This window comes from Elephas maximus, chromosome 11 (genome assembly GCF_024166365.1).
Source record: "Elephas maximus indicus isolate mEleMax1 chromosome 11, mEleMax1 primary haplotype, whole genome shotgun sequence".
NCBI lineage: Eukaryota > Metazoa > Chordata > Mammalia > Proboscidea > Elephantidae > Elephas > Elephas maximus.
Window position 1 is genome coordinate 100,698,712 of NC_064829.1, and position 72,089 is coordinate 100,770,800.

General features: G+C 39.5%; 1 protein-coding gene across 1 annotated transcript; it reads right to left on the minus strand.

Moving 5' to 3' along the window:
* Nucleotides 1-5,905: 5,905 nt before the first annotated feature.
* LOC126086243 (caspase recruitment domain-containing protein 8-like) lies at nucleotides 5,906-33,385 on the minus strand. The gene is given in 9 exon segments (XM_049902408.1): nucleotides 5,906-6,177; nucleotides 7,985-8,029; nucleotides 17,747-17,888; nucleotides 22,954-23,079; nucleotides 23,519-23,781; nucleotides 23,858-24,087; nucleotides 26,197-26,301; nucleotides 26,303-26,339; nucleotides 33,370-33,385. Coding segments are annotated over 9 exon segments (1,236 nt in total).
* Between the last annotated feature and the right edge of the window lie 38,704 nt (nucleotides 33,386-72,089).

A 72,089-nucleotide genomic window follows, 5' to 3' on the forward strand; every position in this document is an offset into this window, starting at 1 on the left:
AGGAAATAACCATAATAAATATTTACACACCCAATGACAGGGCTGCAAGATACATAAAACAAACTCTATCAGCACTGAAAAACAAGATAGGCAGCTCTGCAATAATAGTAGGAGATTTCAGCATACCACTTTCAGTGAAAGACAGAACATCCAGAAAGAAGCTCAATAAAGACACAGAAGATCTAAATGCCACAATCAATCAACTTGATCTCATAGACATACACAGAACACTCCACCCAACAGATGCCAAGTAGACTTTCTTTTCCAATGCACATGGAACATTCTCCAGAATAGCCTACATAATAGATCATAAAGCAAGACTTAACAGAATCCAAAATGTGGAAATATTACAAAGCATCTTCTCTGACCATAAAGCCATAAAAGTAGAAATCAGTAACAGAAAAAGCAGGGAGAAGAAATAAAACACATGGAAACTGAACAATACCTTGTTCAAAAACCACTGGCTTACAGAAGAAATTAAGGACAGAATAAAGAAATTCATAGAATCCAATGAGAATGAAAACACTTCCTATCAGAATCTTTGGGACACAGCTAAAACAGTGCTTGGAGGTCAATTTATAGTAATAAATGCACACATCCAAAAAGAAGAAAGGGCCAAAATCAAAGAGTTATCCCTACAACTTGAACAAATAGACATCCACAAAAGAGACCTTTGGGCACCAGAAGAAAGCAAATAATAAAAATTAGAGCAGAATTAAATGAAATAGAGAACGGAATAACAATTGAAAGAGTTAACAAGACCAAAAGCTGGTTCTTTGAAAAGATCAACAAAATCGATAAACCATTGGCAAAACTGACCAAAAAAACAAAAAAAAAAAACAGGAAAGGAAGCAAATAACCCACATAAGAAATGAGACGAGCAATATCACGATAGACCCAACTGAAATTAAAAGAATCATATCAGATTACTATGAAGAATTGTATTCCCAACAAATTAAAAAACCTAGAGGAAATGGGCAAATTTCTAGAAACACGCTAGCTACCTAAACTAACACAAACAGAAGTACAACAACTAAATAAACCCATAACAAAAGAAGAGATTGAAAAGGTAATTTAAAAACTCCAAATAACAACAACAAAAAAACCTGGCCCTGAGGGCTTCACTGGAGAATTCTACCAAACTTTCAGAGAAGAGCTAACACCACTATTACTAAAGGTATTTCAGAGCATAGAAAAGGATGGAAAACTTCCAAACTCATTTTATGAAACCAGCATATCCCTGATACCAAAACCAGGTAAGTCACCACAAAGAAAGAAAATTACAGACCTATATCCCTCCTGAACTTAGACGCAAAAATCCTCAAAAAACTCTAGCCAATAGAATTCAACAACATATCAAAAAATAATAATAATAATTCACATGACCAAATGGGATTCATACCAGGTATGCAGGGATGGTTCAACATTAGAAAAAAAAATCAATGTAATCCATCACATAAATAAAACAAAAGACAAGAACTACATGATCTTATCAATTGATGCAGAAAAGGCATTTGACAAAGTCCAACACCCATTCATGATAAAAACTCTCAGCAAAGTAAGAATACAAGGAAAATTCCTCAACATAATCAAAGGCATTTATACAAAGCCAACAGCCAACGTCATCCTAAATGGAAAGTCTGAAAACATTCCCCTTGAGAATGGGAACAAGACAAGGACGCCCTTTATCACCACTCTTATTCAACATTGTGCTGGAGGTCCAAGTCAGAGCAGTTAGGCTAGAAAAAGAAACAAAGGAAGAAGTAAAATTATCTCTATTTGCAGAGGATATGACCTTATACACAAAAAACCCTAAAGAATCCACAAGAAAACTACTAAAACTAATAGAAGAGTTCAGCAGAATATCAGGGTACAAGATAAACATACAAAAATCAGCTGGATTCCTCTATGCCAAAGAGAATGTTGAAGAGGAAATCACCAAATCAGTACCATTTACAATAGCCCTCAGGAAGACAAAATACTTACAAATAAATCCAACCAGAGACATAAAAGATCTATACAAAGAAAACTACAAGACACTATTGCAAGAAACCAAAGGAGACCTACATAAGTGGAAAAACATACCTTGCTCATGGATAGGAAGACTCAACATTGTGAAAATGTCTATTCTACCCAAAGCGATCTATAGATACAATGCAATCCCAATTCAAATTCCAATACCATTTTTTTAATGAGATGGAGAAACAAATCAGCAACTTCATATGGAAGGGGAAGAGGCCCTGGATAAGTAAAGAATTACTGAAAAAGAAGAACAAAGTGGGAGGCCTCACACTATCTGATTTTAGAACGTATTATACCGCCACAGTAGTCAAAACAGCCTGCTACTGGTACAAAAACAGATACATAGACCAATGGAACACAATTGAGAATCCAAACATAAATCCATCCATATACGAGCAGGTGATATTTGACAAAGGCCCAAAGTCAGTTAAATGGGGAAAAGACAGTCTCTTTAACAAATGGCGTTGGCATAACTGGATAGCCATCTGAAAAAAATAAAACACGACCCATACCTCACACCATGCACAAAAACTAACTCAAAATTGATCAAAGACCTAAATATAAAATCTAAAGTGATAAAGATCATGGAAGAAAAAATAGGTACAACACTAGGAGCCCTAATACATGGCATAAACAGCATACGAAACATTACTAACAATGGACAAACACCAGAAGAGAAACCAGATAACTGGGACCTCCTAAAACACCTATGCTCATCCAAAGACTTTACCAAACGAGTAAAAAGACTACCTACAGACTGGGAAAAAGTTTTTCGCTATGACAACTCTGATCAGCATCTGATCTCTAAAATCTACATGATACTGCAAAACCTCAACAACAAAAAGAAAAATAACCCAATTAAAAAATGGACAAAGGATATGAACAGGCACTTCACTGAAGAAGACATTCAGGCGGCTAACAGGTACATGAGGAAAGGCTCAGGATCGTTAGTCATTACAGGAATGCAAATCAAAACTACCATGAGATACCATCTCACCTCAACAAGGCTATCATTAATCCAAAAAACACAAAATAATAAATGCTGGAAAGGTTGTGGAGAGAGTGGAACACTTACACACTTCTGGTGGGAATGTAAAATGGTACAACCACTTTGTAAATTGATGTGGCACATCCTTAAACAGCTGGAACTAGAACTACCATACAATCCAGCAACCCCACTCCTTGGAATATATCCTACAGAAATAAGAGCCTTCACGTGAATAGATAAATGCATGCCCGTGTTCACTGCAGCACTGTTTACAATAGCAAAAAGATGGAAACAGCCAAGGTGCCTATCAATGGATGAATGGATAAACAAATTATGGTACAGTCACACAAGGGAATACTAGGCAACAATAAAGAAAGATGAATCCGTGAAACATCTCATAACATGGAGGAATCTGGAAGGCATTATGCTGAGTGAAATTAGTCAATCACAAAAGGACAAATATTGTATGAGACTCCTATCATAAGAACTCAAGAAAAAGTTTAAACACAGAAGAAAATATTCTTTGATGGTTATGAGGCTGGGGAGGGAGGGAGAGGGGGTATTCATTAATTAGATAGTAGAGAAGAACTATTTTAAGTGAAGTGAAAGACAACACACAATATAGGAGAGGTCAGCACAACTGGACAAAACCAAAAGCAAAGAAGTTTCCTGAATACAACCAAATGCTTCAAAGACCAGAGTAGCAGGGACAGGGGTCTAGGGACCATGGTTTCAGGGGACACCTAGGTCAATTGGCATAACGAAATGTATTAAGAAAACATTCTGCATCCCACTTTGGTGAGTGGTGTCTGGGGTCTTAAACGCTACCAAGCGGTCATCTAAGATGCATCAATTGGTCTCAACCCACCTGGAGCAAAGGAGAATGAAGAACACCAAAGACACAAGGTAAATATGAGCCCAAGAGGCAGAAAAGGCCACAGAAACCAGAGACTACATCAGTCTGAGACTAGAACTAGATGGTGCCTGGCTACCACTAAAGACTGTCCTGACAGGGCACACAACAGAGAATCCCAGTTGCAGCAGGAGAACAGTGGGATGCAGACCTCAAATTCTCATAAAAAGACCAGACTTAATGGTCTGACTGAGACTGGAGGGACCCCAGAAGTCATGGGCCCCAGACCCTCTGTTAGCCCAAGGACTGGTACCATTCCCAAAGCCAACTCTTCAGACAGGGATTAGACTGGACTATAAGACAGAAAATGATACTGATGAGGAGTGAGCTTCTTGGCTCAAGTAGACACATGAGACTATGTGGGCAGCTCCTGTCTGGAGGCCAGATGAGAAGGCAGAGGTCGACAGGGGCTGGTTGAATGGACATGGGGAATACAGGGTGGAGGGGAGGAGTGTGCTGTCACTTTACAGGGAGAGCAGCTAGGGTTACATAGCAATGTGTGTGTAAGATTTTGTATGAGAGACTGACGTGATTTGTAAACTTCCACTTAAAGCACAATAGGTTTTTTTTTTTTAAAGCCATAGTACTAAAAATGTTTTTAGTTTAATTCTGAGCCACTATTAAACTACAATTAAATTGAGGGAAAGCATTATTAGTACATAACCATTTTTTTAACCATTTTAATAAATTATTTCAAGGCATACAAAACGAGTTTCATAAGAATACCTACAATATTGAGCTCTCTATTAATTCTAAAATTATGCCAAGTAATAGCTCATGGATTTTACAGGGAAACATACACATAGGGAAAATTAAGGAAAACATAAATATGAGAAACATAATTCAGGATAGTGGTTACCTTAGTGGGATATGGGAAGGATGCCCAGAGGACTTTACTTACATTTGTAATGTTTTAAATACTAAATTCTGACATATGCTTTTTCAAAAATATTATATAAATGCTCTAAATCTGAAATGTTTTATGCTGGGTTAAAAAATATAAAACCATATTTCTTCTTATCTTAAGGCAATGTTAGCTTTTCTTCTAAATTTCAATAATTTATTTACCTCAACTTTAGTTCAGACTTATATGCTCATGAACCGTTACTATGTCTACTATGGGTTTCTAAAGTGTTTCCTTCCAAAAATATTGGCCTAGGTTCTCGGGACCTATCCTCTTGAAGAAAACAAATGAAAATGATGGAGAGAATATGTTTTTGATCTCTTAAAGCTTCAAAGCACTGACAAGCTATATAAAGAACTGCTTGGCAAAAACCTTAGCAAAAGCAGGAACCCAGAGAGGCAAGCATTAGAACCCCTAACTAATTTTTATTCTTAAGGGCTCTCATTAATGCAGCCAAGGTTATAAATTCAGGCAAAGCTCAAGTTTGGGAGGCTCCCCAAGACCACCCACAGGTTCGATGATTCATAGAGGTACTCATAGACATTATACTCACGATTACAGCTTATTACAGCAAATGGGTATAGATTAAAGTCAGAAATGGAAAAAGATGCATAGGGCAGAGCAATGGCCAGGAGAGTTCCAAGTGCAGATTTTCCAATTGTCTTCTCCCAGGGGAGTCATGCAGACAATAACTATTTCTCTCAGTAACAACTGCCCGTGAAGGAAGCTCACCTGAACCTTGGAGTCCAGAGTTTATATTCAGGGTCAGTCACATAGACAACACTGACAATCTGTGTGGCTGACCTTAGTCTCCAGGGTCTCTAGGGGTTGAGAAGCTTCCACACAGACTGTGATTCCATTATAAATCGTATTGTTAACATAGATTATCAGGTGTGACCCAATCCTCACATTGTTATCATAGGCTATCAGGTGTGACCTAAAGCCCCCAGGTAAACAAAGACACTCTTATCAGGCAGAATATTCAAGGGATCAAGTGTTGCTTACCAAGACCTGGGGGAAAATGGACAAATTTTTCTTTGGGCAAGCTTAATCCTTCATGGCATACTGAGTATTTGAGTCATGAGGAATAACTTGGCTGCCTGAGGTAGGATACTAGGTAAGGGTCCCTTTCACTGAGGCTCCCGTAGAGCAACTCCAGGGCCTGGTCCCCTTTGCTCTCCACCATCCTTAACAGGGTCTCGTTCCTCCTCCGCCGTGTCTGTGCCTGCTCCACCAGCTCCTTCTCATTCTTGGTGAGGACTTCTCTGTCCTCAAGATCATCCAACACCCCATCCAGGTCTCCCATCCTGGCTTGGAGTTGCCGGTGGTGCTCCTTCACAAAGGCTGCTCCTGGTTGGGAGAAAGGGTTTCAAACTCTGAGAGAAACATATCACTTATGGGATTCAGGACATATACCCACCCAAAGGTCATTTATCTGGGCTGGGGATATTGTTGCTTGTCTTATACTCACGTACTTACAGGGTAAATAGTCCATTGACAGTGGTCCATGAATTCAGGTGCATTCAATGAATGTGCCTTCCTCATTTCCTTTCTCTCCTCTACAAGCTTGGACAGCCTCCCCTTTCCTAGTTTTTTGTTTAAACCTTAGACTGGACTCCATATTGCTGTACATTCATGTATTCATCTCTCTAACAATCCAACAAACATCGTCAAGCCCATAAATTGTCAGAAACTGTGCATAATGTTAGATGGATGGGGATGGATTAGGCTGGTTCCCTGCCCTCAAGGCTTTTCTGACAAATACTTGGAGAAGGAAATTCAACTGATTAGCTGAACACAGGGAAACAGAGACACCCTGGATAGAAAACATGGGATTTTTCCATCATGCAGACTCAGGGATTATATTGGTTCCCATACTTAATATATTTGTAGCTTTTGCCAAGCCATTTCACTTCCTTGCATCTTAGTTTTCTACTATTTATGTACAGTAGTGCCTCTCAAAACTTTTTGTTAACCACAATGACAGAGATGATGAATGCCCATTCATCTGGGGCTATAATGCAAACAGCTTACTGAAACGATGGAAATTTCTTTTAATTCTCAGATTTATCTTGAAAAAGTCACTGGAGATTTACATCCAAGCCAGTGTGACACCTCGAGGAGTTTTCTTTTTATTGGGAGGTGTCAGAATATGCTCTTTTTTCTCCTGGGTGGTCTCTCATGAGATATGGGGCTTGCTATTTTGACTGTGTGGAGACTGAATAAAAGGCCAACATTATGGAAGGCAAGGTGGAGACATGGAGCCATAACACATTTGTGTGACATCACAACCATCTTGTGATCCAAGTGATCAGCCTCATAATGAAGTCAGTTCCACCTCTTGCCCTTTTACTCACTTGAGCCAAGATACTCCATTTATACTTCTAGTCAAATGCAGTTGACCTCTGTCTTTTGCCACACAAGTGGTTTCACAGACACACAGTACATTGCAGATGGCTGCCTTGTATGAGTTTTAAAATGAATATGGAGATGACGGTATAGGAATACAAGTATTTGAAGACCTGCATTCACTTATTACCAGGTGATAGATTTTATGTTTCAGAATCTTGATCCGTTATTATAAATAATTTCTTTCTCTGTTACATACCAATTCCAGTTATATTAACCAATTCCCTGGAAATGGCAGATTTTGACTTTTAAAACAGTCTCCAATCTCAGTTCCCTGATTTCTATCTCAGGACAATGCACAATCAGTCACACACAATGTTTGGAGGAGTCGGCAAACTGTTATCCACCTTTCATGATTCTCCTTTGCCTTCAGTCCAAAGTCCACAATATTCATAACATCTTTCTTGGACTTCTGCTATTGGGTTCCTGCCTGCCTCTCTAGTCTCATGTTTGCTTTGTCCCCCTAATAATTTATGTTCCAGTCATACAGAACTACTTTTACTTATAGTTCTCCAGATGAAAGATTTTTTCCGCAGTAATTTGTTGTTGCATGCTCTTCTGTCTGATAGTTCACACTAACACCCTTGCTTAAGTAAATCATACTTGTTGTGTTTGTCTCTGAAATTAGTTGGTCTTTGTAACTGACGAGGATGGAAGGAATGAATTCTTGCTGTGTGATGAGGCCACTCAAAGATGTCCTCAAATCAGAAACACATCCCTCTGGTTTAAATGAAAACATTTCACTGACCTGAGAAAGTGGGTGGGGCTGATGTGGCACCAAGCTGGAGATCCACTAGGAAAAAGAGAAATTGGAGGATGACATAAAAATCAATCATAAACCATTATTTACCTTTTCTAGTCTTTGATACGGCCAAATGAAGTCATTTAATTCCCTGCTTATAAGGTGAGGATCCTGTTTTGAATCTTAATATACTTCTGGAGCCCTATTAAGTAAAGGCTCACTCACTGTCCATTAAGTAAATTTATCAGAGGAAGGAAGAAATTTCTTCCTTCCAATATTCTTTCAGTTTCTATTTGCAAGCCAATGTTAGAAAATACGATGGCTACAAAAAATTATATCACACTGTCTTACATAAACGTATAGTCTATATAAAGGCATTTTAGAAGTGAGATATTAGAGGCGGAGCCAACATGTTGCTATAGACAAAAGCACCATGCCATCACTCTGCAGCAAAGACCCGAAAAACTAAGTAAAACAGATGTAAATGTCAGTCTTGGAACCCTAAGCATCAAATGAAAGGATAAATAACTAGATCAAGCACCAAATGGAAGAAGAAACTGACAGAGAACAGAGAACCAGCAGGGCTAAGGAGTGGAGGTCCCCTATCAGCTAATGCAGCACAGCTTCGCCATCTCGGAGCACAGCCAGCAATGACCCCAGACAGGGAGTACAGGAAGACAACTTCACAGAGCTCCCAGTGGGAGACACAGCACTCAGTAACCAGACATACAACTTTCCCACCCCTCACCCTTCTGCCCGTATGTTGCCTCTGCCACTTTCCAATGGGCCACAGTCACTTGGCAGGAGAGACACCAGCTCACTGTTGCCCCAGGTCCACCCTGTCTCCATTGGCAGGCTCCCTCAGTGCCATGTATTTTTTTTTCTCTTTCCCTTTCTTCCTTTTCCTTTTCCCTCCCACTTAGCCCCCTGAGCTGCCTCTGTCTCTGGGAGAAAGACACCAGCTCATCGCCACCCCAGTTCCACACCGCCCCCAACAACTGGTTCCCTCAGTGCCATATTTTGTTTGTTTGTTTCTTCTCTCTCTTTACTTTTTTTCTTTCTTCTTCTGACCTAGCCCCATGCACTCTCTCTGCCCCTTCTTGACAGGCCATGCTGCACACTGAGCTAGACAGCCCCAAGCACACAGCCTCCGAGAGTCTGTCCTACCCCCACCCACTGGCTCCCACCACACCACCATTTTTTTCCCTATTGTTTCTCTCTTTTCTTTCTCCCTCCCACCTAGCTCCACACATCAAATCCTCCCCCCCTTCCTTCCTGCCTCTCTACACTGCCTGCACAGCACCACACGATTGAGCGTGTGGGCCTCTGATCACTGGACTCAGCCCCATGCTACCCAATGGCCCAGCCCCATCAAGCATCACACCCCTAAGTGGCACTGGCAGGGACACTTGGACTCCCAGACCATGCTCCCTGTTCCCCACCCCCGCATACAGAACACCATATCCATATGTGGGATTGGTGTGGACCTCCGGATGCCTGGCCTCACCTTGCCACACTGCTCCCACGCCAGCCCAGGAGAGTAAAAGGAACAAACAACAAAAAAATGTCAGCACCACAAAAAAAAAAAAAAAAAGCCTTACAAAATGACGGCAATGAACTCATACCTACTGATAATCACATTGAACTTAAACAGCTTAAATGCACTCACAAAGAGACAAAGAATGACAGAATGGATTAAAAAAAAGCATGACCCATCAATATGCTGTCCACAAGAGACGTACCTTGGAAACAAAGACAAAAATATATGAAAAATCAAACAGTTGAAAAAAATGTATCAAGCAAACAGCAACCAAAGAAGAGCAGGAGTGGCAATACTAACCTTAGATAAAATAGACTTTAAGACAAAATCCACCATAAAAGACAAGGAGGGACATTATATAATGACTAAAGGGGCAACCCACCACGATGACAGAACCATAATAAATATCTACGCACCCAGTGACAGGGCTTCGAAATACATAAAACAAACTGTAACAGCATGGGAAAGAGAAATTGATAATTCCATAATAATAGCAGGAGACTTCAATACGCCACCTTTGGTAAAGGACAGAACATCTAGAAAGAAACTCAGCAAAGATACAGAAGATCTAAAGGCCACAATCAACCAATTTTACCTCATAGATATACATAGAACACTCCACCCAACAGCAGCAAATTAAAGATTCTTTCCCAATGTATATAAACACTCTCCAGAATAGACCACATCTTAGGCCAGAAAGCAATCCTCAACAATATTCAAAACAATGAGTTAATACAAAGCATTTTCTCTGATCACAGTGCCATAGAAATAGAAATTAATAAAAGGAAGAGCAAGGGAAAAAAAATTAAAAAATGGAAACTAACACTTTGCTTAAAAATCACTGAGTAATAGAAGAAATCAAAGATAGATTCAGAAAATTTCTAGAATCATACAAAAATGAAAACACATCATACCAAAACCTTTGGGACACAGCAAAGGCAGTGCTCAGAGGTCAATTTATAGCAAGAGATGCACACATCTAAAAAGACGAAAAGGACAAAATCAAAACGTTAGCTTTACAACTCAAACAAATAGAAAGAGAACAGTAAAAGAAGCCCACAGCCACCAGAAGAAAGGAAATAATAAAGATTATCAACCCCCCCCCCAGAAAAAAACAAAACATTGCTGTCGAGTTGATTTTGACTCATAAAACAAAAACAAAGTAGAACTGCCCCATAGGGTTCCCAAAGAATGCCTGGTGGATTTGAACTGCAGGACTTTTGGTTAGCAGCCATAGCTCTTAACCACTATGCCACCAGGGTTTCCAGTAAAGATTACAGCAGACATAAATGAAACAGAGAATACAAAAAAATAGAAAGAATCAACAAAACCAAAAGTTGCTTATTTGAAAGAATCAACAAAATTGACAAACCATTGGCCAAACTGACAAAAAAAAAAAAAAAAAAAAAAACAGGAGAGAAAGCAAATAACCCAAATAAGAAATGAAATGGAGGACATTACAACAGGTCCAACTGAAACAAAAAGGATCATTACAGAGTACTATGAAAAACTGTACTCCAACAAATTTGAAAACCTAGAGGAAATGGACAAATTTCTAGAAACATATTACCTGCCTAAACTAATACAAACTGAGGTAGAAAATCTGAACAGACCCACAACAAAAGAAGACATTGAAAAGGTAATTAAAAAAAAAAAAAAAACTCCCAGCAAAAAAAGTTCTGGCCCAGATGGCTTCACTGGTGAATTCTACCAAATATTCAGAGAAGAGTTCACACCAGTACTACTCAAACTATTTCATAACAGAAAAGGAAGGGATACTTCTGAACTCATTTTATGATGCCAGTATAACCCTGATACCAAAACCAGGCAAAAACACCTCCAAAAAAGAAAACTACAGACCAATATCTCTCATGAATATAGATGCAAAAATTTTCAACAAAATTCTAGCCACAGAATTCATCATCATATAAAGAATAATAATATGCCATGACCAAATGGGATTCATACCAGGTATGCAAGGATGATTGAACATTAGAAAATCCATTGACATAATCCACCACACAAATAGAACAAAAAAGAATCACATGATCATCTCAATTGACACAGAAGAGGCAATCGATGAAGTCCAACACTCATTCCTGATAAAAATTCTGAACAAAATAGGAATAGAAGGGAAATTCCCCAACACAATAAAAGGCATCTATACAAAACCAACAGCCAACATTATTCTCAATGGAGAGAGGCTGAAAATACTCCCCCTGAGAACAGGAACAAGATAACCAAAATGAAACCCATTGCCATCAGGTCAATTCAGTCTCATAGTGACCATATAGGACAGAGTAGAACTGCCCCATTGGGTTTCCAAGAAGCAGCTTGTGGATTCAAACTATTGGGTTTTTGTTTTGCAGCCAAACTCTTAAATACTGCACCACCAGGGCTTCCAGGAACAAGACAAGGATGCCCTTTAACACCACTCCTATTTAAACATTGTACTGGAAGTCCTAGCTAGAGCAATAAGGCAAGAAAAAGAAATAAAGAGCATCCAAACTGGTAAGGAAGAGGTAAAACTAACCCTATTCACACATGATATGATACGATACATATAGAACCCAAGAGACTCCACGAGAAAACTACTGTAATTACTAGAAAGATTCAGCAGAGTAGCAAAATAGAAGACAAACGTACAAAAATCACTTGGATTTCTATACATCAATAAAGAGAACTATGAAAAGGAAATCAGGAAAACAATATCATTTATAATAGCCCCTAAAAAAATAAAATACTTAGGAATAAATCTAACCAGTGACATAAAAGACCTATACAAAGAAAACTACAAAACACTACTGCAAGTAACCAAATGAGATCTACACAAATGGAAAAACATACCATGCTCATGGATAGGTACACTCAACATGCTGAAAATGTCAATTCTACTTAAAGCAATCTACAAATACAATGTAATCCTGATCCAAATACCAACAACATTCTTTAAAGAGATGGAAAAACAAATTGTTAACTTTATATGGAAAGGAAAGAGGCCCTAGATAAGTTAAGAATTATTGAAGAAGAATAACAAAGCTGGAGGTCTCACAGTACCTGACCTCAGAACCTCCTATACAGCTATGGTAGTCAAAACAGCCTGGTACTGTTATAATGACAGACACATTGACCAACGGAACAGAATGAAGAATCCAGATGTAAATCTATCTACCTATGGTCACCTACACTGGCGGCATAGTGGTTAAGTGCTACACCTGCTAACCAAAAAGTCAGCAGTTCGAATCCACCAGGCACACCTTGGAAACCCTACAGGGCAGTTCTACTCTGTCCTATAGGGTCACTATGACTAGGCATTGACTCGATAGCAATGGGTTGTTTTTTGTTTTTATGCTCACCTAATCTTCGAAAAAAGCCCAAAGTCAGTTAGATGGGAAAATGCAGTCTTTTTAACAAATGATGCTGGCAAAACTGGATGTCCATCTGTAAAAAAATGAAGCAAGACCAATACCATATATTATACAAAAAAAAAAAAAACTAAAACTAATTTAAAATGGGTCAAAGACCTAAATATAAAACAAAAAACTATAAAGATCATGGAAAACTGGCCCTATTATATAGCATAAATAGGATATAAACTGCAACCTACAATTACACGAACACCAGAAGATAAGATAGATAACTGGGATCTTCTAAAAATTAAACACTTATGCTCATCAAAAGACTTCACCAAGAGTGAAAAGAGAACCTACAGACTGGGAAAAAATGTTTAGCTATGACAAATCCGACAAAGGTATAATCTCTAAAATCTGCAGGAAAATCCAACAACGCTACAACAATAAGACAAATAATTAAAAAATGGGCAAAAATATGAACGGATGCTTCACCAAAGAAGACATTCAAGTGGATAGCAGACACATGAGGAAATGCTTTTGATCATTAGCCATTAGAGAAATGCAAATCAAAACCACAATGAGATGCCATCTCACCCCGACATTACTGACATGAATGAAAAAAAAAAACAGAAAATAACAAATGTTGGAGAGGCTGGGGGGTGATTGGAACACTTATGCACTGCTGGTGGGAATGCAAAATAGCACAACCATTTTGGAAAACAATATGGCACTTTCTTAAAAAGCCGGAAAGAGAAATACCATACGATCCAGGAATCCCACTCCTAGGAATGTATCCTAAAGAAATAAAAGCCATCACACAAATAGACATATGCACACTCATGTTCTTCCCAGCATTTTCACAATAGCAAAAAGTTGGAAGCAACCTAAGTGCCCATCAACAGATGAATGGATAAACAAACTGTGGTACATACACACAATGGAATACTACACAATGATAAAGAACAATGATGAATCTGAGAACCGTCTCAAGACATGGATGAATCTGGACAGCATTATGCAGAGTGAAATCAGTCAGTCACAGAAGGACAAATAATATATGAGACCATTATAAGAACACATGAAAATGTTTCTATACAGAAAGAAACAATCTTTGACAGTTATGAAAGAGGGAGGTGTGGGGAGGGGAAAACACTAACTAGAAAACTACTAAGGCCAAAGAAATCGAAATTGAAGATTTTTACCAAATTCTGCAGTCACAAATTGATAATTACTGGTGATTGGAATGTGAAAGTTGGAAACAAAGAAGAAGTTTCGGTAGCTGGAAAATATGGCCTTGGTGATAGAAACATAAACACTACTGAAGGAAGAAGTCCAAGCTGCACTGAAGACACCGGCAAAAACAAGGCTCCAGAAATTGACGGAATCCCAATTGAGATGTTTAACAAATGGATGCAGCACTGAAAGTGCTCACTCATCATGCCAAGATATCTGGAAGACAGAGACCTAACCAACCAACTGGAAGACATCCATATTTATGTCTATTCCAAAGAAAGGTGATGCGGAAAGTAGGGAACAATGTCATTAATATCACATAATTTTGCTGAAGATCATTCAAAAGTGGCTGCAGCAGTACATCGACAGGGAAAGCCCAGAAATTCAAGTTGAATTCAGAAGAGGACATGGAATGAGGGGTATCATAGCCAACGTCAGATGGATCCTGGCTGAAAGCAGAGAATACCAGAAAGATGTTCACCTGTGCAAAGGCATTTGACTGTGTGGATCATAACAAATTACAGATAACTTTGCTAAGAATAGGAATTCAGGACAATTTAATTGTGCTCATGAGAAACCTGCACATAGATCAAGAGGCAGTCGTTCAAAGAGAACAAGAGGATACTGCATGGTTTAAAGTCAGGAATGGTGTGAATCAGGGTTGTATTCTTTCACCATACTTATTCAATCTGTATGCTGAGCAAATAATCCAAGAAGTTGGACTATATGAAGAAGAACAGGGCATCAGGATTGGAGGAAGTCTTATCAAGAAACTTGCATTATACAGATGACACAATCTTGTTTGCTGACAGTGAAGAGGACTAGAAGCACTTACTGATGAACATTAAAGACTATATAGCCTTCAGTGTGGATTACATCTCAACATAAAGAAAACAAAAACCCTCACAACTGGACCAATAAGCAAGATCATTATAAAGGAAGAAAAGATTGAAATTGTCAAGGATTTCATTTTACTTAGATTCATAGTCAACACCCATGGAAGCAGCAGTCAAGAAATCAAAGGACGCATTGCATTGGGCAAATCTGCTGAAAAAGATCTCTTTAGAGTGTTAAAAAGCAAAGACATCACTTTAAGGACTAAAGGCTTGCCTGACCCAAGCCCTGGTGTTTCCAAACGCATCCAAAAGCTGGGCAATGATTAAGGAAGACCGAAGAAGAACTGATGCCTGAGAATTGTGGTGCTGGAAAAGAATGTTGAATATACCATGGATTGCCAAAAGAATGAACAAATCTGTCTTGTAAGAATTCCAACCAGAATGCTCTGTAGAAGCGAGGATGGTGAGATTTAGTCTTACATAACTCGGGCATGTTATCCGGAGGGATTAATCCCTGGAGAAGGACATCATGCTTGGTAAAGTAGATGGTCAGTGAAAAAGAGGAAGACTTTCAATGAGACGGATACACACACTGGCTGCAACAATGGGCTCAAGCATAACAAGGGTCACGAGGATGACGCAGCACTGGGCACTGTTTCGTTCTGTTGTACATAGGGTTGTTATGAGTCATAACCGACTCAAGAGCACCTACCAACAGCAACAGACAATAGATAAGTGGGAACTTTGGTGAAGGGTATGACAATACACAATACTGGGGAAGTCAGCACAACTTGACCAAGGCAAAGTCATAGAAGCTTCATAGGCACATCCAAACTCCCTGAGGGACCAAGTTACTGGGCTGAGGGCTGGCCACCATGGTCTCAGGGGATGTCTAATCAGTTGTCATAACATAGCTTATAAAGAAAATGCTCTACGTCATACTCGATGAGTAACATCTAGGATCTTAAAAGCTTGTGAGCAGCCATCTACTGGTCTCACCCCAGCTGGACCAAAGGAGGATGAAGAAAACCAAAGAAACAAGGGAAAGGTTTGTCCATAGCTACCACAGCCTTCACCAGGCTGAGACCAGAACAACTACATGGTGCCCAGCTACCACCACTGACTGCTCTGCAATAATAATTACAATAGAAGTTCCCAAACAGAGCGGGAGAAGAATGTAGAACAAAATTAAAACTCACAGAAAAAGACCAGACTTACTGGTCTAACAGAGACTGGAGAAAACCCAAGAGTATGGCCCCCAGGCGCCCTTTTAACTCAATACTGAAGTCACTTCTGAAGCTCACCCTTCAGCCAAAGATTAGACAGGCCTATAAAACAAATAATAATTAAGGTAGTTCAACCATGTATATGAAACTAAAAGGGCACGCCAGCCCAAAAGCAAAGACGAGAAGGCAGAAAGGGACAGGGAAACGGGACAAATGGAAATGGGGAAACCAAGGTTGAGAAAGGAGAAGTGTAGACACACTCTGTGGCTGGCAATCAATATCACAAAACAATTTGTGCATTAATTATTTAACGAGAAACTAATTTACTCTGAAAACTTTCACTTAAAGCACAATAAAAACAAACAAAAAAAGGGAAATAGCCATATTAAATGACTAAACTTGAAAAAAAAAATTTTTTTTAATCTGATACTACCGGCACATTTTTTATAGTACTGAAATTTGGGAACTATCTTAAGTCGATGGAAGGTTTTCCTCTATTGTTGTGTATTCAGGTGGGCTTTATTTATTCCCACTGCAAAAATGTTCCAAGGAATATCTTTGCATACTTCTTCCCTAGGTACAGGTGCTTGTATTCTATAGATTTCTTAAAGTGATTTCCTGGATCATAGGACAATTTTCAAATTTAATCTTTGCTCCCATATTACTATTCAAAGGTTAAAGCAATTTATAGCCCTCTGCTAATTTTTAATTTGGAGTCCCTGGGTGGCACAAATAGTTAAGCACTTGACTACCAGCAAAAAGGTTGGCAGCTCAAACCACCCAGAGGCACCCCAAAGACTGATCTGGCAATCTGCTTCCAAAATCAACTCGATGCCAACTAACAACAAACAACAACAAAAAATTTACTTTAATGTCCTTCTCATGATAAGGCCTGAGAGAAATTATTTCAGGTATAATATTGCTCAAGGTAATAAGCTTTTACTTTAGAGGTATTTATTTCTCCATCATCGTAGGTATTCAAGCAGAGGGTGGCTTTTATAAGGATGCTGTATTAAAATTTTGGTTGTTTATCCAGGGACTTGAGGATGCACAGGAGATCATTGGGACTTGAGAGCCCATAGGAAATCAATGGCAAGGGTCCGGGAGTTACTAAACTTCCCAAAATTGTGTTTATAATGTTGGGTTTGTCTGCATTGATAAAACATCTTACAGATCATCAGATTGTCTAAAGGCATATAGCACTACAAAATCAGAAATGTGACTTTAGAGGACATTATAAAGTTGTGCAGGATATGGAATTAAATGGCCTTTACACTCCTCCTGACTTTTATAATTAGTATCACCCATTCTTTATCCCTTAGGCATGAGTGGTTCTGTTCTCCACACCAATGCCCATTCCCACTCCCAGGCACACTTGCACATTTCGCTCCCTAGATATGAATCATTGCCGCCATCTTTTTTTTTCACTCCCATTACATATAAACTGACAATAGATTAATTTTCTCATCTGGGATGGGACCAGAAACACATGATCTCCTTTGATCCACTTCACTACACCCACAGATTGAAGGGCATGGATTTTCCTTCTCAAAAAAATCCATCCTCATACTTTTACCTACCTGGTTTCACCAAAGTCTCCCAGACCAGGCTCCCAAGACTTTTGTCAGTAATTTTCAGTTGAATTGGTTCTTTCATCTGCCCAGCATAGACTTTAGAGAAAGGCTGGATCTCTCCAGGGCTTCTGTAGGATAATTTCAGCTCCTAGAGGAAGCATACCACTTATCTTGAAGCAGTGGAGGGTAGAAAAGAATGGCTCCCTAGAATGGACAAGCCAATGGAATTTAATCTCTGTTTTCTTCATACATCCCATGGCCGTTTGAAGGCTAAATGGATGGAGAGATGTCAACAGACTTTTACATTTACGATTTGAGAAAATATAATTATCCCATAGAAGGAGGAGTATCCTCAGGCTCAACTGCACATGGTCAGAGAAAAAATTGTCTGAGCTACTAACTGAATACAAACTGTTAAGTTCTTGAGGCCCTCCAGAACAGAATCTGAGACGCTGCAGAGAAGTGAGAGTCCTGTCAAAGGAATCTCATCAGTCCTCACTCGGCCTAAATGGAAAATACCAAGGGCCATTTCAGATAGCTCTGCTCTGCACCCCACCACCTCAGGATTCCTAGGGACTGCTGCAGTGGGGGAACTGGTGCTAACTTTCTGGCCAGGATAGAATGAAGAAGAGCTTGGCTGATGCAAGTCTAGTTCCTGTTGGAGGCAGGCCTCACAGCTCTTGGGAAATAATAATTATAATAAAATTGTCAGAAGTGAAATAACTGGTTCTAAATCTTTCAGATAGATGATTCTGAGGTGCATTTATCTTGCTCAAGATTATTTATCACCTCATGTTACAATTTTCCATTTCATAGCTCATGTTTACTATATTCTACTCTCATTGGAACACTGTGTCTTATTCATCTCTGTATCACCAGGGGTTATGGCAAGTCCTGCAAAAGCCAAGGATGTATCTTGCCAAGAAGACAACCAAGTATCTGAGAGGCAGTTCCTGCTTTGAATGGTTGATTCAGAGGTTTCATTGTTGTTGTTGGGAATATACTCAGCAAAACATAGGGATCTCAGCAGTTTCTACACAAACAATTCAATATTGTTGATTACATTCTTCAAGTTGTGCAACCATTCTCACCCTCCTTTCTGAATTGTTTCTGCCCCATTAACATAAATGCAGAGCCCCCTAAAATTCATATCTAATATTTCAAGTTGTTGTTGTCACCTTGATCCCATATACATAATTCTTAAAGGAGCACAATACTCAAGGAAGACATTTTTTACCAGTCAAGCTAAACTATTGTTTCGTTTTAAGAAGACTTCAGGGGATATTTTTGGTTTAAGGCTTAAAGATTATCTCAGGGCAATAGTTTCAAGAATTCATCCAGCCTGCATGGCTCCAGTTAGCCTGTAGACCATGAGAATTTGAAATTCTGTTCTGCATTTCCCCCTTTTGAGCAGACTTCTTCTACAGAATCTTTGATCAAAATGTAATTGTATCCAGACCCCAGTCAGTTCTTCTGGCCTCATGGCAAAGGAGGCAATTATTTATGGAGGCAATTAGCTACACATTCCATTTCCACCTCTTATTCCTGACTCTATTTCATTGTTGCTCCAAATAGAGACCAATTGTTGTGCCTTGGATGATTCAGAGTTTTTAAAGGAAACTGGGAACTATAAGCAGACCAAGAATAGATACTTTATAATATACTTATGATGTGGTATACTTAGAAAAAAACACTAAAGTGATGTTTGCTCTTGGATTCACAACTTGTGTCTGCATAACTTTGGGAAATTTTTTTTTTTTTTTAACTTCAGCCTTAGTTTTCAAAAAGGAAAAATGATAATATAGAAACTTAAACCTCTTTATTTTGCCAACCCTTAGTCTTTCTGTTTGTCTTCCTGGACCCTATAATACAAATATCTCTAGATATAAAACCAAAACCAAAACCCACTGCCCTCAAGTCAATTCCGACTCATAGCGACCCTATAGGACAGAGTAGAACTGCCCTGTAGCGCCTGGCAGATTCGAACTGCCAACCTCTTGGTTAATAGCTGTAGCACTTAACCACTATGCCACCAGGGTTTCCTCTCTAGATATACATATATATATATATATATATCTCCAAAAAAAAAAAATACAATGGATCAATCACTTTCAATTAAAGAATTTAAAACTGACCAAGATTTGTTTTTTTTTTTTTTTTTCAGGGCTTCGACCTAGTTCTGCCTGGTTAAATTATGGCCAAGGAAGCATGACTGGAACAGATCCAAATTTTTAAAGTTATGATGAACCGGACAGACAGCCTGGAAGGAAAAATTACAGTCGAAGCCCTGCTAGAAACTTAACCTCTCTCTTAAAGAACAAGGGCAGCTAGGCATTGCATAACAAACAAATCTCATGCCTTCAGATTTTGAGCACAGTCCCCCACGCAGCACTGACCCCGTCAAAGATGGTGATGGCTTACTTAAAGATGGCCACCCACTGACCTGCTTTGAACGTGTGTTGCTCTCCTACAGTCCTGCCAATAATTTAATCTAATGCATCAGTCTCCTGAAAGGGCTCACTACACCTTCTGTGAGTCTCCCATTCCAGGGCTTTGACCTGTAATTTTTCCCATTCCTGGAATTGTGCCAAATCTACCAAATTGGAAAACTTCGGGTGTGTTCCTGTTTCTCTTCACGGGCTATGACTGAACCAGTTTGAACCGGTTCGAAACCTTGCTTTTTCCTTCCATTCAAGTTGAAAGACAAATTTTGATACTTTATCCTGGAAATGGTATATGAGCTGAACAATCTCATTCTCACTATTGGAAATTATATTGTGCAAAACAATTGGAAACCTATTTGGGAATACTCTAGCTTTAAAATAGGTTAACACACTTGGAGTCTGTAATTTCACTTACGATAGTCTAATAACAACAGACATGGTATAAAACCACATGTGTGGAAATATCTGTTGCCAGGGCACCAGTTATAAGAAATTGTTGTTGTTGTTGTTGTTGCTGTTAGATACTGTCAAGTAAGTTCCAACTGATAGCAACCCTAGGTACAACAGAAAGAAACGCTGCCCAGTGCTGCGTCATCCTTATGGCCCTTGTTATGCTTGAGCTCATTCTTGTAGCCACTATGTCAATCCATCTCATTGAGTGTCTTCCTCTTTTTCACTGACACTCTGCTTTACCAGGGACTGGTTCTTCCTAATAACATGTCCAAAGTATATGAGACGATGTCTTGCCATCCTCGCTTCCCAGGAGCAGTCTGGCTGCATTTCTTCTAAGGCAGACTTGTTCGTTCTTCTGGCAGTCCATGGTATGTTTAATATTCTTCGCCAACACCATAATTCACAGGAATCAATTCTTCTTAGGTCTTCCTTATACATTGTCCAGCTTTTTTACGCATAACAGATGATCGAAAATATCATGGCTTGGGTCAGACACACCTTAGTCCTCAAAGTTAAATCTTTGCTTTTTAACACTTTAAAAAGAGGTCTTTTGCAGCAGATTTTCCCAATGCAATAAGTCGTTTGATTTCCTGAATGCTGCTTCCATGGGAGTTGATTGTGAATTCAAGTCAAATGATATCCTTGACAACCTCAATCTTTTCTCCGTTTATCAAGATGTCGCTTATTGGTCCAGTTGTGAGGATTTTTGTTTTCTTTGTGTTGAGGTGTAATCCATACTGAAGGCTGTAGTCTTTGATCTTTATCAGGAAGTGCTTCATGTCTGTTTCGTTTTCAATAAGCAAGGTTGTGTTATCTGCATATCACGGTTTTTTGATGAGTCTTCCATCAATCCCGATACCACATTCTTCTTCATATAGTCCATCTTCCTGGAAAATTTGCTCAGCGTACAGATCGAATAAGTATGGTGAAAGGATACAACCCTGACACAAACCTTTCTTGATTTTAAGCCATGCAGTATCCCCTTGTTCTGTTCAAATGACTGCCTTTTGGTCTACGTACAGGTTCCTCATGAACATTTTTAAGTGTTCTGGAATTCCCATTCTTCACAATGTTACCCATAACTTGTTATGATCCACAGAGTTGAATGCCTTTGCATAATCAATAAAACACAGGTAAATATCTTTCTGGTATTCTCTGCTTTCAGCCGAGATCCATCTGATATCAGCAATGATATACCTCATTCCGTGTCCTCTTGTGGATCTGGTTTGAATTTCTGGCACTTTCCTGTCGATGTACTGCTGCAGCTGCTCTTGAATGATCTTCAGCAAAATTTTTCTTGCATGTGATATTAATGATATCACTGAATAATTTCTGCATTCTTTTAGGTCACCTTTCTTTGGAATGAATACAGATATGGATCTCTTCCGTTCGGCTGGCCAGGAAGCCGTCTTCCAAATTTCTTGGCATAGACAGGTGAGCACTTGTAACATCTCAATTGGTATTCCATCAATTCCTGGAGCCTTGTGTTTCGCCAATGCCTTCAGTGCAGCTTGGACTTCTATTCTTGAGATGGTCTCCAAATTCATGTGGAATATACACAAGTAGTTTTTTTTTCACTCTCGTGGACTTGTTTTAAGAAGAATAGATTTGATGCATTGAACACTAATGCCTGAAGACCAGAGAAGTTGTGGGAAGGCATCAAGGACATCATACATGAAGAAAGCAAAAGGTCATTAAAAAGACAGGAAAGAAAGAAAAGACTAAATAAATGTCAGAAGAGGCTCTGAAACTTGCACTTGAGCATAGAGTAGCTAAAGTGAAAGGAAGAAATAATGAAATAAAAGAGCTAAACAGAAGTTTTCAAAGGGCAGCTCCAGAAGACAAAGTAAAATATTATAATGAAATGTGCAAAGACCTGGAGTTAGAAAGCTGAAAGGGAAGAGCACGCTTGGCATTTCTAAAGCTGAAAGAACTGAAGAAAAAAATTCAAGCCTCAAGTTGCAATTTTGAAGGATTCTAATATACACATATTGAGTGCTTTCCTTGGGCAAGATGTCAGGCTTGGAGGCAACGATGCCAGGCAAGTTGAACCTCCAGATATAAAAAAGGAACTAACAATGTATAAATTTTAACCACAAAATAAATACACCAAAGGCCAAAATGTTAAGTCTGCTTATGTTAGTTTCTTGGAAACATGTAGTAAAATTAATTTTATTTGTCTTTATTTTAAATTGTTAAAATGGGCATATTTGACATTAATTTTTAAAAAGTTTACATTTTGTCAAGATTCTACCAGTTATTTTGAAAGTATAACGTATAGTGAAAACTGATGAGTTAAATTCAGATTCTACTGACCTTGGGAACTATTTCCAGGTGTGTGCATCCAGACACACTATAACAGGAACCAAAGTTCAGGGGTTCCACTGGGGGTGAGGTCTGCAGACGCATACCATGGAACCTGTCTTCCTCTTCATCTATTGCCTAAGAAGAAAGAAATTAGAAAGGAAAAAAAAAAAGTAAAACGGCATAAATAATCATGATTTTTTAAAGTAGAACATATGATATGATTCAAGTGTGTGTGTGTTTAATTCAGCTATGATCAATTTTAAACATGATGATGATACCTCTGGATCTTACTCCTTCTGAAAACCTCCCCAAGTATCCTCTCCCTTTCTCCTTTCCTTGAAAGTAAGAAAAAGAAAGCTCAGCTTTCAGTAGAACTGAATTTCTATCACAGGTTGTTACCTATGATGCAACGATAGGCACACATTAAATGACATCGTGGCGGGTGATACACTCTTCTCTCAATTAAAACTGTTCATGTCCTTTCTGTTTGACAAGGGGCTGGAAAGACCAAGGTGATTACTTGGAAAAACAGTTCTCATAACAATGACAACAAAAAAAAATCAGTCAGTCTTACCTTTGTTAGTGTGCAATCACTGGGGATAAGGTACACGTGGAACTTAGTATCTTCAGGATGAGGGTGATAATAGATGAGTGTGGTGGAAGTGATGGGGACCGAGAGACCAGTACCACTGGCGATCCACAGCAGGATTCCCATCAGAGAGAAGCTGGGGTTTTCTAGAACAGCGTAAAAAGGCTCCACCCGGGTTGGCTGCTCCAGGACCATTCCTTCATCCTTAAAATGGGCAACTTGGAACCAGGAGATATCAACCTCACCTTCTGTAGGAGAACCACAATGACAATTGTACAAAATGTTGCCCAATAATTCCCACCACCTCCTCTCCCCCTACATTACCTGGGAGGGAGATGAAGTGGGGCAGGTGGATTTTGGCTATGGCCCCTACAGGCTCTGCTGTGATGTCAAACAAAGGACCTGCCACCATCCGGCGCTTGTCTTGTTGCAGGGCCAGGTCCAGGTGCTGACCCCAAGACTCAAACGCAATTGTCACAGTCACCGCCTCCCTGACACCAAAGCCCAGGCCTGTGGCTGGCCACAGATACCACCCAGCTGTGGGGAAGTGGACACTGAAAGAGCCAGAGGAGAACATCATGATGGGAGAACCATCAAGACTCTAAACTGAATCACATTGTATAGAGTGGTGTAGTATTTAGTGTTTTGGTGTTAGGAAAGAGTTTGAGATCCATCTACAATTTTACTAAATTAGAAAAATCTGGGAATTTAATTAAGCTCTCTGAGTTCCAATTTCTCTGTATTCTATTGTGGGACAAAGAACTTGGTTCTGCCCTTAGACCAGTTTTCTGAAAATAACCTGAGCAATCAAGATGCCTTTGTTTTACAAAATAGTCAGTTGAGGAGAGGATGCACAGGCCCCCCACAGGGCAAATTAACTTCAGGAAGGCAGGGGGCCTAATGCAGTCATGCATAGTCATTGCTGGATCTATTATAACTATATATTAAGGCCAAGACATGCATATTCATTGAGGTTTCAATGACTCAGGGACCCAGGACCTTGGGGTGCTCTCTTTGAAGTCCCTGGATTGGTGAGAACACCCATGCATGGAGGAGGGAACAGCATGTCCCTGGGGACATGGGGGCCCCATCCACTAACTCCCCCAGACCTTGCCCGATGTATGTCTTCGTTTGTATCCTTTCTGGTTATAATAAATGGGTAACTTTAAGTATAGATAACCAAAAAAAAATCAAGCCCAGTGCCGTCCAGACAATTTCAACTCATTTAACAGTGGCTGTGAATTTGTGAGCTGTTCTAGAGAATTTAGGTGCCCTGACGGTGCAGTGGTTAAGCACTCAGCTGGTAACCAAAAGGCCAGGAGTTTGAAGTACCAGCCACTCCATGGCAGAAACACGTGGCAGTTGGCTTCCATAAAGAAGGCAACAGGTTTTGTTCTAGAGAATTAATAAAACCACAGAGGCCATGAACTAGCAGGGATTGGCAGCACAGATTTAGTTTGTGTAGACTCAGCTCTGGGTGACTGGGTGATAGAGAAAGGCTGCAAGGGCAGTCAATGAAGAAAGATAGAGTTCTTCTACCTTGTGACCTAGTCCTAGGGGATGACAGACAGAGAGAGAGAGACCAGATGGTCTGAAGGGCTGGCAGTTGTGTAGACTACTGAGCCTAGGGTTGCCCCCGCCAAAGACTTGGCCTCAGGTGGTCAGGGATGTTTTGCTCCAGCTCAGGATAGCAGGGAATGAGGCCTGATCTAACACTTGTTAGTTAGGGTCAGATAGAGGAATTGCCATGGAAATGGCTGGCAATAAGGCATGGAAATGTGGAAAGGTGACACCTGGATCCACTTTAGCTGGGAATTGGATTCATGCTGATCCTTGCAAAGCAGTTGGTAATAAAGGTGGGTGTCTTAGTTATCTAGTGCTGATGTAACAGAAACACCACAAGTAGGTGGCTTTAACAAACAGAAATTTATTTTCTCACAATTAGGATACCAGAAGTCTGAATTCAGGGTGCTGGCTCTAGGAAAAGGCTTTCTCTCTGTCCACTCTGAAAGAAGGTTCCTGTCTCTTCTCAGCTTCTGTTCCTCATTCATCTTGCTGTGGCTTGGCATCTATCTTACCCCATCTTTGCTTCCTAGCTTTCTTGCTTAATGTCTTTTTATATCTTAAAAGAGATTGATTTAATACACACCCTACACTAATCCTGCCTCATTAACAAAGAAAACTCTTTCCCAAATGGGATTATAACCACAGGTATAAAAACCCGACCAAGCCCGTTGCTGTTGAGTCAATTCCAACTCATAGCGACCCTATAGGACAGAGTAGAACTGCCCCATAGGGTTTCTAAGGAGCGCCTGATGGATTTGAACTGCTGACCTTTTGGTTAGCAACTGTAGCTCTTAACCACTACGCCCCCAGGGTTTCCACCACAGGTATAGAGGTTAGGATTCACAACACATATTTTTTTAGGCGACACAATTCAACCCTTTACAGTGGGATTTGCCCACCTCATCCCTTTTATACTGCAGTTGGTAGTAAAATCCTTGCCACACTCACATCTATATATGTTGAAATTAAAATACCAACTCCGCAGTACAGGAAATAAACATATAATTGATAAAATTTCATATACCTTAAATGATGAATAGTGTACATTTCCTTTATATTAGAGTTGTATTTGTATAATCACCATATTCTATTCTTACCTGTATCTGTTTAGGCTTTTATCAATCAACTCAATATCCACATTCCCTTCAGGTCCCTGAAACTGATTATTTTTGCAATCTGTTTCAATACCAAATGAGAGATTAGGAAAGTATTAGTTGCTTCTCTGCTGAACAAATATTTCCTGAAAACGAAATAAAACATGTTGTGAACATAAGAAGATTGATGGAAAGGGCATGTTTTGAAGGAGTCTGGGTGTTGAGTTATATGTATGCTACTGGGAGTACAGGTAGTGGAGAGAACAATATGTGGTTAGAACATAGGGTTGTTGTTTTTGAATCTGGACAAAGGTACAAGTTTGTACCTGTGCATTTCCAAGAATTTTCTGGGAAATCAAGTTTTATAGCTTTGGCGCTAAGAACCATTTCCCTTGGGTTGGAAACAATGCAGCTAAATTTCTACATTGTCTCAAATAGCCGATATTATCTTCTGTTGGTGAGGAAAGTTGGGCCAAAAATGGAATAAGTGCAAAAGCTGTGAAGAGGCAGAAGAACATATGTTCCTCCTAAGTGCCCTGCCACCCTCCCAAATGACCCTAGACTATGCCTTGTTCCCCTAAGCATTTCCACAATCCAGTAGGAAGCAGATCATCAACTCTTGGGACCCTCCATGCCTGCTCTGCTGGATTCCATTTCCATTGCTCAGGCTCTGGGACAATGACTGTTTACATAGAGCAAATATTTATATACTGTATGAGAAAAGTCTCCAATATACTGTCCTTTGATGAAATTAGTTTACAAAGAATTACATAAAAGGGATCTCATTGTCGTGTATTTATGGAGAGCAAGTATTATTTGCAGACATAATGAAAAGTCTCAACTCTGTGAAAAGGCACCCAACCACTCCAAGTCTGCTTCATCCTGTGTAAAGTGGAGAACAATAGCCTCTGAAACTTACAGAGCTGATATGAACCCCGGTACCTATAGCCTGGTACCTAGAGAACTATCTGCACTCAATGCCAGATATTAATATTAATACAAATGAACTTACCCCATGGCCTCACAGCTGGTAAGCACGGGAGCAGAGATTGGCATCAGGGTACATCTAACATCATGTCTATGCTTTCGAATCTCACACAGCTTTCAAACTACTCACACCACGTGGAACAGTATTCAAACCATAGCACTTAGAGGCAGGGTGTGCAATTAGAAGGCATAGAATTGTTAAACTTGGGTGATGTTTTTAAAAAAATCTTGTACCATGAGGCTAGGAAAATCTCTTAGCACAGGTCCACCACAGTACAAATTTCTCAAAAGAGCAAGGTCCTTAACAACCCATTGCCTATTTTTTGAAGACTGGGATATATTAGGATAAAATAAACAAAAAACACGGCTCCTTTTGATTAAGGCAAATACAGCCAAATACCCACTCACACCTCCCACTAGCTGGATGAAGTCAAGTGGCTTCTCACCTCCAAGTTTACTTTACTCATTCTCTAAAATAAAATCCATAGGAATCATTTGTAGAGTTTCCATGGACGATAAAAAGGGAATAGGTATAATATATCTAATAGTGTCAAGATTATAGAACTCATTTGAGAAATACTGTCTAAAATTACGAGTATTTAGTATGCCCATTTAGGCTGCATAGTACACTGTGGTAAAAACAAGCTGCCCTCAAGATGACTCTGACTCATGGCAACCTGTGTGTGTCAGAGTAGAACTGTGCTCTATAGGGTTTTCAACAGATGACTTTTTGGAAGTAGATTGCCAGGCTTGTCTTCCATGGTGCTTCTGGGTGGAACCTCCAAATTTTTGGTTAGCAGATGAGCACATTAACCATTTGCACCACCCAGGGACTCCCTTTTAATCTTCCCCAAATCCATTTTGAGTTTGTTAAAGCCCTCAAAGTGTCTTCCCAATGTTAAAAAAAAAAAAAATTTCAGTGAACTGGCTGACACATCTTTAGATTGTTCTCTATATTAGCAAATTACCTGTTACTTGTCTCTGGTACTTCTGTAGAGATTGCTGGTCTTCTGGCTCGTTGATGTCTTTGGGCCTTGTGTTTCAAAATATGAAAAATACTAAGAATCTGTTCATGAATATGAAGGGGAGGTGATTAAAACTAAACCTACAATGTTCAATACAATAGCCAGCAGCCACATGTGGCTATTCAAATTTAAATTAACTAAAATTAACTAAAAAATTCAGTTCACCAGTTGTACTATCCACATTTCAACCACATGTGGCTAATCACTACCATACTAGAAAATACAGAACAGAGCACTTCCATCATTGAAGAAAGTTTTATTGGACAGACCTGATCTAAACAGTCAAAAAAGAGATGGCTTGGTTAAAGAGAGATTTGTTAACGAGATATATGGATAATAGAAATTAAGGGACTCTCTGGAGCCAAATGTGTCTTGCCTATTCTCCCTCTTCTCCTGTTATACCAGTGTCCAAAGTGGCCATAGCCAGTATCTTAGCTATCTAGTACTTCTATAAGAGAAATACCGCAAGTGGATGGCTTTAAAAAACATTTTATTCTCACAGTCTAGAAGGGTAGAAGTCCAAATTCAGGGTGCCAGCTCCAGGGGAAGGCTTTTTCTCCCTGTCGGCTCTTGGGGAAGGTCCTAGTCATCAATCTTTCCTGGTCTAGAAGTTTCTCAGCAGCCCCAGCAGGCCCTATTCTTCTACACCGTGGGCATGGCAGACCCTTCCCCTCAGCTTTGGGCAGCAAATTCAATTCCATCCTGCTGGCACTTGTGAAAAGCAGCCCCACACTCCAGATCCAAGTTGGTAAAGACCTGACTCTATGAAACCCAGGAGCTGTGGCCCCACCCTTTGAGATCCAGCAAGCTGTGCTTCCACCCTTGAGACCCCAGAAGTCGTGGCCCTACCCTTTGAGACTAAGGCATCTCTGATTCCTGTGATCCTTCCCTCTTTAGCTTCTGCTTCCTAGTTCCTTGGTCTCTCCGCCCCTTGGGCCAGTAAGCCTAGGCCAGAAGGCACTCAATTCTCTTACTCCATGGGTCAGCAAGCCTAGCTCCACTGACAAGTGCCTGAAGGAACCCCACTTTGCCAGGAAGCCTCTTGCCCAAAGGCACTCAGCTCTCTTGCTCTGTGGGTCTGCTCCCATGCTATCTTGTGCTAGTCTCTTCTGGTTCTGCTGCTGCCGTTTCTCTGCTGCTGCTTCTTACCATCTCCAATGCCTCAGGTGTTACAACTCTTCTCACTTCTTTCTGAGTCCTCACCAGCATTGTCTTTGACATCCATAATTCCACCAGCAGTCTCTTCAAGGCAATCTAGGCTTTTACTATTAGATGCTTTCACATTCACATTCACAGTTTCAATCCGTCTCCACATTTTAGTTATCTGTTAGAACAGCACTCAACTTCCTGTTACCAATTTCTGTTTTAGCTATCTGTTGTTGCTGTTATTAGGTGCCATTGAGTCAGTTCCAACTCATAGCAACTCTATGTACAACAGAATGAAACACTGCCTACCCTGCACCATCCTCACAACTGTGGTTATGCTTCAGCCCATTGCTGCAACCACTGTGTCAATCCGTCTCATTGAGGGTCTTCATCTTTTTTGCTGACTCTCTACCAAGCATGATGTCTTTCTCCAGGGACTGGTCCGTTCTGATAACATGTCCAAAGTATGTGAGATGAAGTCTTACCATCCTTGCTTCCAATAAGCATTCTGGCTGTACCTCTTCTAAGACAGATTTGTTCATTCTTCTGGCAGTCCATGGTATATCCAATATTCTTCACCAACACCATAATTCAAAGGCATCAATTCTTCTTTGGTCTTCCTTATTCATTGGCTGGCCAATTTTCTCAGAAGTAGACTGCCAGGTCCTTTTTCCTTGTCTGTCTTAGTCTGGAGGCTCTGCTGAAACCTGTCAACCAAGGGTGATCCTGCTGGTATTTGAAATACTGGTGACAAACCTTCCAGTATCACAGCAAAATGCAACCCACCACAGTATGACAAACAGCTACATGGTGGCTTAGCTATCTAGTACGGCTATACAAGAAATACCACAAGTGAATGGCTTCAACAAACAAAAGTTTATTCTCTTACAGTTTAGGAGGCTAGAAGTCCGAATTCAGGATGCCAGCTCTAGGGGAAGGCTTTCTGTCTGTGTTGGCTGTATGGGAAGATCCTTGTCATCAGTCTTCCCCTGGGTCTAGGAGTTTCTCATTGCAGCGACCCTGGGTACAAAGGACAAACTCCACTCCTGCGGCTGCTTTCTTGATGGTATAAGGCCCCTCTCCTCTCTGTTCACTTCTCTCTCATATATCTCAAAAGAGATTGACTCAAGATACAACCTAGTCCTATAGACTGAATCCTGCATCCTTAACATAACAGCCTCTAGTCTTTCCCCGTTAACATCATAAAAAACAAACCAAGCCCATTGCCATTCGATTCTGACTCATAGGTACCCTATAGGACAGAGTAGAACTGCCCCATGGGATTTCCAAGGAGCAGCTGGTAGATTTGAACTGCCAACCTTTTGGTTAGCAGCCACCAGGGGTCCCATTAACATCATAGAGGTTAAGATTTACAACACATAGGGTAATCACATCAGATCACAAAATAATGGACAACCACACACACATGGGAATCACGGCCTAGCCAGTTTGACGCACATTTTGGGGAGGCACAATTCAATTCATAACTGCCATTTTCTTTCCCTTAAATTGTTCTGATTTGTATCATATGACCATTGGGATCAAAAGATGGAATTAGTAATTGACCCGTGAGTTAAATGCATACCTTAGCACTGGTCCCCAACCTTGACCATATATGGGGAGTTTTAACCCATCGCCCCTCCATGGCCAAGTCACAGCCCACATCAATTAAATCAAAATGTTGGAGGTGGGACCCACCTATCAGTACTTTTAAAACTTCCCAGGTGAATCCAATGTTGTGCCAAGGTTGAAAGCCATGATCTGTAGGGAGAATCATTGGTTCATTAAGTGCCTGGTGTGAGAAATAGGTCCTAACACAGATGAAGCCTTCTAGATGAAGACAGACATCTCAATTCAGTTCTCTACTTTGGGAAATCTGAACGTGGAACAAATCAAGACCTGGGGAATAAGAAGGCATGAGTACCGTCATGAAGGGCCGATGCTGTGGCATCATGAAATATGGTCCAGTTTCTGCTGACGTTTTCTAAGGTTCCCTTGATTCCTTGATGTATCCAAGGAATTGTTGATATATTTGATGTATATATTCATCTCAACATGAAAAAGATTTCAGAGAAATTGATGCATAGATAGGGCCAATGGCTGAGGGGGTTAGAAGAAAGGACCTATAGCTCTTCTCTCAGAAGGATTCTAAGGGCAGGCCACAAGTTAGAGACCCTTGGGCTGCCTTCCTTAGACTTGGTGCTATGTTTAGGGCTACTAATTTAGCCCTGGATTATGCCAGCCCCATGCAAAGCACTGATGATGAATGTGCCATTTTATAGTCTCTCTCATGGTGCATAGGCAGTCTGAATACTGGTGGCCGGCTGTCTCATGAGACTGAATTTAGGAATATGGCAGGAACCCAGTGGTGAGCTGCAGCCAGCTCATACCAGATGGTGAGAACTGGTTGTTAAATTTTCAGGAATTGCAAGTAGGTTGCTGTTATAGATTGAATTGTGTTCCCCAAAGGTATGAATTGAAGTCCTGACCCCTGTACCTATGAATGTGATATTGTTTGGAAACAGGGGTTTTCTTTTGTTATGTTAATGAAGTCATACCAGTGTAGGGTGGGTCCTAAGCCTAATTACTTCTGAGTTATAAAAACAGCAGAATAGACACAAAGACACACACTGGGGGAGACAGAAACCATGGAGGGCCATCTACAAGACAAAACAGGCAAAGGATTGTCTGCAGGCAGCAGAAACTATGAAAGAGACTCACCAAAAGAATTGACATGGACAAGACTCTGATTTAGACTTTTAGCTCCCAAGACTGTGAAAAAATAAATTTCTGTCCTTTAAAGCCACCCATTTGTGATATTTCTGTTACAGAAGCACTAGCAAACTAAGGCAGTTGTTCAATACCACCATGATTAAAAACTAAATTATTTAAACTTAAATTTAAAAAATTATATTAAAAACAAAGGTAATAAATACTCAAAACTTATCACTTTCTAATTGTTCTACTATAGTCTATGCTCTTGAGGTTATTTGCTTCTATTGGATTGGTAGGGTGAAGAAAATCTATAATGATGGGCTACTGCACACTTCTTTCTTTTCAACTCCATGTTCAGGGACATCATTATGGTAGCCTGAAATACCCCATGGTGGGAGTATTGGCTCCTTGGAAATTGGCAAACACTACACGTCAAGGCTTTCCCCTCTCCCCTGGAAATCTGGTTGTTAAACATTTAGCAGAATACCTCTGCCGGGACCGTATTCTAGCCTTCAGCCTCATCACCAAATGGTTTCCTAGAGAATTGTGTCGGTTATTTGCTTGGTCAGCAGCTAAACCAGTAATGCAGTTGTCTTTGATTATCATCATATTGGCTTTTAGTGTATAGCTTCCCTAGATACCTCCCTGGAAGAAGAGATGGTTAGCCTAGAGTAAGATGTAGATTCCTACCCCAGCCATGGTCTTTTCAATTGCCTTATATGCATGGGAACATTGGACACTGAAAAAGGAAGACAGAAGAATTGATGCAATGTAACTGTGGTGTTGGTGAAGAATACCAAATACAACATGAACTGCCAAAAGAACAGATAACATCAGTCCTAGAAGAATATAACCAGAGTGTTCCTTAAAAGTAAGGATCGAGAAACTTTGACCCATCTACTTTGGGCACATCAACATGAAAGACAAAAATGCTAGAGAAGGACATCAAGTTTTGGAGAGGGCCAAGAAAAATGAGGGAAGCGTTCAATTAGGTGGACTGACACAATAGCGAAGACAGTGGCCTCAAACATACCAGAGGTCATGATGATGGAACAGGAGCAAACAATGTTTTGTTCTGTTATATATAAGGTTACCACAAGTCCAAGTCTACTTGATGGCAAATAACAGCAACAACAACAACAAAATTCAGAAATTTCTGGTTTCGTTGGAAATGTATAAGCTGCTTCATTCTTCCCTGATTCTTTTTGTAAATCACTCACATCTGTTTCTCATCTTCCTCTGTGATCTACAGAAAGAGTATCCAATAGTGTCAACTTTCACCAGAGAATAGAGTTCCCCTCACCTGAGAGCTTCTTCATGGATGAGCATGTTGTAAATCGACTGCTCTAACGTTGTGTCGTCTTCACGTTGTGAGATATCGTCTCCAATCATAGACAATTTCAGTCCAATAGCCCTTGCAAAATACAATAGGTTGGCACTGGGTTAAAAAACTTTTGGAAATGGGTAGTGGTGCTTGGACCACAGCATTTTGAATGTAGTTAATGTCGCTGAATTGTATACGTAAGAAAAGTTGAAATGTTTTTGTTACATATATTTCACTACAATAAAAAAATTCTTTAAGTTTTTAAACACAATGGGAGTCATATTATGTATGTAGAAGAGGGGCCTGGTAGGACAGTCTCTCTATAGCCATAAATCCTGTGTTTGGTCTTTTCTAAAGTTTTCCTTTAGGTCCACTTCATCTTATCCCTCATTATTTTCAATTTAACTGTTCTTGTCTCTGTCGCACACTAAATAGTGCTTTATTCACCCCAGAAAGCAGATCTTAGTCAATTCTCAATACCTAATACTCAGCACAAGGTTTTCTTTTATAATAGGTCAACATCCTTTTTTTTTTTTTTTTAATTGTACTTGAGATGAAGTTTTAAAGAACAAACTAGCTTCTCATTAAATAATTAGTATACATACTGTTTTGTGACATTGGTTTCTGTCATGGACTGAGTTGTGACCCCCAAAAATATATGCACATATTGTTTTGTGACATTAGTTGCAGTCATGGATTGAATTGTGTCCCCCCCAAAATATATGTGTCAATTTGGCTAGGCCATGATTCCCAATATTGTATGATTGTCCACCATTTTGTCATCTGATGTGATTTTCCTATGTGTTGTAAATCTTACCTCTATGATGTTAACAAAGTGGGATAGGCAGCAGTTATGGTAATGAGACAGGACTCAATGTACAAGATTGGATTGTGTCTTGAGGCAATCTCTTTTGAGATATAGAAGAGAGAAACGAACAGAGAGATGGGGGACCTCATACTACCAAGAAAGCAGCACTGGGAGAGAGCGCATCCTTTGGACGCAGAGTTCCTGTGCGGAGAAGCTCTTAGTCCAGGGGAAGATTGATGACAGGGATCTTCCTCCGGAGCCAACAGAGAGAGAAAGCCCTCCCCTGGAGATGACGCTCTGAATTTAGACTTCTAGCCTATCAGACTGTGAGAAATTAAATTTCTCTTTGTTAAAGCCATTCACTTGTGGTATTTCTGTTACAGCAGCACTAGGTAAGTAAGACAGTTGCCAGCCGCACATATCAACACTCTCCCCTTCTTGACATTGGGTTCCCTACTACCAGCTTTCCTGTCACCTCCTGTCTTCTTTTCTTGCCCCTGGGCAAGTGTACACATTTAGTCTTGTTTGGTTTTATGGACTGTCTGATCTTTGGCTAAAGGGTGACTCTCAGGAGTGACTTCATTACTGAGCTAAAAGGGTGTCCAGAGGCCATACTCTAGGAGTTTTTCCAGTCTCTGTCAGAGCAGTAAGTCTGTTCTTGTGTGTGTGTGTGTGCGTGTGTGTGTGTGTGTGAGTTAGAATTTTGTTCTACATTTTTCTCAAGCTCTGTCTGGGACCCTCAATTGTGATCCCTGTCAGAGCAGTCAGTGATAGTAACCGAGCACCATCTAGTTGTATTAATCCGGTGGAGGCTGTAGTACTTGTAGTCCATTAGTTGTCTGGACTAATCTTTGCCTTGTGTCTTTGGTTTTCTTCATTCTTCCTTGCTCCAGGTGGGGTAGGACAAGTAGAGTATCTTAGATGTCCACTCACAAGCTTTTAAGAAGCCAGACACTAAAGTGGAATTCACCAAAGTAAAATCAACATCTTTGTTGACATAACTATATTGCAGAGAATTTTTAAGAAGAAAGGAGATTCCTTGTTTATATTCTACCTTTAGCCATTATTGGTGCCCAAGAAAAGGAGACTCTAACTTGATTGAAATTGTAGGATCTTAGTGAGATAATTTTATGTGTTATCAGTGAATCCATACAACTGTGGTGCTTCTCTTCTGTCTTCTGCCTTCTGCCTTCTGCCTCTACACGGGGCGGTGCTCAGGGCAGAGCACAAGAACCTCAGAGGGAAGAAAATGCTGGATATTTTAATTTCCTTTTTCTTCTCCAATGAGGTAAATTTGTTTAAGGCTCCTGATTTCAGACATGGAACAGAAGGCCCCAGGCTAGGTCCTTTCTTCTTGTTCACTCTTGAGGGATAGGCACTTTGATCTTTTTTGGCTGGCTAAGATCAAGATTGGTGTTAGCAACAAGGGAATGCCCATTGGGCGAAAATCTGCACTGTCTAGTGTGATAGCCTCTAATCACATGAGCATATCTAAATTTAAATTACAAGTAGTCCCTGACTTAGGATGAATTCTGAACCACATTTACAACCATCTTTTTCTTTATTTTGTACACCTTATCGTTATTAATATGTTGTCGTTGTTGTTAGGTTCCATCCAGTTGGTTCCGACTCATAGGGACTGTATGTACAACAAAACATTGACTGGTCCTGAGCCATCCTCATGATCGTTGTTATGCTCGAATCCATTGTTGCAGCCACTGTGTCATCTCATTGACAGTCTTCCTCTTTTTTGTGACCATGTACTTGACCACACATGATGTCCTTCTCCAGGCACTGATCCCTTCCGATCAATTCTAAGGAGGATTCTGGGCATACTTTTTCCAAAACAAATTTGTTCATTCTTTTGGCAGTCCATGGTATATTCAACATTCTTCACCAGCAATTCAAAGGCATGGATTCTTCTTTGGTCCTCCTTATTCGTTGTCCAGCTTTCACATGCACATGAGGCGATCGAGAACACCATGGCTTGGCCCAGGTGCACCTTAATCTTCAAGGTGACATCTTTGCTTTTTAACACTTTAAGGAGATCTTTTGCAACAGATTTGCCCAATGCAACGCGTCTTCCGACTTCTTGACTGCTGCTTCCATGGCTGTTGATTGTGGATCCAAGTAAAAGGAAATCCTTGACAACTTCAACCTTTTCTCTGTTTATCGTGATGTTGCTTATTAGTCCACTTGTGGGGACTTTTGTTTTCTTTATGTTGAGGTGTAATCTATACTGAAGGCTGTGGTCTTTGATCTTCATCAGTAAGTGCTTCAAGTCCTATTCACTTTCAGCAAGCAAGTTTGTGTCATCTGCATAACACAGGTTGTTAATGAGTCTTCCTTCAATGCTGATGCCCCGTTCTTCTTCATATAGTCCAGCTTTTCGTATTATTTGCTCAGTATACAGATTGAATAGGTGTGGTAAATGGATACAACCCTGACACATACCTTTCCTGACTTTAAACCACTCAGTATCCTCTTGTTCTGTCTGAACAACTGCCTCTTGGTCTACGTACAGGTTCCTCATGAGCACAATTAAGTGTTCTGGAGTTTCCATTCTTCCCAATGTTATCCATAATTTGTTATGATCCACACAGTCGAATGCCTTTGCATAGTCAATAAAACACAGGTAAACATCCTTCTGGCATTCTCTGCTTTCAGCCAGGATCCATCTGACATTAGTAGTGATAGCCCTCATTCCATGTCCTCTTCTGACATACAGTATTGGTGCAATAGTTAAGAGCTTGGCTGCTAACCAAAAGGTCAGCAGTTTGAATCCACCAGCTGCATTTTGGAAACTCTATGCTGCAGTTCTACTCTGTTCTATAGGGTATCTATGAGTCAGAATCAACTCAAAGGCAATTGATTTGGTTTATTTTTGTTTTACATGCAATATTGCAGAGTGTAATTTGTTGATGTTATCATTCTTAGATGTTCACTCACAGATGTTCAATCTTATGAACACTACCGTGTTTTGAAATGAAAACTTAAAAAAAATGAGGTATTGAAAAAGTCAGACCCAACTTAGGATGGATTCCCCTAGAATGGAGCCCATCGTAAGTCAAGGACTACCTGTAATAAAAATTTGAAAATCAGTTCCTTATTGCACCAACCACATTTCAAGTACTCCAAAAACAATGTGTCCAGTGGCTTCCATGTTGGACAGCATGGATATGGATCATTTCCTCATGGTGAAAGTTCTATTAGACAGCTCTGGCCTTGCCCTAGTCATCTGCTGAGTCCAATTGACTAGAGAGACTTGCTTTGGGGTATCTGACATTGGTCAACCAACATAAAGTTGTTATTTGAGTCCTATAAGTCATGGTCTCTTGTCTGTAACACTGTCCTGCAAATATCCCATGGAGAAGGAGAGGATAGGCTAAACAGCATTAAGGAAATATGACTGGCAATATCTTCAAACCAAAAACCCACTGCTGTTGAGTTGATTCCAACTCACAGTGACCCAACAGGACAGAGTAGAACTGCCCCATAGGGTTTCCAAGGCTATAAATGCTTTTTTTTAATTATGGTACTTTAGATGAAGGTTTACAGAACAAACTTGCTTCCCTTTAAACTATTAGTACACGTATTGTTTTGTGACATTGGTTACCAACCCCACGACATGTCAACAATTTCTCCTTCTTGACCTTGAGTTCCCTATTATCAGATTTCCTGTCCTCTCCCGCCTTCTAGTCCTTGCCCCCTGGCTGGTGTGCTCCTTTGGTTTCATGTTGTTTTATGGGCCTGTCTAATCCTTGGCTGAAGGGCGAACCTCAGGAGTGACTTCATTACTGAGCTAAAAGGGTGTCCAGGGGGCCATACTCTCAGAGTTTCTCCAATCTGTCATGCCAGTTAAGTCCGGTTCTTTTTTGTCAGTTAGAATCTTGTTCTACATTTTTCTCCAGCTCTGTCTGGGATCCTCATTGTGATCCCTGTCAGAACAGTCAGTGGTGGTAGCCATGCACCATCTAGCTGTGCGGCACTCAGTCTGATAGAGACTGTGGTAGTTGTGGTCCACTAGTCATTTGGACTAATCTTTGCCTTGTGTCTTTGGTTTTCTTCATTCTTCCTTGCTCTAGATGGGGTGAGACAAGTGGAGTATCTTAGATGGCTGCTCACAAGCTTTTCAGGCCCCAGACACTACTCACTGAAGTAGAATGTAGACCATTTTCGTTATAAACTATGTTATGCCAATTGAGCTAGATGTTCCCTAAGACTATGGTCCCCACAACCCTCGGCCCAGTAATTCGGTCCCTCAGGGATTTTGGATGTGTCTGTGGAGCTTCCATGACCTTGTCCAAAGCTATAAACCTTTACAGAAGCAGACTGCCACATCTTTCTTCCACTGAGCGGCTGTTGGGTTCAAACCACCAACATTTTGGTTAGCAGCCAAGCACCTTATCCACTGCACCACCAGGGTTCCTGCAACATCTCTAGCCCATCAAAGATCACTATGTACCTGAGTTAATAGTATTACGTCAGTATTAATTTCCTGGGTTTGAAAATGACTGTGTTTCATAATGACCATGATTTTTACAATAATTATGGCTATACAGGACGTTATTTTTGTGCATGTGCCTAGAGTAGTAGGGATCTGGATTTTAAAAATTGTTTTATTTTTGACACAGCCCTTTGTGTTCAAATAAAAAAGAAATAGGAATAATAACTTCTAGTGTTAGAGAATGCAATCTGAAAGACAACACCACAAATGTGATTTTTTTCTTTCCTTGTCACAACACACTTCTTTCATAGTAGAACTCTAATCTTTCTCCTCACCTAAATTTTCATCACTTTTACTCCTTTCAAACTCTTAGGTTATGAATAATTGCCCAACCCTTTACTTTCATGAGCTCTTCCCTGCAAGTTTTTTGAAGATTCAGTTTTTTTAATAGCAGTTTTATTGAGATACAATTTGCATACCACACAATTCATCAATTTAAAGTATAAATTCAATGTTTAAAAAAAAACTTATTTAAAGACTGGTGCAGCAAGAACCACAATCACATCTGAGACATTTTCATCACCTAAAAAGAAACCCTGTGCCCGTTAGCAGTCACTCCCCATCCCTCTTCCCAACTAGTCAGCTCTAGGCAACCACTTTTCTGCTTGTATGGACTTGTCTATTACGCATATTATATATAAGTAGATTCATACAATATGTGGTCTTTCATAACTGTTTTCTTTCATAATGTTTTCAGGCTTCCCCCATTTTGTAGCATGTATCCGTGGCTCATTCCTTTTTATGGCTAAATACTATCCCATTGCATGATATATCGCATTTCGTGTATCCATTCACCAGTTGACAGACATTTGTGTTGGTTCCAATTTAGAGCTATTATGAGTAATATGTACATATGTATAAATATATACACACTCTAATTTTGTCTACTGAAATGGTTTAGAGAGAATATAACCCCGGCACAAGAACTTGATATATCGAACTAGAATTCATATTTTGGTCTCTAAATTGGCTAACACTGATTATATAAGAGATCAACTCAGTGTGGAACTAACAATATTTTATGTTGTTGTTATATGCCATCGAGTTCAGGTTCAACCCATAGTGACCCTATGTACAACAGAATGAAACACTGCCCACTCCTGTGCCACCCTCACAATCATTGTTATGCTTCAGCCCATTGCTGCAGTCACTGTGTCAATTCATCTCACTGAGGGTCTGCATCTTTTTCACTGACCCTCTACTTTACCAAGCATGATGTCCTTCTCCAGGCACTCATCCCTCTTAATAACATGTCCAAAGTATGTGAGGCGAAGTCTTGCCATCCTTGCTTCTAAGGACCATTCTGGTTGTACTTCTTCCAAGACAGATTTGTTTGTTCTTTTGGCAGTCCATGGTATATACAATATTCTTTGCCAACACCATAATTCAAGGGCATGGATTCTTCTTTGGCCTTCTTTTTTCATTGTCCAGCTTTCACATGCATATGAGGTGATCAAAAACACCATAGTTCAGGTCAGGTGCACCTTAATCTTCAAGGTGACATCTTTGCTTTTTAACACTTTAAAGAGATCTTTTGCAACAGATTTGCCAAATAAAATGCATCTTCTGGTTTCTTGACTGCTGCTTCCATAGGTATTGATTGTGGATCCAAGTAAAATGAAAGCCTTAACAACTTCAGCCTTTTCTCCGTTTATCATGATGTTGCTTAGTAGCCCAGTTGTGAGGATTTTTGTTTTCTTTATGTTGAGGTGTAATTCATACTGAAGGCTGTAGTATTTGACCTTCATCAGTAAGTATTTCAAGTCTTATTCACTGTCAGCAAGCAAGGTTGTGACATCTGCATAATGCAGATTGTTAATGAGTTTTCCTCCAATCCTGATGCCTTATTCTTTTTTATATAGTCCAGCCATATAGATTGAATTAAGTATGGTGAAAGCATACAACCCTGACATATTTTGTCTCTCTTGGACTTGTTCTAATTTTCTCCAACTTCAGCTTGAACTTGCATATGAACAATTGATGGTCTGTTCCGCAGTCGGCCCCCGGCCTTGTTCAGACTGATGAAATTGAGCTTTTCCATCGTGTCTTTCCACAGATGTAGTCGATTTGATTCCAGTGTATTCCATCCAGTGAGTCAGTGTTTATGTTGTTGTAAAAAGGTATTTGCACTGAAGAAATCATTGGTCTTGCAAAATTCTGTCTTGCGATCTCTGGCATCATTTCTATCACGAAGGCCATATTTTCCAACTACCGATTCTTCTTCTTTGTTTCCAACTTTCGCATTCCAATCTCCAGTAATTAATGCATCCCGACTGCATGTTCAATCAATTTCAGACTGCAAAATTTGGTAAATGACTTCAATTTCTTCATCTTTGGCCTTAATGGTTGGTTCATAAATTTGAATAATAGTCATATTAACTGGACTTTCTTGTAGGCGTATGGATATTATCCTATCACTGACAGTGTTGTACTCCAGGATCAGTCTTGAAATGTTCTTTTTGATGATGAATGCAACACAATTCCTCTTCAAGTTGTCATTCCCAACAGAGTAGACCATACGATTATCCAATTCCAGTCCATTTCAGCTCACTAATGCCTGGGATATCAGTGTTTATGTGTTCCATTTCATTTTTGATGATTTCCAATTTTCCTAGATTCATGCTTCATACATTTTACATTCTATTTATTAATGGATGTTTATAGGTGTTCTCATTTTGAGATGTGCCACATCAACAAATGAAGGTCCTGAAAGCTTAACCTCATCCACGTCATTAAGGTGGATTCTACTCTGAGGAGGCAGCTCTTCTCCAGTCATCTTTTGAGTATCTTCCAAACTTGAGGGGGTTAACCTTCTGGCACTATATCAGACAATGTTCTGCTACTATTAATGAGGTTTTCACTGGCTAATTCTTTTCAGGAACAGACGACCAGGTCCTTCTTCCTAGTCTGTTTTAGTTTGGAAGCTCAGCTGAATCCTGTTCACTATGGGTGACCCTGCTGGTATCTGAATACCAATGCCATAGCTTCCAGCATCACAGCAGCATGCAAACCCCCACAGTATACAAACTGACAGATGCATGGCGGTGGTTGGCCCTATAGACCTGTCTAATCTTTGGCTGAAAGGTGAACCTCAGAAGTGACTTCTGTACTGAGTTAAAATTGTGTCCGGAACCCATACTCTCAGTGTTTCCCCAGTCTCTGTCAGACCAACAAGTCTGGCATTATTTATTTATTTTGTGAATTTGAATTTTAGTCTACACTTTTCTCCTGTTCTGTTGGGAATCCTCTATTGTGATCTCTGCAAGAACAGTCAGTGGTGGTAACCAGGCACTATCTAATTGTTCTGGGCTCAGTATAGTGGAGGATGCGGTAGTTGCAGTACGTTAGTCATTTGGACTGATATTTCCCTGTGTCTTTGGTTCTCTTCATTCTCCTTTATTCCAGCCAGGATGGGACCAGTAAATGTATCTTAGATGGCTGCTCACAGGCTTTTAAGACCCCAGACACTACTCACCACAGCTGGATGTAGAACATTTTCTTTATAAACTAAGTTATGCCAATTGAGCTAGATGTTCCATGAGAACATGGCCAATCCTAGAGCCCTGACCCTTAAATGAGGGGATAAACTATTAGGTTGGAAGTCACTGAGGAGAAGAAGAAATGATAGAAAATAGGGAATGAATAGAGATACAGAGTGGAGGTTCCTGACCAAAAGGCTTGATTCAGTGTTGCCATCTTGAAATATAGCTACCTTTAGTACTTCTGCTATGCACAAGGTAATACGAAATAACAACTTCCCTTTTCTCTGACAAGTATTTATAAAAGCAATAAGGTGAATGGAAAATCCTGTGAAAACTCCATTTTCAGAAAAACTAGGAGGTAGACCCAAAATTTCTCACGTGCTGCCAAAAGTGTACCAGATCAGGGTGGAGTGCGGCAGAGTTGCAGGAGGAAGTACATGGTGAAAAAGCATAAAGGAGGCAGGAAAAGCTAGAAAAATAATTTCTTGCCTTTGCTAGAAAATGTTAGAAAAATATATTGACATGATAAAACTACAGACCTTGCATGCAAGAACTGTGTGGCCTGGAGGTGTTGGAGTACAGGCTAAACAAGAGATAAACATGGTATGGGCAGGGTGCATTGAAAATCCCAGAGAATAGAAAAATGGCCCAGTGGTGACAGATTTCAGAAAACACTAAAAAAAAAAAAAAAGTAGACTTTCAGAAAGAACTTTCTGAATATAGTCCCGCATGGGATAATCCAACTCACTCCATGATAATAAATAGAAAGCAGACAACGGAGAATGGCTACAAAGAACTACAAGAAAATAGAAGAGAAAGACCAGCAAGATTTATGACATAAAGAATGAGCAAAAGAAAACCATTCACAAAAATCAACACCCATTTAAACAGTTAAAACACAATCAATAAGTAGGAATGCACAAATATTTGATTGATGAAATATGTCTATCAGGCCAAAGGTGGCATCAAGGTTAGTGTGGAAACTATGGAATGATTCCACCAAAGTCTGGAAAATGGCCAGTGTGCACCCCACCACTCTTTTTATTAAAATCTTGGAAGCATTCACCCATACAACTAGAAAAGATAAATTAGAAGTAAAATTATTAAAAGGGAAGAGATTAAACAATCAGTAATTGCAAACGATATGAATTCCATAAGCAAGCCCAACAAATTATCTAAAAATGGCTATAAAATTAATAAATGTAGTAAGTTAGGGGGATAAATAAGGAGCCCTGGCAGCACAATGGTTACAGTGCTCAGCTGCTAACTAAAAGGTCCGTGATTCAAATCCACCATTCTCTCAGCGGGAAAAGGGTGTGGCAATCTGTTTCTGTAAAGATTACAACCATGGAAACCCTATGGAATAGTTCTACTCTGTCCTATAGGATCACTATGAGTCACAATCAACTCGGTGACAGTGGGTTTCTTTTTTTTTCTCGATTAGTGTTCACAATAAGTTTTTTTTGTTTCACAATAGTTCAATATGTTGTTTACCTAAACTACCCCGCTAAGAATTTTCAGGGGAGATTTCAAGTTTGTATTCTGCCTTCATCCCTCATTGGTGCCCAAAAGAAAGGGGACCCTAATCTGATTGATTGAAACTCCAGGGCCTTAGGGAGATGATGTATGTGTTCTATGAATCCATACAACTGTGGCTGTCTGGTTTTTGCCTTCTGCTTCTGCACAGCAAGGTGTTCTGGGCAGAGTGTGAGAATGGTCAGAGGGGAAGAAATGCTGGATATATTACTCCTTTTTCATCTCCCATGAGGAGGACTTATTTGGGCTTCAGATTCAGATGTAAAGCTCTAAGAAAAAGAGGAGCAGGGCACAAAATCCTTGTTTTCTCCCCACGGACTATGGTTTCCTTACCTAGGTATGACTCTTCTAAGGGATTCAAGCTGACCAGAAGTGCTGGTACTTGACATCATCATCTCCGTGGACAGACCACGAGGTGAAGTTTGGAATAAGTTTTTCTGTGCATCTGAATTGGAGATCCGTCTACTAAACCTGGGAAAAACACAAAGAGAGATGTAATGTGAACAGGTGGAGGTGTTAAGTGATGGGACAGTCTCTTCACTGTCATGTAGTGGAAGGGGCCCAGGTTAGGTGTCCCATCTTGAGAGATGCCTTCTCTGATGTCTGTCCTATGACAAGAGCCCATTCCCCTGATATTTCATTGAATTAAGTCTGCCTCTATCTCTGTTCTTATTTCAGGAGGCATTCTTCGTTCCATTCTCAATCCATAATGCTTATTACAGAGCCCATGAGTCATCCAAATGGGTAAGCACTCAACTGCTAACTGAAAGGTTGGCATTCAAATCCACCCAGCCGTGCCTGTCCATCTACTTCCAAAAGATCACAGCCATTGAAAACTTTATGGAGCACAGTTTTAATGTGACACACATGGAGAATTCATGAGTTCTGAGGGTTTTTGTTTCCTTCATTTTGGGTGTAATCCATACTGAAGGCTGTGGTCTTTGACCTTCATCAGTAAGTTCTTCAAATCCTCTTCACTTTCAGCAAGAAAAGTTGTGTCATCTGCATATCGTAGGTTGTCATTGAGCCTTCCTCCAATCCTGATGCTGCATTCTTCTTCATACAGTTTAGCTTCTTCAATTATTTGCTTAGCATATAGATTGAATAAGTACAGTGAAAAATACAACTCTGATGCACATCTTTCCTGACTTTAAACCATGCAGTAGCCCCTTGTTCTCTTCAAAAGACTGCCTCCTGGCCTAAGTATAGGTTCCTCATGAGTGCAGTTAAATTGTCCTGAATTCCCATTCTTCACAATGTTATCCATAATTTGTTATGATCCATACAGTTGAGTGCCTTTGCATAGTCAATAAAACACAGGTAAACATCTTTCTGGTATTCTCTGCTTTCAGTCAGGATCCATCTGACTTCATCAATGATATCCCTGTTCCACGTCCTCTTCTGAATTCGTCTTGAGTTTCTGGCAGTTCCCTGTCAATGTACTGTTGCAACCGCCCTCGAATGATCTTCAGCAAAATTTTACTTGTGTGTGACAGCATTTCCCAATATTAACAATATTGTTCAACAATTTCCACATTCTGTTGGATCACCTTTTTTTGGAATGGGTACAAATATGCATTTCTTCTTGTCAGTTGGCCAGGTAGCTCTCTCCTAAATTGTTAGCAAATTTAAACTTCCAGCGCTGCATCCATTTGTTGAAACATCTCAATTGGTATTCCATCAATTCCTTGAGCCTTGTTTTTCACCAGTGCCTTCAGGTCAAATTGGACCTCATATGCTACCCCTTGAAATGATTGAATGTCAACCAATTCTTGTTGGTACAGTGATCTGTGTAGTCCTTCCAACTTCTTGTGATGCTTCCTGCATCGTTTAGTATTTCCCCCGTAAAATCCTAGAATATTGCAACTCGAGGCTTAAATTTTTTCTTCAGTTCCTCAGGCCTGAGAAATGCTGAGCCTGTTCGTCCCTTTTGGTTTTCTATCTCTAGGTCTTTGCATATTTCATTAAAAAAACTTTACTTTGTCTTCTTGAGCCAAGCTTTGAAATCTTCTGTTCAGCTCTTTTACTTCATCATTTCTTCCCTTCGCTTTATTTACTCAATGTTCAAGAGCAAATTTCACAGTTTTTTTCTGACATCCATTTTGGCCTTTTCTGCCTTTTTAATGATGTCCTGCTTTCTTCATGTATGATGTCCTTGATGTCATTCCACAACTCGTCTGGTCTTCAGTTCAATGCATCAAATTTCTTCTTGAGATGGCCTCTAAATTCAGGTGGGATATACTCAAGATTGTAATTTGCTTTGGTGGACTTGTTCTAATTTTCTTCAACTTCAACTTGCATATGAGCAGTTGATGGTCAGTTCCACAGTCAGCACCTGGCCTTGTTCTTACTGATGATATTGAGCTTTTCCATCGTCTCTTTCCACAGATATCAAATAGTCTATTTGATTCCTGTGTATTCCATCTGATGAGGTCTGTGTAACTCACATATCCCATTTAAATTAATAAGCCAAAGATGAGGCACCAAGATTATTAGTGCTTAGTGCCTTCACATGTCTTAATCTGTCCCTGGAGCAATACAGGATTCTTGAAAACTATAGGAGGATAAGACATTCCTTACTTGCTGTATCTTCAACTGGTTCAAAAGAGGAAGGAGTACTGGTGTTTTTAAGTCATATTGAACTAAATTTCTTAAAAAGAAGATTTCTGTATTTAGCAGGCTGTTCTCATGGACTAGGAAGGCCAAAGGAATCCCTGGGTGGTGCAAACAGTTAAGCACCCAGCTACTAGTGGTTTAAACTCATCCAAAAGCACCTCAGAAGTCACACGTGGTGATCTGCTTCTGAAAGGTCACAGCTTTGAAAACCCTATGGGGCAGTTCTAGTCTGCACCATGAGTCAGAATGGACTCGACAGCAACTAACAACAGCAATAGTCCTTCTCCCCAGGGTGGTCAAAAGATTAAAGCATTCAGGTGCTAGCTGAAAGGTTGGTGGTTTGAATACAGTCAGGGGCACCTCAGAATCTACTTCCAGAAGATCACAACCTTGAAGACCTTTTGGAGCAGTTCTACTGCAACACACATGGGGTACCCATGAATTGAAATAGACACTACAGCAACACTAAAACAACAATATGAAGATCAGAGAGCCCCGAATTCAGTGCCTGCATTGTCCTTCCTTAGCAGTTACATTCATGACAAAATTCCTATTTAACCATTTTGTGTATTTTTTTTTAACTTCGAAAACAAGGATTCTATAGCATCATCACAAAATATGATGATTAATGATAAAAGTGAAAAATTACTTAGTACTTTGTTAAGAACACGTTGGGCTGTTGTGGGAGGCAGTCCAAGGTGGCAGAGTAGTCAGACGCTTCATATCATACTTCTTACAACAAAGACCCCCAAAAACAAGTGAATTAAATATATAATAAAACTTAGGAACCCTAAGCATCAAAGACAAGGCTGAAGAATTGGGCTAAGTGCCAAGGGGAAGGAGAGAAAATACAAAATCAGCAGAAACAGAGAATTACAGATAGCTGGTACCTGCTACCTAAAACTGAACAGCATGGACATACTGAGAAAAAGCAAGCAGCATTCCCAGCCAAAAACTACATCCTCTGGTGCAGCAAAGCTGGAACAACTCTACACACACATCCAGAGCCAGACAGGAGTGCATCCTGCCCTGTGGCAGTGAAGTGCACGCACCCCACCCACAATGTCTACCTCAGCTTTCTGTGCCAGAGATACATGGGCCAGTGGGTGTTCCCACTCCACTTGGCCATCCCCCCTCCCCAGTCATGATCAGAGCTCAGCGTCTCCCATCACCAACTATCCCTTAAGCCAGGACCCACGGTCTGGAGGTGCCTGCCCCTTCACTCAACCACACATTCAAGGGGCCCATGGTCCTGCATGACCTTCTGCTTCCTCCAGCCCCCTGTATAGGTGCCCTGCTAGCTCGACCAGCACAGCATGGCCATATTGAGACAAAGCAAGCAGCATTCCTAGCTGACACCCCCACCACGTGGTGCAGCCAAGCAGGAGCAACTCTACACCCACGGCCAGAGCCAGGCAGGGATGCTTCCCACTCTATTCACTTCCAACAGTGCCCTGTTAGCCTAACATGAATGGTGTGGCCATAATGAGACAAATCAAGCATAATCAAATTTGCCAAAACCAAAGAAAAATCCAGAGAGCAGCTAGAAAAAAAGAAAAGTCATCTAAAAAGGGAAACCAAAAGACTAAGCTTCCATTACTCAGAAGAAGCCATGCAGGGAAGAAGGCAATGAAATGACATATATAAAATCTTGGGGAAAAAAAATTGCCAATGAAGATTTATATAGCCAGCAAAATTGTCCTTCAAATGTGATTACAATATTAGGACATTTTCAGGTAAACAAAAATGAAGGGAATTTGTAAAACACCAGACCAAACTTACAAAAAATATTAAGGGCAGTCCTTCAGATAGAGAACTAAGAACAACATCAGGTGACTATCTAGGATTAGAACACGGGACAGACCACCCAGATATCAACCCAGATAAAGAATTCTCAAAGATAAAACAAAGCTAAAAGACTGAAAACAGGGAACCAGGGACATCAACGTGTAAATGATGACAACATCAAAACAAATAAGAAGGAATAAATGGTGTAGTTATAGAACTTTTGTATGGAGAGGAATTCAAGGTGATATCAGGAAATAAAAAACTGTTTTAAACTTAGGAGGATAAAGGTAAATTTCAATAACCAAAAAGAAAGTTAACAGACCTACCCATCAAAATAAAAAAGAAGGAAAATATAAAGACTCAGTAAACAAACAAAAAATCATCTATAACAAAAGAAATGAAAACTCACAAAGAAAATTCTATTTTGCACAGAAAATTAAGCAAAACAAAGCAACTGTCAAGACCACAGAAAAGTAGAAAATGACAGCAGTAAACTCATACTATCAGTAATTATGCTGAATGTAAATGGATTAATGAACCAGTAAAGACACAGAGAGTAGCAGAATGGATATAAAAAATATGATCCATCAATATGTTGTTTACAAGACATACATCTTAGACACAAACACATGAACTAAAACTCAAAGAAGAATGGGAAAAAATATATATATCAAGCAAACAATTACCAAAAAAGAGCAACTGCGGCAATATTAATGTCTGATAAAATTGACTTTAAAGTAAAATACAGAATAAAAGATAAGGACGGACGCTATATAATGATTAAAGGGTCAATCTACCAAGACGGTATGACCATAATAAATATATATGGACCCAATGACAGGGATCCAGAATACATAGAACAAACTCTTGTTGTTGTTGTTGTTGTTGTTAGGTGCTGCCTAGTCCATTCTGACTCATAGCTACGCTATGTGCAACTGAACAAAATACTGCCTGGTCCTGCATCACCCTCACAATCGTTGTTATGGTTGAGCCCATTGTTGCAGCCACTGTGTCAATCCATCTCATTCAGGGTCTTCCTCTTCTTCTCTGACCCTCTACTTTACCAAGCGTGATGTCCTTCTCCAGGGACTCATCCTTCCTGATAACATGTCCAGAGTATGTAAGGCATAGTCTCGCCATCCTTGCTCCTAAGGAGCATTCTGGTTGGGATTCTTACAAGAAAGATTTGTTCGTTCTTTTGGAATTCTATGGTATATTTAATATTCTTCACCAACACCGCAATTCAAAGGCATCAATTCTTCTTCGGTCTTCCTTATTCATTGCCCAGCTTTCACATGCATATGATGTGATTGAAAATACCATGGCTTGGGTCAGGCGCACCTTAGTCTTCAGGGTGACTTCTTTGCTTTGTAACACTTTGAAGAGGTCCGTTGCAGCAGATTTGCCCAATGCAATGCATCATTTTATTTCTTGATTGTTGCTTCCATTGGTGTTGATTGTGGATCCAAGTAAAATGAAATCCTTGACAACTTCAATCTTTTCTCCTTTTCTCATCTTGTTGCTTATGTTCCAGTTGTGAGGATTTTTGTTTTCTTTATGTTGAGATGTAATCCATACACTAGCATTGAAAAGAGAAATAGACAGTTCCGCAATAATAGTAGGGGATTTCATGGCACACTTTCAGTGAAACATAGAACATCTAGAAAGAAACTCAACAAAGATACAGAAGATCTAAATGCCGCAATCAACCAACTTAAACTCATAGACATATACAGACACTCCACCCAACAGCAAAGTATACATTTTCCAATACGCATGGAACATTCTCCACAATACAGCACATTTTAGGACACAAAGCAAGTCTTAACAAAATCCAAAACTTTGAAATAATGCAAAGCATTTTTTCTAATCACAATGCCATTAAAGTAGAAATCAATAATAGGAAGAGCAAGGAAAAAATCAGACACATGTCAACAGAACAACACCTTGCTTAAAAACCACTGGGTAATAGAAGAAATCAAGGATGGAATAAAAAAAAAAAATTCTAAAATCTAATGAAAATGAAAATGCTCAAGGCGAAGTCTTTGCTTTTCAACACTTTAAAAATGTCTGTTGCAGCAGATTTGCCCGATGCAATTCATCGATTGATTTCTTGACTGCTGCTTCCATGAGTATCGACTGTGGATGCAAGTAAAATGAAATCCTTGACAACTTCAATCTTTTCTCCATTTATCATGATGTTGCTTATTGGTCCACTTATGCAGATTTTTGTTTTCTTCACGTTGAGGTGTAATCCATAGTGAAGGCTACGGTCTTTGATCTTCATCAGTAAGTGTTTCAAGTCCTCTTAACTTTCAGCAAACCAGGTTGTGTCATCTGCATATTGCAGGTTGTTAATAACCCTTCCTCCAATTCTGATACCACGTTCTTCTTCATATACTTCAGCTTCTCAGATGATTTCCTCAGCATATAGATTGAATAACTATCGTAAAATGATACAACCTGGACGCACACCCTTCCTGACTTTAAGCCTCGCAGCATCCCCTTGTTCTGTTCAAACGACTGCCTCTTGGTCTATGTACACGTTCCTCATGAGCACAATTAAATGTTCTGGAGTTCCCACTCTTGGCAATGTCGTCCATAATTTGTTGTGATCTGCACAGTCGAAGGCCTTTGCATAGTCAATATAACACAAGTAAACATCTTCCTGGTATTCACTGCTTTCAGTCATGATCCCTCTGACATTTGAAATGATATACCTCATTCCACATCCTCTTCTGAATCAAGCTTGAATTTCTGGCAGTTCCCTGTTGATCATTCACTTTTGAATGATCTTCATCAAAATTTTACTTGTGTGTAATATCAATGGTATTGTTCGATAATTTCTACATTCTGTTGGATCACCGTCTTTGGAATGGGTACAAATATGGGTCTCTTCTAGTTGGTTGGCCAGGTAGCTGTCTTCCAAATTTCTTGGCATAGACAAGTGAGCACTTCCAGTGCTGCATCTGTTTGTTGAAGCATCTCAATCAGTAATCCACCAATTCCTGGAGCCTTGTTTTTCACCAATGCCTTCACTGCAGCTTGGACTTCTTCCTTCCATCTTATCATCAGTTCTTGATCATATGCTACCTCCTGAAATGGCTGAACATTGACCAATTTTTTTTTGGTACAGTGACTCTGTGTATTCCTTCCATTTGTTTGAATCTCTGTAATGGCCCTTATCCATTAAGAAAAAAAAAAATTTTTTTTTAATCCATTAGAGACATGCAAATCAAAACTACAATGAGATTCCATCTCACCCAGATATTACTGGCAGTAATCAAAACAATAGAAAATAACAAATGTTGGAGAAGTTGTGAAGAGATTGGAACTCTTACACACTGTTGGTGGGAAGGTTAAAGGATAGAACCACTTTGGAAAATGGTATGGTGCTTCCTCAAAAAGCTAGGAATTAGAAATACCATATGACCCAGCAATCCCACTCCTAAAGAAATAAGAGCCATGACAAAAATAGACATATGCACACCCATGTTCACTAAAGCATTATTCACAATAGCCAAAAGATGGAAACAACCTAACTTCCCATCAACAGATGAGTGATCAACAAATGGTGGTACATACACATAACGGAATATTAAAAAAAAAAAAAAAAAAAACAAACTCACCATCTAGTCAATTCCCACTCACAGCAACCCTATAGGACAAGGTAGAACTGTTCCCCTAGGGTTTCCAAGAGTGGCTGGTGAATTCAAACTGCCAATCTTTTGATTAGCAGCCAAGCTCTTAACCACTGCACCACCAGGGCTCTGGTAATGCAATACTAAGCAATGATAAAGAATAATGATGAATCCGTGAAACATCTCACAACACGCATGCATTTGGAGGACATTATGCTGAGTGAAATAAGTCAATCACAAAAGGACAAATATTGTATGAGACCATTATTATAAAGGAAGAAAAGGTTTACTCCTGGGGAAAAAAAGTTTTTTTTGGATGGGAGCCAGGACTACCAAATAGATAAAAGACGTGTCAATTCTGGTGAAGGGAAAGGAAATGCACAATATGGCAGCAAAACATGACCAAGGAGTGAGAAGACACTGAGAGAAATGCAAGAATAAAGGACACCAACAGTAATTTCTGTAGCATAGACAATCCTGTAACAATAGTATTAACAAACACTGATTTATGAGTGGATACATAACTAGATAGTTATGACAAGAGCTGTGGGAGGGTATAAGGGAACACACCTATCTGCATATATAGGTTTGGTGGTGGATATTTCTATATACATAACTGTGGTAGTGCTTATATATGAATATAGACAATAAAGCACAAAAAGGCCACAATTAGGGCAAGTTCTTAGACATAAGCAAACACCTCACAGAACAAAGTTCCAAGGCTCAAAGGAAAAGGACCATAGATCCCAGGGACACCTATGTCAGTGGGCACAACATAGCTCATAAAGATAAAGTTCTGCATCCTACTTTGGTGACTAGTATCTGGGGCCTTAAAAGCTTGTGAATGGCCATCTAAGATAGATGATCTAAGACAGGCCATCTAAGAGAGCTTTCAGCCTCTTACCATCTGGAGCAAAAGAGGATTAAGAAAGCCAAAGACCCAAGAGAACAATTAGTCTGAAGCACTAATGGACCACACGAACCACAGCCTACATCACCCCAAGATGGTTTCTGGCTACCACTACTGGGATATCTGACTGTGATCACAACAGAGGGTCCCAAGCAAAGTGGGAGAAAAATTAAAGAACAAAAAATTAAAAACACCAGACTTACTGGTCTGAAAGAGACTGGAGGAACCCCTGAGACTATGGCCCTACACCCTTCAGGACTGGAACTGAAGCCATTTCCAAAGACCACCTTTCAGCCAAACCATAGACGGGCCCATAAAATAAACAACACCTGAGAGGAATGTGTTCCTTAGAAAAATCTATTATAAGAGATCTAAATGGCAACATTTGCCTTAAAGCAAAGATGAGAAGGCAGGAAGGGGCAGCAATGCAGGAGGGAAGGAAACAGGGTAACTAGAGTGGAAATGAGAGGAGGGCAGGTACATTGTGGGTACCTGAACCATTGCCATGAAACATTTTGTGTACAAACCATTGAATGGGAAACTAATTTGCTCTGTTAACTTTCACCTAATGCACAATAAAAAAAAAATTAAAAAGAAGAAGATATTGGCTTCCCAAACAGAATAATTTACCCCAATCATCCTCAACAGTTCCTAGTCTGTAGACTTCTATGTGTACGAGAGTATCTGAATTGGATATATAGAAACTTTTGGATACATCCATTACTTTGGATTCAAAGTCCATGCAAAACAGCATTAATTGGTCACAAATGACACATGAGCTTCTGAAAAACATGCTGATGCAGAGCAGAAGCTCAATAAAGATAGCTCAGTGGGTCAGGCTGCATTGTTCTGGTGGATCTGAGAACCATGCTGTGGAATTGTCAAGAGTATCACCAAGGCTATATAACCCATGCTGAAGGGAAATAGCTGGAGGAACACTCCTAGACTCATTTTGCTCTGTTATGAAGTTACCATGGTCAGAGTCAAGGTTATGTTACCCATGATAGAGAAGACAAGTCTACAAAATACATTAAGTGCCCATGGGGCCTTTTTCATTCTGTCAAATGAAAACAAGTGAATGAATAAAAATGTAAGCAACACCATAAGAACTTGATGGTGCCCAGATACCACTACCAACCACTTTTATCAGGGCCTCAATAGATGGACCCTGAAAAAATGGGAGAAAAATGTGAAACAACCTCAAAGTTCTAAAAACAAACAAACTTGCCAGTGGTTAAGGCTGGAGGACTCCCTGAGACTATTGCCTTGAGATATTCTTCAAACTTTGAACCAAAACTAACCTCCGAGGTCACCTTGTAGCTAAATAACAATCTAGTTCACAAAATAATGAATAGCACCCACAAGCTCTGTGCTCCTTTAAAAAAATCACCTATATAAGACAAAACAGCCATTACTTTAAAATAAAGATGAGAATGGAAACGGGGAGGGAAACTAGATTGTATTCTCACAATCTCACTTATTGACATGTTTAGGTTCCAAAAACCAGGTCATTATGTGAAATCAGCATTGTGCAAAAATGGAGGATGACCACATCAGACGACAAAACGGGTGATGACTACATCATTACGTACTACCAAATCACATCATTACATAACTACCAAATTACATCATTACATAACTGCCAAACCAATGAAACTCAGGCCCAGCCACGTTGACACATAATGTTAACAATCACACCTAGCATTACTCTAGCTCACACTTCAGTGTTCATTACTGCCGAAGTGTGTCATTAATGTGCAAAAGAGTCAGATAGTAGATTTTTTACTATTATCATAAATGCAAAATGTCAGATAAAGAGATGGTCAATAAGTGAGGAGAAGGTGTAATGGAAACGTAACAACCAGAATGGAAACAATTAGAATCTTCACGCATTGTGAAAAATTTAACAAATGTTAGTGGAAAACTTGTGTAGAAATTATTGAATGGGAATGTAAACTGCTGTGTAAACCTTCACCGAAAACACAATAAAATATTGTTTTCAAAAAAAATGACATGGTGCTATAAATAGAAGCACCATGTTGTCCCTCTGCAGCAAAGACCTGAAAAACTAAAACAGATACAAACGTCAGTCCAGAACTCCTAAACATCAAATGAAGGAATAAAGCACCAATCAAGCAACGGCTGGAATAAGAAACTGACAGAAAACAGAGAACGGAGAACAAGGAGAGTTACAGAGGATCAACAAAATCGACAAACCACTGGCCAAATTTACAAAAGAAAAACAGGAGAGAACGCAAATAACCCAAATAAGAGATGAAATGGGGGACATTAAAACAGGCCAAACTGGAATATACAGGATCATAACAGTATTAGGAAAAACTATGCTCCAACAAATTTGAAAACCTAGAGGAAATGAACAAATTTCTAGAACACATTACCTACCCAAACTAACACAAAATGATGATGAAAATCCGAACAGGCCCAAACAAGAGAAGAAATTGAAATTAAAAAAAAGCCTCCCCCACCCCCCTCCAAAAAAACTCTGGCCCAGATTGCTTCACTGGAGAATTCCACCAATCAGAGAAGAGCTTTCAACAGTACTAAACTATTTCAGAACATAGAAAAGGAAGTGATACTTCCTAATTCATTCTATGAAGCCAGCATAATCCTGATACCGAAATCAGGCAAAGACACCACAAAAAAAAAAAAAGAAAAGAAAATTACAGACCAATATCTCTCATGAATATAGATGCAAAAATTCTCAACAGAACTCTAGCCAATAGAATTTAGCATCGTATCAAAAAAATAATACACCATGACCGCATAGGATTTATACCAAGTATGGAAGAATGATTAAACATTAGAAAATCAATCAACAAAATCCACCAAATAAATAAAAGAATCACAAGATCATCTCAACTGAAGTAGAAAAGGCATTCAAGAAAGTCCAACACCCATTCCTGATTTAAAAAACTCTCAATAAAGTAGGAATAGAAGGGAAATTCCTCAACATGATAAAGGGCATCAGTACAAAACCAACAGCCAACATCATTCTTAATGGAGAGAGGTTGAAAACATTCCCCTTGAGAACAGGAACAAGACAAGCATGCCCTTTATCATGACTTCTATTTAACGTTGTGCTAGAAGTACTAGCTAGAGCTATAAGACAAGAAAAAGAAATAAAGGGCATCCAAATTGATAATGAAGAAGTGAAACGTCCCTATCTGAGGATGATATGATACTATACATAGAAAATTCAAAAGACTCCATGAGAAAACTACTGGAACTAATAGAAAGATCCAGCAGAGTAACAGGATGCAAGATAAACATACAAAAATCAGTTGGATTCCTATACACCAATAAAGAGAATGGTGAAAAGGAAATCAGGAAACAACAGCCCCTAAAAAAATAAAATACTTAGGAATAAATCTAACCAGGAACGTAAAAGACGGATACAAAGAAAACTACAAAACGCTACTGCAAGAAACCAAAAGAGGTCTACACAAATGGAAAAACATACCATGCTCATGGGCAGGTAGACTCAACGTTGTGAAAATGACAGTTCTGCCCAAAGCTATATACAAATACAACACAATCCCGATCCAAATACCAGTGACATTATTTAAAGAGATGGAAAAACTAATCATTAACTTTATATGGAAAGGGAGAAGCCTTGGATAAGTAAAGCACTATTGAAGAAGAATAAAGTAGGAGGACTAGCACTACCTGACCTCAGAACCTACTAAACAGCTACAGTAGTCAAAATAGCCTGGCCCTGGTACGACAGACACATTGACCAATGGAACAGAATTGAGAGCCCAGAAGTAAGTTCATCCACCTATGGTCACGCTATCTTCACAAAGGGCCCAAAATCCATCAAATGGGGAAAAGACAGTCTTTTCAACAAATGATGCTGGCAAAACTGTATGTCCATCTGTAAAAAATGAAACAGGACCCATACCTCACACCATATAAAAAATTAATTCAAAATGGGTCAAAGACCTAAATATAAAACCAAAAACTGTGAAGGTCATAGCAGAAAAAACAGTGTCAATGCTAAAGGCCAGAATACAGCATTAACAGGATACAAACCATAACTAATAACACACAAGCACCAGAAGATAAGGAAGATCTTCTAAAAATTAAACACTTATGCTCATCAAAAGACTTAAAAAGAGAACCTACAGACTGGAAAAAAAAATTTGGCTATGACAAATCTGACAAGGGTCTAATCTCTAAAGTCTGCAAGAAAATCCAACACCTCTACAACAAAAAGACAAATAATCCAGTTACAAAAAGATATAATAGACATTTTCCCAAAGAAGACATTTGAGCGGCTGACAGATACATTAGGGAATGCTCATGATCACTAGCTTGTAAATTTCACTAGAAATGGAAATCAAAACCACAATGAGATACCATCTTTCCCCAGCATTACTGGCACAAATAAAAAAAAGAAGAAAATAACAAATGTTGGAGAGGCTGCGTGGAGAGTGGAACTCCTATGCACTGCTGGTGGGAATGCAAAATGATACAACCATTTTGCAAAAAAAATATGGTGCTTTCTTAGGAAGCTAGAAACAGAAATACTGTATGATCCAGAAATCCCACTCCTAGGAATATATCCAAGAGAAATAAGAGCCGTCACACAAACAGACATACGCACACTCATGTTCACTGCAATATTGTTCCCAACAGCAAAAAGAGGGAAACAACCTAGATGCCCATCAACAAATTAATGGGTAAACAAACTATGGTACATAAACACAACGGAATAAAAAAAAAAAAATGGAATACTATGCAACAATAAAGAACAATGATGAATCTGTGAAGCATCTCACAACATGGATGAATCTGGAGGGCAACATGCTGAGTGAAATAAGTCAATCACAAAAGGATAAATATTGCATGAGACCACTATGATAAAAACCCATGAGAAGGTTTACACACAAAAAGAAACAATCTTTCATGGTTACAAGGGAGGGGAGGTGTGAGGAGTGGAAAACACTAACTAGACAATAAATAAGAGGTAATTTTGGTGAAGGGTAAGACGGTACACAATACTGGGGAAGCCAGCACAACTTGTACAATGCAAAGTCATTGAAGCTTCACAGACACATCCAAATTCCCTGAGGAACTGACTTACTAGGCTGAGGGCTGGGGACCATGGTCTTGGGGGACATCTAGGTCATCTGGCATAACATAGTTTATAAAGAAAATGTTCTACATCCTACTGTGGTGAGTAATGTCTGTGGCCTTAAAATCTTGTGAGTAGCCATCTTAGATACTCTCCTGGTCCAACCCACTCTGGAGCAAGGGAGAATGAAGAACATCAAAGACACAAGGAAAAGATTAGTCCAAAAGACTAAAGGACCACAACTACCACAGCCTCCACCAGACTGAGTCCAGCACAACTAGATGGTGCCCAGCTACCACAACTGACTGCTCTGACAGGGATCACAATAGAGGGTCCCAGGCAGAGCTGGAGAAAAATGTAGAACAAAATTCTAACTCACACACACACAAAAAAAACACCAGACTTACTGCTCTGACAGAGACCAGAGAAACCCCAAGAATATGGCCTCTGGAGTTAAAAACTCAGCACTGAAGTCACTCCTGAGGTTCACCCTTCAGACAAAGATTAGACAGGCCAATAAAACAAAAGAAGACTAAATGGGCACACCAGTTCAGAGACAATGACGAGACGGCAGGAGGGGACAGAAAGGCTGATAATGGGGAACCTGAGGTCGAGAAAGGAAGAGCATTGACCTGTCATGGGGTTGGCAACCAATGTCACAAAACAATATATGTATTGTTTAATGAAAAATTAATTTGTTCTGTAAACCTTCATCTAAGTTACAATAGAAAGAAAGAAAAAGAAATTTACACATACTGACCTAAGTGCAATTTAGCAAAAAAAAAAAAGTCAGAGCATTTTATATCTTAGAACCCATCCACCGTATTTCATGTTTCATGGAACAAAAAAAGATGCACAGGAATCAAAGCCATCAAGAGTTCTCAGAGGTTATATGCTCTCTCACCACCTTTGGAGCCTTCCAATGGGCCCAGAAGTCTTCTCTTCCAAAGATTTATCTTTTTCCATTTATGAAATATTGTATTCTCTCCACTGTGTCTCTATGAATCCTGAAAAAATATAAGATGATTGTATTTATATAGGTCAGAAAAACAAACAAACAAAAGAACTCCTTGCAGTCAAGCCCATTCCAACTCATCCCGACCCTATAGGACAGAGTAGAACTGCTTCGTAGGGTTTCCAAGGAGTAGCTCTTGGATTTGAACTGCTGGTTAGCAGTCGAGCTCTTAGCCACTGCGCTAGCAGGGCTCCATATAAGTCTGATGAACCTTCAAGTAAATGTTAGCATTTTTTATCTCTACAAATAGCCAAGATTGCTTATTGTCCTTTCAAAAGAGATCTATTTAATTGTTTCCAGCAGTGGTACGCACTTGGAACAAAGACTATAAAAGGGAAGTAGGAAAAGAAAAGCATTTTTTTTTTTCTGCCTAGAGTGGTAGGAATCTCGATTACTTACGCGATTTTTGTTTTTGATACAGCTCTTTGTAGTCAAAAAAAAGAAACAGAAATGATAGCTTCTAGTGTTAGAGACCACCCCCTGTCTGCCAGTCTGTCTTACTGTGGTGGCTTGCATGTTGCCACGATGCTAGAGGCTATGCCACTAGTATCTCAAATATGAGCAGGGTCACCCATGGTGGACAGGTTTCAGCGGAGCTTCCAGACTAAGACAGACCAGGAAGAAAGGCCTGGTGATCCGTTGTTATTGTCAGGTGTTGTCCAGTTGGTTCGAACTCATACCAACCCAATGTACAACTGAATAAAACATCGCCCAGTCCCACGCCATCTTCACAATCATTGCTATTTTGAGCCCATTGTTGCAGGCATTGTGTCAATCCATCTCATTCAGGGTCTTCCTCTTTCACTGAACCTTTACGTTACCAAGCATGATGTCCTTCTCTAGGGACTGGTTGCACCTGATCATATATACAAAATAGTTAAGACAAAGTCTCGCCATCTTCACTTTCAAGGAGCATTCTGACTGAAGTTTTCCAAGACTGACTTGTTCGTTCTTCTGACAGCCCATGGTATATTCAAAATTCTTCGCCAACACCATAATTCAAAAGCATCAGTTCTTCTTCAGTCTCCCTTATTCATTGTCCAGCTTTCGCTTAGTTGCATATGAGGCAATAAAAAATATCATGGCTTGGATCAGTCCCACCTTAGTCCTCAAAGTGACATCTTTGTTTTTTAACACTTTAAAGAGGTCTTTTGCAGCAGGTTTTGCCAGTGAGTTGCTTTGTTTAATTTCTTGACCGCTGCTTCCATGGGCATTGATTGTGGATCCAAGTAAGATAAAATCCTTGACAATTTCAATATTTTCTTCATTTATCATGATGTTGCTTATTGATTCTGGAAATCTTCTGAAAAATTGCCAATGAAAACCTTATGGATCACAACAGAACATTGTCTGACTCCCTCGTTCGACCATGTTATCAGGAGGGGTCAATCACTGGAGGAGGACATCATGTTTCATGAAGTAGAGAGCCAGCAAGGATGAGGGAGACCCTAGGTGCAATGGATTGACATAATAGCCAAAATGATGGACTTGAACATGCTGTTGATTGTGAGGATTATGTGGAACCAAGTAGCTTATGTTGTACATAAGGTCGCCATGATTCAGAGTCAGCTCAATGGCTGCTAACAAGAGCAACATCATATGACTTTACACTCTGTACCGTTTATTTAAAAGTCCTAAGGAAAATATCTGACTGGATCAGTTCCTGTATTGAGTTAACTTCTAATCCAATCAGTGTTAGAGATTTAGGATTTAAAATATAGATTCTAGATGGATATATCAGGCTCTTGTTTCTGGGGAGATAAGCCAAAAAAACCCATTGCCATCGAGTCGATTCTGACTCACAGTGACCCTAAAGGACAGAGTAGAACTGCCCTATAGAGTTTCCAAGGAGCACCTGGTGGATTCAAACTCCTGACCTTTTGGTTAGCAGCCGTAGCTTTTAACCACTGTGCCACCACAATGTCCTTCTGGGACGATACTGTTTAGGGACAGCCTAAACCATTTCAGTAGATAAAGCTTGTTATTGTTGTTAGTTGCTGTCCAGTCGATTCCTACTCATGGCGGCCCCAAGTGCACAGAGTAGAACTGCTCCACTGAGTTTTCAAAGCTGTGACCTTTCAAAAGCAGATCTCCAGGCCTGTCTTCCAAGGCACCTCGGGGTGAGTTTGAACCTCCAACATTTCAGCAAGTAGCTGTTATCTTAACCTTTTGTGCCGCACAGGGACAAAGCCAGAAAGAATATATTTTTATATCTGCATAAGCACATAAAATATAATTATTTCTCATCTTTAACAATGTAAAAACAATTCCCAGTTACTTCATGTTATTACTGACACTGAAACTAATGAAGGAATGCAATCCTCAAAAGTTTTAAACACCATTGCTCTAGTGGGATTACTGGGTGGGGTGGAACAGTTAGTTATGTAATCTTGAAAAATATTTACTATAAAGTGTGAGTCATTATTATATTTATTGCTATTGTTACAAGAAATACTGACGTTTCAAAAATAACATCTGGTATGCAAAACAAAGGGTGACAATAGTGATTTCTATAGCATAGACAATCCTGCAACAATAGTATTAACAAACACAAATTTACAAATGGATGCATAGCTATGCAGACATGACAAGAGACGTGGGAGGGCATAAGGGAACACACCCATCTGCAGATATAGGTTTTGGTGGTGGATATTTCTACATACATAACTGTAGGTGATGCTTATATATAAACATAGACAATAGAGCACACAAAGGCCACAGTCAGGGCAACTTAGACATAAATACTTTGAGGGTGAAGGACCATAGACTCGGGAGACACCTACGTCAATTGGCACAACATAGTACATAAAGACAAAGCTCTGCATCCTCCTTTGGTGAGTAGCATCTAGGGTCTTAAAAGCTCGTGTACAGCCATCTAATATACTACTACCAGTCTCTTACCCTTCAGAACAAAAGAGAATTAAGAAAACCAAAGGCCCAAGTGAGCAATTAGTCCAAAAAACTAATGGACCACATGAATCACTGCCTACACTACCACAAGACCAAAAGAATTAGATGACGCCTGGCTACCACTACCTACTGCTTTGACTGGGATCGCAGCAGAGGGTCCCGGACAAATTGGGAGAAAAATTGAAGAACAAAAAATCAAATTCACAAAAAACACCAGACTTACTGGTCTGACAGAGACTGGAGGAACCCCCGAGACTATGGCCCTACGACACTCTTCTGAACTGGAACTAAGCCATTACCAGAGACCATCTTTCAGCCAAACCATAGACAGGCCCATAAAATAAACAACAACACCCAAGAGAACAGTCTATTATATGAGATCAAAATGACAACATTTGCCCTAAAGCAAAGCTGAGAAAGCAGGAAGGGGTAGTAGCAACGAAGGACGAAAGGAAACAGGGTAACTAGGACAAAAATGGAGGGAGGGCAGGCACATTGTGGGGAATGGAACCAATGTCATGGAACACTTTGTGTACAAACTCTTGAATGAGAAGCTAATTTGCTCTGTAAACTTACCCCTAAAGCACAATAAAAATTTCATTAAAAAAAAAAATCTTGTGAAATCCATGGACCTACCTCTATCCGGCTTGCTCTCTCTCCTTGCTCTCTTCCCCACTCACTGAAGGTTATGCACATCAGATATGTTAGGGCAGCAGCTGTGCTGGTGGACTTCCCAGTCAAAATTTGGTTCAGATGTGGAGAACGTTGACACCACACACACATGCCAAGAGAGTATGGAAAAGTTTATTACTCACATAACACAGCTTTCTTAGGAGAGCAGAGTGACTCCTAAGCAGGTCTGAAAATGGCATGAGCAAACAAGGAAAAGAAATCAATGGGAGGTTTTTATGGTAGTTAGAGGGTGTGGCCAGGGAGAGAGTTCTGCTTAGGCAGGGCCTTGCAAGGTTTGAAGTCCAGGGCACCAAAGTAGGAAGCATCTGTAATTTTTTATCAAGTTTCCTGGATGTGGGGCTGTAAAAATGGCATTTCAGGGACATCTGACAGCCTCTCACTTCACAAGGGGGAAGGAGAATCAAGACCAACAGCCCAAGGCTGATTGCTATGAGGCGGAGGTCAGACATGCCTCCACCCTACAGCCTACATGATTTAAAAGATAAATACATAAAATAATTATAAATTTATATTATTTGGCACCCAATATATAAAGACAATTTATGAAGATGAAAACAGCATAAAGGGGAAGAAATGGAGCTGTATAGGTACAGAGTTTTTGTATGCTATTAAAGTTAAGTTGGTAACAATATAAATAATATTGCCCTAAATTTAGGATGGTAATTGTAATCCTTATGGTAAGACAACATCTAAAAGCTATACACGAAAGGAAATGAGAAAGGAATCAAAATAATTCACTTCAAAAATTTAACCAAATACAAAAGGAGGCAGTATTGGAAAAAGCAAGGGACAAAAAGGTACAAGGCACAGAGAAAGCAACAGAAAAATGGCAGAAGTGAGTCTTTTTTTATCAGTAATTACTTTAAAGCTTCAAGAGGCTGTTGTTCAGACAGAAAAAGGGGATACTGCATGGTTTAAAGTCAGGAATCATGTACGTCAGGGTTGTATCTTTTCACCGTACCTATTCAATCTGTATGCTGAGCAAATAATCCGAGAAGCTGGACTATATGAGGAAGCACGGGGCATCAGGATTGGAGGTAGACTCATTAACATCCTGCGTTATGCAGATGACACAACCTTGCTTATTGAAAGTAAAGAAGACTTGAAGCACTTACTGATGAAAATCAGAGACCACAGGCTTCAGTATGAATTGCACCACCTCAACATAAAGAAAACAAAAATCCTCACAAATGGACCAATAAGCCACATCATGACAAACAGAGAAAAGATTGAAGTTGTTGAGAATTTCATTTTACTTGGATCCACAATCAACAGCCATGGAAGCAGCAGTCAAGAAATCAAAAGATACATTGCATTGGATAAATCTGCTGGAAAGAACTTCTTTAAAGTGTTGGAAAGCAAAGATGACACCTTGAAGGCTAAGGTGTGCCTGGCCCAAGCCATGGTATTTTCATTGGCATCATAAACATGTGAAACCTGGACAATGAATAAGGAATACTAAAGAAGAATTGACACCTTTGAATTGTGGTGTCGGCAAAGAATATTGACTATACCGTGACTGCCAAAAGAATGAACAAATCTGTCTTGGAAGTAGTACAATCAGATTGCTCCTCAGAAGCAAGAAATGTCGAGACTGCATCTTACATACTTTGGACATGTTGTCAGGAGGGTTCAGTCCCTGGAGAAGGACATCATGTATGGTAAAGTACAGGGTCAGCAGAAAACAGGAAGACCCTCAACGACATGGATTGACACAGTGGCTGCAACAATGGGCTCATGCATAACAACCATTGTAAGGATGGCGCAGGACTGGGCAGTGTTTCATTCTGTGGTACATGGGGTTGCTGTAAGTTGGAACCGACTCGATAGCACTTAACGACAACAACTTCAAAGGCAAACGGATTAAACTCTCCAATTAAAAAGCAGAGATTGGAAAAACTGATTTGAAAAAAAAAAATGACCCAACTATATGTTGTCTACAAGAGACTCACTTTAGATCTAAGACACAGATTAAAATTGAAAGGATGGAACAAAAGTATTTTATGCAAATTGTAACGAGAAGAGAATTGGGGTGACTATATACTGCTGCTGTTCTTAGTTTCCATTGAGTTAGCTCCAGCTTATGGTTATATCTAACAGAACAAACATTGCCTTGTCCTACGCCGTTCATGACCATTGGTATATTTGAGTCCATTGTTGTGGCTATTGTGTCAATCCATCCCATTGTGGACTTCCTTTGTTTTCTCTGATCCTCTCCTTCATCAAACATGATGCCTTTTTCTAGCACTTAATCTCTTTGGAAGACATGTCCAAAGTAAGCAAGAAGGAGTCTCACTATTCTCATTTCTAAGGAGAATTCTGGTTGTATTTCTTCCAATACTGATTTGTTTATCCTTCTGGCAGTCCATAGCATATTCGATATTCTTCACCAACACAAGGATTTGAATGCATAAATTCTTCTGTCTTCTTTGTCCATATGTATTGCTTTCACATGCACATGAGGTGATTGAAAAGACCCTAGCTTGGGTTAGGCGCATCTTAGTCATCAAATAGACATCTTTACTTTTTAAAACTTTAAAGAGAGGAGGCGGAGCCAAGATGGCAGAATAGAGAGACACTTCTGGCAAGCCCTCTTCACAACAAAGACTAAAAAAAACAAGTGAAACAAGTATATTTATGACAAGCTAGGAGCCCTGAGCATCAAAGGCAAGCTTAGAAAATGAACTGAGGGGCAGGGGGAGGAAGAGATGTTCAGAAGTAGAGAGGAGTTACTGGACCTGAATTGTGGGAAGCCCTCCCTCAGACACCATTCCCAGAGCGGCAGTGACGGGCTGGTACTAGCGTTCGGCTGCAGGTTCCTCAGGGAGAAGCAGCCAGCCACACAGCCTACTCACACCTCCAGAACCAGAGAAGAACAGCACTCTCAGCAAAAGCTAGGTACATGCATATATTTTACCACTCCCCCCCCCACCCCCAAGCCAGCTTCAGCAGCTGACTGCCCTGGGCCTGAGATAGGCCCTGTTGAGTGAAGGGCCTTAGAGAAGGAAAAATTTGCAATTGGGGGAAAAGATAATTTGCCAGCTCCACTAACCAGGAGAGCTCAGGACGGAAACAGCTCCTGTCCAGGCATAAACAGTCCATGGACTTTGAGTATCTTTGCCCTCTGCATAGACTTCTGTGGGCCTATTTCAGGAGAATAGGCCCTTGTTGGCAAACTCCAACCATTTCAGCTGTGCGGCAGAGAGTTGGGTCTTTGATGTTTGACATTGCTTTGCCTATTAAACAGGGTCCTCACCTACCCACATCAGGGGCCTAAGGACTGGTAGCTCCACTCAGGCCACCCAGCCACCCTCAACAGGGGTCCAAGGATAACTGGTACCTCCCAGTCCTTACAACCAAAAACATTGGATTCCCATGGTCCGTCTGCAGAACCCACCCACCTGCACACTCTAGGGATCAGGGACAGGCTTTCCTCAGAGACATATAGGGGAAGATTCCACCTCCCTGCCTTGTTCAGAGAGTGACCCCTGCTGCAATCAGATACTGGTACATTCACCAATTACCCCTGCCCCTCTAAGACTGTAGGACAGAGCCTGTACCACACACTTGATGATCAGCTACCTGGACACCTGAGCTGAATTCATACAAGAAAAGTAAATGGACTCCTAGACTGATATACCTGATAATAGCTCTAGCCATCTGGGGACAGGAAGTCAGAGCTCCAAAGGCAAAAATAATCAAGTGCACTCAAGCAACCCATTTGGGCATATCAAAACAAAACAAAGCGAGAAACTACGATACAGTAAGCAAACATAAAATAAACTAATACAATAACTTATAGATGGCTCGGAGGCAACAGTCAATGTCAAGTCACATAAAGAAACAGACCATGATCACCTCAACAAGCTCTCAGAACAAAGAACCAAGGGATCTTCTAGATGAAAGTGCATTCCTGGTTTACCAGAGGCAGAATACAAAAGTTTAATATACAGAACCCTTCAAGACATCAGGAAGGAAATCAGGCAATATGCAGAACAAGCCAAGGAACACACAGATAAAGCAATTGAAGAAATTTAAAAAGATTATTCAGGAACACAACGCAAAATTTAATAAGCTGGAAAAATCCATAGACAGACAGCAATCAGAAATTCAGAAGATTAACAGAAGTAGACAACTCAATAGAAAGACAGAGAAGCAGAATTGAGCAAGTGGAAGGCAGAATTTCTGAACTTGAAGATAAAGCACTTGACACTAATATATTTGAAGAAAAATCAGATAAAAGAATTTTTAAAAATGAAGAAACCTTAAGAATCCTGTAGGACTCTATCAAGAGAAATAACCTAAGGGTGACTGGAGTACCAGAACAGGAAGGGATAACAGAAAATACTGAGAAAATTGTTGAAAATTTGTTGGCAGAAAACTTCCCTGATATCGTGAAAGAGGAGAATATATCCATCCAAGACCCTCATTGAACTCCACATAAGGTAGATGTTAAAAGAAAGTCATCAAGACATATAATCAAACTTGCCAAAAGCAAAGATAAAGAGAGAATTTTAAGAGCAGCGAGAGATAAACGAAAAGTCACCTACAAAGGAGAACCAATAAGTTCTGACTACTCCGCAGAAACCATGCAGGCAAGAAGACAATGGGATTACTTAAAAAATTGAAGGAAAAAAATTGCCTGCCAAGGATCATATATCCAGCAAAACTATCTCTTAAATATGCAGATGAAATTAGGACATTTCCAGATAAACAGAATTTTAGGGAATTCATAAAAACCAAACCAAAACTACAAGAAATACTAAAGGGAGTTCTTTGGTTAGAAAATCAATAATATCAGGTATCAACCCAAGACTAGAACACTGGGCAGAACAATCAGAAGTCAACACAGACAGAGAAATCAAAAAACAAAGCAAGATTACAAAAACAAACAAAAAAACGCTCAAAACAAGGTAACAGAGATGTTATTATGTTATGTTATTATGCTCCAGTACTGATGTCATTTCTTTCTCATATAGTTCAGCTTCTCAGATTATTTGTTCCACATACAGATTGAATATCGTTAGGTGCTGTCGAGTCAGTTCTGACTCATAGCGACCCTATGCACAACTGAACAAAACACTGCCCAGTCCTGTGCCATCCTCACAATCATTGTTATGTTTGAGCCAATTGTTACAGCCATTGTGTCAATCTATCTTGTCGAGGGTCTCTGTTTTTTTCACTAGCCCTCTACTTTACCAAGCATGATGTCTTTCTCCAAGGACTGGTTCCCCCTCAGAACATGTTCAAAGAACATGAGACAAAGTCCTGCCATCCTCGCTTCAAAGGAGAACTCTGACTGTATTTCTTCCAAAACAAATTGGTTCATTCTTTGGCAGTCCATGGTATATTCAATATTCTTCACCAATGTCATAATTCAATAAGTAATACAGATTGAATAAGCAAGGTGAAACCCCGCCACGAACTTTTGCCAATTTTAAACCATACAACACCCCCTTCTTCTGTCTGAATGACTCCCTCTTGATCCATGTACATGTTCTGCATGAGCTCAATTAGTTCTTCTGGAATTCCCATTTTCATAATGTGATTCATGATGTGTTATGATCCACTGAGTTGAATGTCTTTGTGTAGTTGATGAAACACCAGTGAACATCTTTCTGGTATTCTCTGCTTTTGGGTAAGATCCATCTCACATCATCAACGATATACTTCATTCCATGTTTTCCTTTGAATCTGGCTAGAACTTCTGGAAATTTCCTGATGATGTAAGCCAGCAATCAGTTTTTAAATTATCTTCAGCAAAAACTTCCTAGCCTGTGATATTAATGCTACTGTTTGATAATTTCTGCATTCCATTTGATTGTTTTTCTTGGGAATGGGCATGAATATAAACCTCTTCCAGTCAGTTGGCCAGGTGGCTGCCCTCCAAATTTCTTGACGTAGACAAGTAAATGCTTCTAGCATTGCATACATTTGTTGAATCATCTCAATTGGTATTCAGTAAGTTCCTGGCACCTTGTCTTTCACTAGTGCTCCCAATGCAGCTTGAACTTCTTCCTCAATACCAGCAGTTCCTGGTCATATGATTTTTCCTGAAATGGTTGAACATTAGCCAAGTCTGTGTATTCCATTCATCTTCTTTTGCTGCTTCCTGTGGCCATACTAATATCAAAGGAAAAAGACTCTTAAGTAAAAAATTATTACAAGAGAAAAAGAAAAGCATTATATATTGATAAACGAGTCAATTCATCAGGAAGATATAATGTATATAAACATATGTGCACCTGAAAAGACAGCCCCAAGATAAAGGAAACAAACATTGACAGAATCAAACGAAAATTTGATCGCCTATAATAGTTGGAGACTCCAATATACCACTTCCAATAACGGATAATAGAACAAAGAGAGGAAACAAACACACACATGATCATCTCAGTTGACACAGAAAAGGTATTTGACCAAATCCAACACTCTTTAAGGATAAAAACACTCAGAAAACTAGGAGTAGAAAATAAATTACTCAACATAATTAAGGGCATTTATGAGAAAATCACAGCTAATATCATGCTCAATGGAGAATGACTGAAAGCTCGCCCCCTAAGACCAGGAACAAGGCAAGGGTGCCTGCTTTCACCACTTTTATTCAACATTATCAGAAGTCTTAGCAGGATCAAGTAGGCAAGAAAAAGAAGAAATAAAAGTCCTTTAAATAGAAAATGAAGAAATAAAACTATCTTTATTTGCTTATAACAGGATCCTGAATACAGAAAATCTCAAAGAATCCAAAAGAAAGTTACTAGAGCTCGTGAACAAATTCAGCAAAGTTGTAGAGTATAAATCAATACACAAATATCAGTTGTGCTTCTATACACCAGATAAAAACAATCCAAAAAGGAAATTAAGAAAACCATTCCATTTACAACAGCATTGAAAAGAATTGAATACCTAGGACTAAATATAAGCAGGGAGGTAAAAGATTTGGACATGAAAAACTATAGAACATTGCTAAAAGAAATTAAAGAAGACCTAAATAAATGAAAAGATGTACCGCGTCTATGCACTGAAAGACTTAATATTGCTAAAGTGTCGGTATTATGCAAAGCAACCTACGGTTTCAAGATAATTTCCTTAAATTCATATAAAATTGCAAGGAGTCCTCACTAGTGAAAAGAAGAACAAGTTGGAGGACTCATACTTCCTGATTTCAAAACTTACTACAAAGCTACAACAATCAAAACAGTGTAGTACTGGCATAAGCATAGACATGTAGAGAATATTGAGAGTCTAAATATAAACCAATACATCTATGGCCAACTGATTTTCAACAAGGTTGGTAAGTCTGTTCAATGGGGAAAGCATTGTCCCTTGAATAAATGGTGCTGGGACAATCACATTTCCACATACAAAACAATGAAATTGAGCCCCTTACCCTCAAAATACACAAAAATTAACTCAAAATGAATCAACTACCTAAATGGTCAATCTTCAAAGCTCCTAAAAGAAAACATGGAGTTAAATTTTCAAGATTTTGTATTTGGCAATAGATTCTGAAATATGATAACAAAACCACAAGTAACAAAAGAAAAAAAACAGATAAATTGGACTTCATCAAAATTAAAAACTTTTGAGCATCAAAGGACATTATCAAGAAATTGAAAAGACAACCTCTAGAATGGAAGAAAACATTTGGAAACCATGTATCTGACAAGAATTTACTCAAAAAATTATGAAGAATTCCTACAACTCAACAACAAAAAGACAGCCCAGTCGAAAAATAGGCAAAGGACTTGAATACACTTTTCTCCAAAGAAGATATTCAATCTTCCAAGAAGCATATGAGAAGACGCTCAACCTCCTTAGAAGGAGGCACAGCAGGCTCAGTTGGAAAGGAAACTCGTTCTCTGCGTGCAGCTCTGGGGCCAGGTCACATCAGGTCCTGGGGTAATTTCTATCAGCTGAGTGAGAAATTTTTCTTTTTTTTTTTTTGAGTGAGAACTAATTTCTAACCACTTTTCTAGACCCTGAAGTTTACTTTTTTCTGTAGTTCAACTTGGGAAAATGTACATCCTCAGAGGGTGCCTTTGTACTCTTAATTAATAAACCTAAAACCTTTACCAGAAATTGTCTTGCATCTGGGACAGTCATTTGCTGCTGCTCTGGAGGCATCAAAATGATCCACGGTAAACAAGGTCACTGGGGCAGCAGGTGACAAGGTGATCATGCCCACTGGGAGGAGTCCTGCCATCCCATCCCTGATATACAGTCCTGGCCGTCACACCCAGCCTTTAGAAGGTGGCTCACTCACTTGGGGAAGCTGTCTTTCCCAAGTATTGCACAATGCTCGGTCTGGAGCATAAGGGGAAGGTGCAGAGATTTTTTTTTTCAGTATTTCCTTTTCTCTTTCTGTGCTTCCTTATAGGGACTTCTTTTTTTTTTTTTTTTTCCCCAGATTTCTTCTTCTATTATTTTTCTGATTGTACATATGTAGATTTTGTCTTATTTTGATCGTCACTGTTTCTCTTTTCTTCCTTTTCTCATGTCTCCTTTTCTGATGCGTTTTCACTTTCTTCCTCCTTTTATTTCTCTTATTCTTTAACTGCTCTTCACTGCTCTTCAAATCTCTTCACCTTCACTAGATACAGTTTCTTTGTATAGCCACATTGTTCTCTCTTCATTGTATTTTAACCTCTTTTTGCCTTATTACTAACAACTATTTTAAAACTCTACATAATTTCATATACTGATATATCTTCTATATTTTACTCTTTTCATAATTCTCTCTTCTTGATTCTCTATATCTTAACTGATATTTGTGTTTGATATAACTTTCCTCTCAGTTTTATTTCACCACTTTCTTTTCCACTTTACTGCTATGCTCGATTTTGTTTTCCCCTGCACCGTTCTATCTTTACAAATGACACACTTTGTTTCAATTTATCATATACTTATAATAGTGCTTTAATCACATTTAAGACAATTTATAGAATCATTTCCTCTTAGAGGTTTTGCAAAATTGATTTGTTTATGGTGACATTGATTCCTAGGTTCTCTGTGTCTTTTTGCTATTTAAATGGTATCTTTCTTTATAGTGCATCTTTAAAACTATTTTTATGCTGGTGAATACAAATTCCAATAAGTTTTCTATTGACTTTTATTTCAGCAACCTTGAAAAATCTCTTAATAATTCTACCGATTAATCCAATTATTCTGTAGATTTCCATGCAAATTATATACTTGGCAAGTGATTAAAGAATAGTGTTATTTTCTTTCCAACTATTATAAATTTTACTTTGTGTTTTCACTATAAAGTCTAAGTACTCCAAAAACACAAGAGATAGAAGTGATGATAATAGACATTTTTTTCTTATTTCTAATACCTAGGAAAAAGCTTTCAATATTTAACTTTTATTATGGCATTTGCTGTTGACATTTTATAGATATTTTCATCAGGGTGAGATTATTTCATTCTATTGCTACTTCACTAAGAATTTTTTAAACATAAATATATGTTGACTTTTATCAAATGATTCTATGTGTCTTTTGAGGTGATGGTATATTTTTACTCTTTTAATTTAATATTACGATTAATCATACAGATGAGATTTCTAATGTCCAACTCACCTTGTATCCTTGGCATAAAGCTCTGGGTCAATTATTGGATTTAGTTTATATATTGTGGAATCTATTTTACAATTATTTTATATAGATAGGTCATTCTTACAGACAGTCTTGTA